General features: G+C 32.4%; 4 protein-coding genes across 4 annotated transcripts; all 4 read right to left on the bottom strand.

Annotated features, from left to right (window-relative positions):
* Positions 1-6,564: 6,564 nt before the first annotated feature.
* On the bottom strand, positions 6,565-8,621 carry LOC133036711 (uncharacterized). The gene is made up of 5 exons (XM_061113407.1): positions 8,479-8,621; positions 8,139-8,384; positions 7,730-8,050; positions 7,547-7,645; positions 6,565-7,468 (listed from the first exon to the last, which is right to left on the bottom strand). Exons 1-5 carry the CDS (start codon positions 8,533-8,535, stop codon positions 6,638-6,640), a joined length of 1,554 nt encoding a protein of 517 aa, XP_060969390.1. The 5' UTR covers positions 8,536-8,621; the 3' UTR covers positions 6,565-6,637.
* A 33-nt stretch (positions 8,622-8,654) lies between these two features.
* Positions 8,655-10,348, bottom strand: LOC133036710 (uncharacterized). Its single transcript, XM_061113406.1, has 3 exons — positions 9,727-10,348; positions 9,540-9,630; positions 8,655-9,464 (listed from the first exon to the last, which is right to left on the bottom strand). The coding sequence occupies exons 1-3, from the start codon at positions 10,308-10,310 to the stop codon at positions 8,718-8,720; spliced, it is 1,422 nt and encodes a 473-aa protein (XP_060969389.1). The 5' UTR covers positions 10,311-10,348; the 3' UTR covers positions 8,655-8,717.
* Positions 10,349-10,413: 65 nt separating this feature from the next.
* Positions 10,414-12,161, bottom strand: LOC133036847 (uncharacterized). Its single transcript, XM_061113608.1, has 2 exons — positions 10,526-12,161; positions 10,414-10,421 (listed from the first exon to the last, which is right to left on the bottom strand). Exons 1-2 carry the CDS (start codon positions 12,159-12,161, stop codon positions 10,414-10,416), a joined length of 1,644 nt encoding a protein of 547 aa, XP_060969591.1.
* A 4,770-nt stretch (positions 12,162-16,931) lies between these two features.
* On the bottom strand, positions 16,932-21,939 carry LOC115714498 (sucrose synthase 6). Its single transcript, XM_030643224.2, has 15 exons — positions 21,694-21,939; positions 21,376-21,508; positions 21,043-21,197; positions 20,756-20,948; positions 20,543-20,661; positions 20,045-20,261; positions 19,855-19,950; positions 19,592-19,765; positions 19,389-19,505; positions 19,131-19,297; positions 18,606-18,830; positions 17,932-18,498; positions 17,705-17,843; positions 17,489-17,607; positions 16,932-17,392 (listed from the first exon to the last, which is right to left on the bottom strand). The coding sequence occupies exons 1-15, from the start codon at positions 21,792-21,794 to the stop codon at positions 17,245-17,247; spliced, it is 2,670 nt and encodes an 889-aa protein (XP_030499084.2). The 5' UTR covers positions 21,795-21,939; the 3' UTR covers positions 16,932-17,244.
* Positions 21,940-60,948: the final 39,009 nt, after the last annotated feature.

Below are 60,948 nucleotides of genomic sequence, written 5' to 3'. Positions count from 1 at the left end.
GTTGGCAATGGCGAGTTCATGTCGGTCAAAGCTAGAGGAAAAGCCCGCATCAAGTTTCAACAAAGATTTTTAATTTTAGAAATTTTTTTATTTATTCCAAACTTTAGTAGAAACTTGATTAGTGTCTCATGTTTGCAAACACAATCTTATATATTGAATTTTTCGAGTACAAATTGTTCAATTTCTCGTAATGGATTTCAAATATGTGTTGCTACAATGGAACAAGGGCTTTATGTTTCAAGACCGAATACACAAATCTCACTTAATAGTGAACTTTTCAATGTAGCTAAACCTAGAAACCTCAAAAGAAAAGAGATTGATAATGATGATCAAACTTATCTATGGCATTTACGTTTAGGTCATATAGGCTTTGATAGACTCAATAGGCTAACCAAAGGCGGTCCATTGAAAAATGTCGTCCTAGGTGAACTGCCAGTATGTGAGTCCTGCCTAGAAGGAAAAATGACTAAACGTTCTTTCTCTGCAAAGGGAGAGCGTGCCAAAATCCCTCTAGGGTTAGTGCATTTCGATGTCTGCGGACCTTTGAATGTTAAAGCCCGAGCTGGTTATGAGTATTTTGTCACTTTCATTGACGATTTCTCTAGATACAGTTTTCTTTACCTAATGCAAAAGAAATCTGAAACGTTTGAAAAGTTTCAGGAGTGTCAGGCTTTGGCTCAAAACCAATTAGGTAAATCATTAAAGATCTTGCAAACTGATATGGGTGGAGAATATATGGATATGCAGTTCAAAGATTATTTAATTGAACTTGGAATTGAATCCCAATACACTGCCCCAAGCACTCCACAACAAAATGGAGTTGCAGAAAGAAGAAATCGCACTCTTTTGGAAATGGTTAGGTGTATGTTGAGTTATTCAACTCTGTCTACGTCCTTCTGGGGATATGCTATACAGATGGCAAATGACATTTTAAATGTTGTTCCATATAAAGCAGTCCCTAAGACACCCGTCGAACTTTGGAATGGTCGTATACCTAGTCTACGCCACTACAGAATTTGGGGGTGCCCTGCTCATGTCTTAAGAAAGAAAGAAGGCAAACTTGAATCACGTACCGAAGTATGCATGTTTGTCGGAAATTCTAAAGAGACTAGGGGTGGACTATTTTATAGTCACAAGGATAACAAAGTGTTTGTTTCTACAAATGCTACTTTCCTTGAAGAGAACTATATTAAAGACTACAAACCGAAAAATAAAGTTGTTCTAGAGGAATTGCTATCAGATATAAGTCCTTCCAATGTTCCGTCCTCTTCCACTCGTGAAGAAGACAATCCCACTCCCTCAGTTGAACAAACTAAGAAATCTACTACTAAAGTTTCTGTTCAGAAGATCACCGCATCTCGTCGTAGTGGGAGGGTTTCAACAAAACCAGCTCGTTATGGCTTGGATGATGAAATCAATATGGTCGTAAGTGACGGTATTGATGACGATCCATTAACCTATAAAGAGGCAATGGCTAGTCCGCAACGGAAACGATGGTCGGCCGGCATGGATTCAGAAATGGATTCCATGAAAAAGAACAAAGTCTGGGAATATGTAGACGCACCTGACGACTATCATCCGATAGGATGCAAGTGGGTTTATAAGAAGAAAAGAGGAGTTGGAGGCGAAGTCGAAACTTTTAAAGCTAGACTTGTAGCCAAGGGTTATACCCAAAGAGAAGGCATGGACTACGAGGAAACTTTTAGTCCTGTTGCCATGCTCAAATCCATCCGAATTCTTCTCTCCATAGCTGCTGCTTTCGATTATGAAATCTGGCAAATGGATGTCAAGACTGCCTTCCTTAATGGGGTACTTGAAGAAACCATCTATATGGAGCAACCAGAAGGTTATGTTCTTCCTGGGCAGGAAAAGTTAGTTTGCAAATTAAATAGGTCTATCTATGGACTTAAGCAAGCTTCTCGCTCATGGAACAAAAGGTTTGATGAAATCATCAAGACCTACGGCTTTCTTCAGAATGAAGATGAACCTTGTGTTTACCAACTCAAGGAAGACCAAATAGTAGTATTCCTGGTCCTTTATGTTGATGACATTTTGATTATTGGAAACAATGTCAAGAAAATGACTCACATCAAGGAGTGGCTCAACACTCAATTCGATATGAAAGATTTGGGTGAAGCAGCCTATGTTCTTGGTATTCAGATTATTAGAAATCGGAAGAACAGATCTCTTGTTCTCTCTCAAACAACCTACATAGACAAAGTCTTAGAGAGATTCTCCATGAACAACACCAATGGGGCAAACAGGCCTTCTAGATATGGTATTCGTCTATCTAAGGAACAGTCTCCGACTGATCCTCAAGAGATAGAGGACATGGCGAAAATTCCCTATGCCTCTCCAGTTGGAAGTCTAATGTATGCAATGTTATGCACTAGACCTGACATCTGTTATGCAGTTGGAATTGTGAGCAGGTATCAGTCTAATCCAGGACATGAACATTGGAATGCAGTTAAGTATATTCTGAAATACTTGAAGAGTACAAGGAATCTTGTGTTAGTCTACAAGGGTGGTGCTTTAAATCCCATAGGCTACACTGATTCAGATTTCCAGGCAAGTCTTGAAGACAGGAAATCTACATCTGGGATGGTGTTTACTCTTGGGGGTGGAGCAGTGGTTTGGAGAAGTGCAAAACAAACCGCGATATCGGACTCAACTATGGAAGCTGAATACATAGCTGCAGCCGAAGCTGCTAAAGAACTTGTCTGGCTAAGAAAGTTCTTCACCAGTATAGGTGTCGTTCCTGGAATGGAAAAGCCTCTGGTCTTACTTTGTGATAACAATGGAGCAATAGTAAACAGTAAAGAACCTCGAAGCCACAAGAGAAGCAAACACATTGAAAGGAAGTATCAGATTATCAGAGAATACGTGGCAAGAGGGGATGTACTAGTTGAGAAAGTTGACACAGAGGACAACCTAGCTGATCCATTTACCAAAGTCTTGGTCGTGACAGCATTTGAAAAGCACCGTTAGAATTTAGGATTAATTGATATGTACTGATTAGTTTTATATTAGTGCAAGTGGGAGTTTGTTGGGTTTTATGCCCTAAATAAAACTTCATTTCAATGTAATCTATTTTATTCAACATCAATAAAGAAACAGAAGTATTTTTCATTCATTTGTGTATATTTTGGTTCACTTTATCAATTACTTGTCTATTTGGTTTATAAATTCATCTTAAACCCTTTTCACATACTTGATTCTGTTTATTGTGTTTTCATCACATTGGAAAGTAAACATGACTATGTGAATAAAGTTTCCTAGATTTATCAGACACAGGGTTTTACTGATATGATAATCTACAACAAGAGTTTACTTGCATTTGGAGAAATGCAATGTTCTTTCCAGAACATTGGTTAAAGTAAAGCTCAGGTTGGATGCATGGAGTATGCATCGGAAGGGACCGATATTGAACTTTGACTTAGATTTAATTAAACTTACCGTAAAATATATTCAAGTCAATATCGCCAAGTTGATCCTAGATCAAATGTTCTTAATCCTGTTATGATTAGGCTCAATCTTGAAAGACTATTCGTGTTCTTTGATTTGTTAGTTAAGCCTACTTTTAGGTCAAGGTGATACGTACATTTTGGGAACACGGTAGTGCAATTGAGTGGGAGCGCTAACATAAACATGGAATCTATAGCTTCTATCTGGCGAATAGTAAGCAAAGGATGATCTCCTTCGAGCTTGACCAAACGAACATAAATGGTGGAGTACTCATTTCATAGAAGCTGAAATATCATTTATACGGGGTCAAGTGTTTTAAGGATAAAATACATAGTAGGGTGTTACGGTAATCTAATCCCTTTACAGTGTAGATCATTCATCTAGAGGATCATTGATCACATTAGGATTATAACAATGGATATCTAATGATGCGTCTATATGGTGGAACATATAGAGCATTCTATATACTGAGAGTGCAATTCTAAGTTCTATGCGTGGATTCAACGAAGAATTAATAAGTTAGTGAATTTTAGTGCTAAATTCTTGATCTACTTATTGGAAGCTCGGTTATATAGACCCATGGTCCCCGCACTAGTTGAGATAATATTGTTTGTAAGACTCATGTAATTGGTTTTGATTAATCAATTATAATTCTCAAATTAGACTATGTCTATTTGTGAAATTTTCACTAAGTAAGGGCGAAATTGTAAAGAAAGAGTAGTTAGGGGCATATTTGTTAATTATGATACTTTGTATGGTTCAATTAATAAATATGATAAATGACAATATTATTTAATAATTATTTATAGTTATTAAATAGTTAGAATTGGCATTTAAATGGTTGAATTAGAAAATTGGCATTTTTGAGAAAATCAGATACAAAAGTGTTAAAACTGCAAAATTGCAAAAAGCAAGGCCCAAACCCAATAAGCCATGGCCGGCCACTTTTGTAGGCAATTTAAACTGATATTTTCATTATTTTAATGCCAAATAATTCAAACCTAACCCTAGTGGAATGCTATAAATAGGTAGTGAAGGCTTCAGGAAAATTACACTTCTGATTCAGAAAACCTGAGCCTCTCTCTCTACCTTGGCCGCCACTCTCTCTCTCTCTTCTTCCTTGATAATTTCGAAACACCTTAGTGATTAGAGTAGTGCCCACACACAGCAAGCAATACCTCAATCATAGTGAGGAAGATCGTGAAGAAAGATCATCAGCAAAGGAGTTTCAGCATCAAAGATTCAGAAAAAGAGATCCAGGTTCAGATCTTGATAATACTCTGCTACAGAAAGGATACAAGGGTTAGAGATCTGAACGGAAGGAGTCATTTAATTCCGCTGCACCCAATGTAAGGTTTCCTAAACTTTATACGTGTTTATTTCATCGTTTTAGAAAGTTCATATTTAGGGTGTTAATCAACATACTTGTGAGTAGATCTAAGATCCTGGTAAAATAATTTCCAACAATTTTTACGTGGTTGGGGCATTAATGAGCCTTAGTCCACAAGTCTTTGTTATTAATGAGAGTATTTATTACAGAGAATGTTCTTGGTGCATTTCTCTCCTATTTTCTCTCTTTGGTTCCTTTAAGCCCAGAATGTTCGACCCTCTTTCAGTCTGTTTGTGGGGTATTTATAGTGTTTTTCTGGGGTGATCCCTAGGAATGGATTACTTGTCTTTCTGTGTTAGCTTCATAAGGGCACATATTCCCAGCAAATACAAAATAAAAAATACATGACCTATATCGTAGGTACCTTAGGAGTTAGGTGGATATAATCTTTTATCCCCTCTTGATTGATGTAATTCCTCATAAAGTAGTCGTCACTAGCCTTATTGATTATAGTGTAATAGCTAAAAAAGGGCGTTACGCCATCTGTCATGTCGTTTATGGATATTTCAATACGTCTTATCCAAGTCCACGTATTTTGGAAAAAGATAGGGGCAACAATAACCAAATAGATGTACTTTGAAGTTCTTACTATGCTCTTTAATAAATTTATTATTTTATTTTAATTATTCAAATATATTTTTTCATGTTTAGTAATTATTTTTTTGCACTGATATTATTAAAACAAATTTAGTCAAAAGTTAGAAATTTTCTACCACTAAAAGGTAGATTGGTTTGTGACCCTAATAATAATAAGTATAGTTATAAAATATAGTAGTCTCAATATATATTGACATACTTATTATGTTATGACATTTTATTTTTAACTATGTATTTGTTATCTTTATACTTAATGACTACACAAAATAAAGAATTAACTGATTACTTTTAACATATTTTATTAATATTTTATATTTAATTTTATTTCGTGAAAAACATTTTAATATATTTTTTAAAAATTATTATTATATTTTTTTATACTCCATAACCCTTTATTTTAAACATCTTTTTATATATAAAAGAATATTATTTATTTAATATTTATTGTAATATTTAAAAAATAAAATACATAACCTAATATAAAACTTTGCAAATCTAGTATCTATTATATAGGAATTATTTCACAAATACACAAAAACAATTAAAAAAAATTACAAAAATACGATTTCACGGAATTTTAAACATTTTTACGATTTTTTTATTATATTTAAAGAAAATACAATCTTTTTATGTAGTACTCACTACAACATTAAGGACCAATAGCGCCGGGCCCCTCGGCCGCCATTGGTCTAGATTCTGGCCGCTAAAGGGCAATAGCGGCGGACCTCGGCCGCTATTGGTCCGCCGCTATTGCTTGGCCGCTATTAATAGTATTAGCGGCCAAAAACAGGCTCCGCCGCTAATACTATTAATAGCGGCGGAGCAATAGCGGCGGGACCCCGCCGCTATTGCCTTGTGTCAGTTTCGTGTTTCGAGACTGACACAGGGCAATAGCGGCGGGGTCCCGCCGCTATTGCTCCGCCGCTATTACCCATCAGAATAAAAAAAAATTATAAATATTTATAAATAATAAATAATAATAAATATATATATTAATCTTATATATAAATAAATAATTAATTAATATACGAATATTTAATAAATAAATCTAATTAATATAATTAAAACAATTTAATAAAATTTATTAATAATTTAAAATTGTCTCAAAGTAATTAACTTTAACATAATAATCCTAATAAAATATTGTCTCAAAATTAAACTAAATTATTACAAAACATAAATAAATTATTCATTAACATCTTCATTCAGGTCTCTAATTATGAAGTCTTGATCTGGATTATTTTCGGTACGAGTCCCCGAAGCCCGTGGCGGAGAAGGCACATACGCTTGGTCTGATGATAAACCCAGCGTTAAATTACCGAGCTCAGCTTGGTTGAAAATGGGAGTTGAAAAAAGTTGGTTCTCCTGCGATGAACTCCCAAATAATCCAAAATCAGCAAAGTTTGAGCCGAGCGAAGGAGACTCTGACGGTGTTCGGTATAAGAACTGATTTCCCATTGGCGGAGCAGACTGTTGTTGCTGCTGAGGAAACTGCTGAGGAAAAGATTGGGGTTGCTGCTGCAAAAAATTTTCAAATTGCTGCTGTGACAAATTTTGAAATTGTTGTTGCGAGGAAGGCTGAAATTGTGGTTGCGAAGGAGGTTGTTGTTGCTGTTCCGGAGGAGCGGCATGACTCTGAGAAGACGAACCACCAGGCGACTGCGACTGACTATACGTTTGAATGAAATTGTCAAAGCGTGGGTTAAATATTTGGGCACGTTGTTCAGGCGTCAAATTACCCCCCCAAGTGGCACGCATAGCTGAGAATATATCTGCCACAGTGCCCATCATTTCAGTAGTTGGTTGGGGAGGCACCGTTGATTGAGTTTGAGGGATTGGTTTCTTTCCTTTGCCCTTGAGCCTTTTACCCACGCCTCTTTGATAGTCAGATCTTTGGCCTAGAACTGTTTCCATAACGTCAAACTGATAACCAGTATCAGATTCAGATTCAGTCCCAGTATCGCTCTGGGATTGTCGTTCCAGTCGCTTCCTATCAAGCTCCTTGATCAGTTCCTCCTATTTAAATCAAAATTATTAGAATATGTAATTAATATAAAATATAAATTTTAATAATAAATCATTTTAATCACTTACATAATCTTTTGCAGCTAATTCATTAACGAAAGTTCCAGACGGTTTTTTCACATGGATCTCCTTCCATGCGTCAACTACATGCTCTCCAGGAGTACCCCCCTATACAAATATAAACAATTAAATTAGTTTATTATAAGAAAAAAATATTATTAACTATTAAAGAATTAAAGAATTAATACATACCATTCCGTGGCGTATGGACGCCAACGATTTTGTGCCTTGCGTTGTTGGATATTTCATTAGTTGCCGATTCGATTTATTTTTAGTTGAACGATTCAAAAATGCCTCGCTAACGAACAATTCGCAAACCGGTTTCCAAGTCTCGGTATTCAAGTAGTCAGGGGGGAATTTGAGAACTGTGTCCCAATCTTCTGGTTTTTTGTAATGTTGTTTGAAATGCTTGTGTCTGAGTGTCTTTCGCTCACTATACCGCTCCGCCATCACCGAATATAAAGTCCCCATAAGTAGGTCTCGATGGGGATTCCCATCGATATCAAAGTAGTACTATGTAATAAAAGTAATTTAAAGTTATGTTAATTTATAAATGAGGACATAAAATTATTACAACTTTTAATAATTCAAAATCACTCACTCTAATTCGATTGAGCACTTGATCCTTGTATTGTTGGGGTACATCAGAAAAATTAAGATGACCACCCGGGCACAACATGCTTACTTGTTGGCCAAGAAATCGAACATAATTGCTTGCTTCAGCGCCAACAACTTTGCCTGTTTCAAGATCTACCTCCACCGGCAAGGGCTTACCAGCATCTCTCCTTTTTTTTTTCGAGATTAGCGTTTGCGGCAACCCCACGACCCTTTCTGACCGGAGGTGGAACTATATATATTCGAGGGAAAAATAATTTTATTAGTAAATCATACATTCACTATTTATATTCAGAACAATTGTAGATTTGAAAAAATATGAAAACCTGCTTCGCAAGACGACGGTACCCTAGAAGGATCAGGGGGATCCCTGCCATCACCATCCCCACCGTGGTATGTCGCTAACGTAGCTGACATTTTACTTTACTTTGAAGACGGAAAAAAATGTAAGAATTCACAAATGTGAAACACATAATTGACATATCACACAAATGTTAGAGCGAAAGAAATTAAATAGTCCTTTAATTGTAAAAAATTTTAGTAACAAATGTTTACAAAATAAAAGTTACACTGAAGAATCACTATCATTTCCATCATTCACTATGTTTACATTTTCATCCTCGACATGTTCAACTAGTAAATCATCTACTTCTTCAGCAACATAATTTTCATCAAGGTCATTGTTCTCTATCTCAGAATCCACTAACTGATCGGACGATTCAACAATTACTGGAGGTTCATTCGATTGCATAATCAACTCTCCAAGATCAACCGTCAACACAAAATTGGCAGAGTTAGAATCACTAACAACATCTACATCAGTCTCATCTTCGTTGTCAGTAATGTCCCAAATTTGTCGATGGCTAATATCTTCAACAACCTTCCAATCGCGACCTCTGAGTGGATCGTCAAGATAGAAAACTTGCTTCGCCTGGTTAGCAAGGATGTACGGTTCATCTTGATACCAATATCCACGAGTATTTATACTAGTTATATTATTTTCAGTGATTGTCTTCTTTCTTAATGGATTAGTGTTATACCATTTACATTCAAACAATGACACTGTATATGCACCAGTATAAGATATAGTGATTACATCTTCAAGTGTGCCGTAATAATTAAACCCTTCAGTTCCAGCAACAGTAACACCACTATTTTGTGTCTTCCGCTTTTGGTCTCGCTTTGATGCAATAAACCGAACACCATTCACTACACAACCTTCGTAAAATGTTGCTAAGTAATCGGACCCGGAAGCGAGAGCGAGTAACTCATCACCATTTTGTAAAGTTCCAAGCTTGTGCAACTCATATATCTAAATACATAAAATGTATTAATATGAGAGGAATATAAATGATTGAATTAAAACTTTACAATTTTGTCGTTATACCTTCTTATGAAACCACGGACGGAAAGTTTGCCTATGCAAGACATCGTGATTACCATTAGGATATTCATGCCTGATCTTGTCCAAATGTTCACTGTGAAGTATGATATTGTCAAGATACAATAGAGGGAGATAGAACATAAAAACTGAAAATTTAATAAAATAATTTATAAAAATGTAACAAACTTACTCTAAGTAAGCTTGGATTTCAGGAGAATTTTGAAGAATGTACCACTCAGCTTTTTCACGACTGATATGATCAAGAGGCTTGATAAGTCCGCTAGTTAAAGGACGAGATTGAGAATTAAAAACTGAGAGATAGCGACAAACAGAAGGCGCATCTTCATTTCGATCAAGCCGATTAAATCTTGTTTCACACCCTTTAAAGTACATTGAACAAAAGGTTACTGCCTCATCAGCAACATAACCTTCTGCAATTGACCCTTCAGGACGTGCCTTGTTTCCCACATAATTCTTCAATTTTTTCATGTACCTTTCAAAAGGATACATCCATCTCATAAAGACCGGGCCACCCAATATCGCTTCTTCAGGCAAATGCAATACCAAGTGTATCATTATGTCAAAAAAAGCTGGAGGAAAAATCAATTCCATCTTGCACAATAACAGAATTAAATTATTTTGAGCATCCTCCATATCTTTTACATTTAGAGTTCTAGAGCATAACTGTCGAAAAAAATTACACAGCTGAGTAATAGTTGTTGCAGTGTCACGAGGTAGAAATTTACGGACACCAACCGCTAGTACTCGCTGCATAATGACATGACAATCGTGGGATTTTAACCCAATAATGTTAGACTCTTCTGGAGAAACTTTGCTCTTTAAATTTGAACAGAAGCCATTGGGAAACTTTATTCCTTTAACAAACTGACAAAAAAGTTGTCTTTTCTCACGAGTCAAAACATAAGGAGCATGCGGTTTCATTAGCCTCCCATTCCCATCTTCATAAATCCACAACGATTCCCTAATACCCATCTTCTTTAAATCATGGCGCGCATTGGTTGTGTCCTTTGATTTATCATTATCCAAGATGGTTCCTAGGAGACTATCACACACATTCTTCTCAACATGCATCACATCAATGTTGTGTTTTAAAATATTCGTGCTCCAATACTCCAACTCGTAGAAAATACTTTTTTTCCTCCAATTACAATTTTCTGCAACTCTTCTACGTTTCACGCCCCCAAAATTTTCATGATGTCCGGGAATTTGGGGTTCGAGAGCATTAACTTGTGATAATATTTCTTCACAAGTAAATCGTCTTGGAGGAGGTCTTCTTTCAACTTTACCATCAAATCGAGTATCCCTTCTCATTGCATGGTTACTTGGCAAGAACCTTCGATGACCAACATATGATGTCTTCCCGATCACTCGAATGGACGTCGTGTCTTCATTACAAGTAGGGCAAGCTTTGTAACCTTGACCACTCCACCCAGACAAGCTACTACGAGCAGGAAAATCATTCACTGTCCACAAAAGCGCAGCACGCATGGTGAACATCGAGTTGGTCGAACTATCTCTCGTTGCTACCCCATTATTCCACAACTCCTTTAATTCATCCACCAAAGGTCTTAAAAATATATCCATGTCTTTACCTGGAGATTTTGCACCAGGAATTAGGGTAGAGAGCAAAAAATAATTATCTTTCATACATAACCAAGGTGGTAGATTATAGTTAGCCAACACCACTGGCCACATGCTGTATGCAAGACTCATGTTGCCAAATGGATTAAATCCATCAGCAGCTAACCCAAGTCGAACATTTCTTGGGTCCCTTGCAAACTCGGGATGTTTTGCATCAAAGTCTTTCCAAGCTAAACCATCCACCGGGTGTCGCAACACCCCATCATCTTTTGATTTTCCAGTATGATGCCATATCATGCTTTTCGCTGTAATCCTCGAACTATATAATCTTTTAAGTCGAGGTGTTAACGGAAAGTATCGCATGACTTTGCAAGGAACTTTTTTTCCTTTCCCGTTCTCGGAAGTAACCCAACGACTAGTTCCGCAAACTGGACAAGCCTCCTTGGATGCATTTTCCTTATAAAATAAGCAACAATTATACAAACAGACATCGATATTATCATAACCCAAGCCTAATTTCTTCAATCTCTTTTTTGCCTCGTAGTAAGTTGATGGAATATTATTTTCCTTCGGAAATGCAAACTTTAAAAGCTTCAATAATTCTTCAAAGATGTTATTAGGAATTTTTCCCCTAACTTTTAAATGCAATAGCTTTGCTAAAAAGTTAAGAGATGAAATCCAATCACAACCGGGATACAATTCAGCTTCAATTTCCTCAAATAAGTCATCAAATTGTGGGTTTGTGGTTGGTTGTTCATCTTCTCCTTGTGGTTCCTCAGTTGTCGAGGGAAAGAAGTCTTCTAAAATAGGAATCATTTCATCCTCTGATTCAACATCGGCAACTGCTACATCAACGACGACATCCTCAGGCTCCCCGTGATAAATCCATTTCTCATATCCTTGCATAAAACCTCGATCAAATACGTGTGCTCTAACCCTATCTATTTTTTTAAACCTACTATTTATACATCTCACACAAGGACATCGTATTCGTCCATCACAATCCTTATGTTCTGATGCCATTGCTAAAAAGGCTTGTAGACCATTCCAAAATTCATGACAACCACGATTTCTGATTTTGGTCCAAGACTTATCGATTGTCGCCATTTACAATTTCGACGACAAATGAAGTATTAAATATTTAAATTTTTGTAAAGTCTTATGAAATTTTATGAGTACAAATTTTATGATATATTTTTAAATGTAATTATAAATATGAATTATAATTGTTCTTTACTATTAATTTTTAAATTTTTGTAAAGTCTTATAAAATTTTATGAGTACAAAAGTTATCATATATTTTTTTAAATATAATTATAAATATGAATTATTATTGTTCTTTACTATTAATTTTTAAATTTTTGTAAAATCTTATGAAATTTTATGAGTACAAAAGTTACGATATATTTTTTAAAATATAATTATAAATATGAATTATTATTGTTCTTTATTATTAATTTTTAAATTTTTGTAAAGTCTTATGAAATTTTATGAATACAAATTTTATGACATATTTTTAAATATAATTATAAATATGAATTATTATTGTTCTTTATTATTAATTTTTGAATTTTTGTAAAGTCTTATGAAATTTTATGAGTACAAATTTTATGATATATTTTTAAATATAATTATAAATATGAATTATTATTGTTCTTTATTATTATTAATTTTTAAATTTTTGTGTTATTTTTATTATTCATAAAAAAATAAATTTATTTTTTAAATTTAAATAAATATAAAATAATTAAATTTTAAATGAATTATTATTTTTTAAAACTTAAAATTAGTTATCAAAATTTAAACTAATTATATTATAAAAAAATTCATTTTACATATTACACTATAAAAATTTATTAAATTACTAAATTTTAAATTTTTAATTTTTAAATTTTCGAATTATTTATCATTTATATAAAAATAAATTTATTTTCCAAATTAAAATAAATATAAAATAATTAATTTTTACCACCTTAAAAATACATAAATTTCCATTAACATATTTTTTCTTAAAAACTTATATAAAAATTTAATAATTTAATTACAATTTTTATTAAAATTAAAAAAATTATTTTTATTTAACTTTTTAATTTTCAATATTCAAATTTTTATGTAATATTATACTTTTTTTAATTTTTTTCATTATTTTTATTTTTCTTTATTTAAAAAATAATAAATTACAAAACTTAACACCTAAAATTACATATATTAAATTTACATATATATAAACATAAAAAAAACATATATTATATATAATATACAAAAAAAATACATTACATTTTAAAAATATATCTCATTAATATATATACAGTGAATATATATATACAGAAATATATATAGTTAATATATACATAAATAAAATAATAAATACTTAAATAAATTATATAAATACACAGAAAATATATATATCAATTAATATATATATATATATAAATATATATATAAATAAATATATATATACAGAAATATATATACAGTTAATATATAAATAAATAAAATTATAAATACCCAAATAAATATATATATAAATAAAATATATATATACAAAAAAAAAAATTAATACCCAAACAATATATACATATACACATATTATTAATTATACACCCAAATACACAATATACACAATATACATATACAGATCTATCACAAAAACAAAAAAAAATCCGATCTAAACATAAATATATACCCAGATTATAAATCAAAATGTGCATACAAATACAAATCTAAAACCTAAAACTATAAGATTACAATATGCATACAAATACAAATACCCAGATTATAAGATTAAAAAAAAAAACATACCAAAAAGCGTCGGGAGTGCGTGGGGATGTACTGTTGGTGCGTCGGGAGTGCGTCAGGATGGTGGTGCGCCGGGGTGGTGGTGCGCCGAGTGGGGTGCTTCGGGGTGGGGCTGATGGTGGGGAAGGGTCGGATTTGGGGGGAAGAGGGGTTAAGGGGTTTGAATTTTGAAATGAAAGAAAAGTTGGACAAGTGGGGCTGATGGGGGTATTTATAATATGTGTAGCGGCGGACTATTAGCGGCGGGGGTCCGCCGCTAATAGTATTAAAAATAAAAAAAAATAAAAAAAATACTATTAGCGGCGGACCCCCGCCGCTAATAGTTTGAAATACATGAGCGGGAATTATCCCGCCCATTTATTAGCGGCGGAGTATTAGCGGCGGGCTCCGCCGCTAATACTAATAGCGGCGGGCTCCGCCGCTAATACTAATAGCGGCGGACCAATAACGGCGGGCCCGCCGCTATTAGTATTAGCGGCGGAGCAATTGCGGCGGACTGCCCGCCGCTAATGCTATTCAAAAAAAAAAAAAGATTGGCCAACTATTAGCGGCGGACCCCACCCTCCGCCGCTAATACCCCTCTTATTAGCGGCGGAGAGGGCCCGCCGCTAATAACTCCGCCGCTATTGGGATTATTTGTTGTAGTGACTGTTGTTAATTTGTTGTTAATTTTTTATTATCTTATGTTATTTTTTATTGTTGTTTTGATATTATTTTCATGTTACTTTTATGTAGTTTTTTTTGTTATTTTCGTGTTATTTCTATGGAATACTGTAGAAATGTAAGAAAAAATCTAAAACCTTTATTTCATTTTATCAAAAAAAAAAAAATACAAAGTTTAAAAAAATAGAAATTTCAAGAAAAGCTCTCAATTCTCTCTCTCTTTTTCGGCTCTCTTGGAACTTCAAGAACCAGCCCCTTCGCTTGGTGATTCAAGCTTTGTTTGTAAAACTTTAGTGATCCCTACTTGCTAGTAAGCTTTCTTCATCCTTCTTTAATGTTTCTTGAAGTTTTTTTAAAGTGAAATGGTAGGTTGCATGTTAGTTTTGGGTGGCTGATTGTTGCTGTGTTTATATGTTGTTTTCAGAAGCTTAATTAGGTTTAAAATGAATGGATTATCTAGGTTTTAATGCATGCTTGCTATCATGTTTAAAGTTATGATTTTTCTAAGCTAAAACTATGATTTTTGAAAGGAATTGTATAATCTGTTGCTGGGATGTTGCTTGATGTTTTTAGTTGTTTTCAGAGGTTATTCTAAGCATGTTTAAGTAAGTTTAGATGGATTTGATTGCTTGCTAGCTAGGTTTGCTCAAGTTTGAGTTTAGAACTCAAAGCTTGAGCTCTAATGGTGAATTTTGATTACGTGCAATCTGAGTGGTTTTGATGCCTTAGAAATGTTCTAGGGGAGGTATAGAACAGGTCTGGAAGGTTTCATGTGATTTGGGATTGATTTGAGCAAGATATGAAAATTTGAGTTTGCTGCCTGCGAGGAACCGGAATTTCGGTTGTGCAACCGGAATTCCGGATGAGGGTCCAGTAATTCCCAGAACCGGAATTCCGGTTACAGAACCGGTCTACCGGTTGGGGAATTTTCAGAAACCCTAGATTTCCTCGATTTTATGTTTTTGGGGGTATTACCATGCTTTTTATCGATAAAGAAACTTTTAGTTCCTAGTTTAAGTCCCCGGGAAGTGATTTAGCGTGTCACTCATAGTGTTGTGATTTTTATGGTTTAGGAGCCTGTAATCCGCCGCTCAGCTAAAGTTCCAGTCAGGTTGACCGGCACACCTGAATTCGGAATCCAGGTAAGATTAGTATAACAGTATGCATATGTAGATTACATGTTTAGCGTGCATGTAGGAAGCCTGTTAGATTACATTGGTTATGTATGTTGGCTTCGAACCATCCAACCCTGTCACGTCGGTATAGGCTGGAGTATGACCAAGAATGAGTATGACCGGCTCGACCGATCAGCCGACACTTGGTTGGTGGTTCCGTACTATTGACGTATCCCGTCGGTACAGCCGGAGTATGACCAAGAATGCGGAGTATGACCGGCTCGACCGATCGTGTGGATATAGTAACACGTCGGTACAGCCGGAGTATGACCAAGCTCGAAGTATGACCGGCTTGACCGATCGGCCGTTACGTGTCAATAGTACCGTCCCTATGAACGTTCAGAACTCAGTATCGTGTTGGACACGGCAGTAGTGGCTCAGTACCGTGTTGGACACGGCAGTAGCGGGACTCAGTATCGTGTTGGACACGGCAGTTAGGGTTGTGATCAGGGGTATGGGCGTCTGATCATGACCGGGATTTATGTATGAGTATTATTATGCTTTTCTTACTGAGTCTGTCGACTCACAGTTCTACGTTTATGTGTAGGTAAAGGCAAGGCTAAAGCTGATGGACCGTGAGCGAGCTTGTGAAGATTGTACATGTCGGGGCGGTTAGGCCTGGAGCGTACGATCATCGGGACAGCGAGGCTGATTTTGTAACTAGTCGCTAGGCGACAATTATTTTGTATAAACAGTTAAACTTTGTAAATGATTTTGTAATCGGGATCCCGAGTCTTTTTGTAATTATATTTTTACAAGTTTAATTAAAAAGCAAAAATTTTAATTAATCACGTTTTCCATAAACCTCGTTGATTAGCAACGAGCTGCAGAGCATGTTTAAAAATCACGTAATACGCCTATGTTAGTTAGGGTGTTACAAATATTTTTACAAAAGATGGCATCCCTATTTTATAACCTAATATGAGTGATTGTCATTGATGTTGGTGAGCAAAAAATTTAAACAACCGCTCAAGGAGCGCGTGATGATTTTTCGGTTACATAGATAGATTAGGCTAGTAATTTCCAATTGTACCAAGTTTTGGAAACCTTTTAAAAATCTCACATTAAAAAAATAAATATTAAAACTACCTTATAAATAATGTTGAGAAAACACATAATTTGGAATAAAATAAATAATATGACAAGAGAGAAAGAATTGAGAAAGAATTTCACTCGGTTTTATTAGGATATGAAAGTCTTTATAATACATCGAGATATACATTTCAATTATTGAGAACCTAAGAACAAGAACACAAAGTTAATCTTGGAACAATATCATCTTTTCAATTAGTGTGATAAGACCACCATGATTTATTTGAGGGCATAAATGGCACAGGCACACTTAAAGCCGCAAGAAGATCTTTTCTGCTGCGTCTTTATTGTGTTTGATGTTAATCAATAAAAAAAATATTATACTGGAAAAACAATAATATATTCAAGTGATTAAGATTGTGATTGAGTTGGCCAAATTATTCTTCATGAGGTTTATTAAACACCTTCTTGAGCATGTAATATATCATAACTGCAGAGCCAACCACAAAGCACCACCAACGGCTTAAAATGCTGCCAACACCACTCAATTGTTGGTAATGGTCACCAGGCTGCCGCATAGGTGAGCTGAAAAAGTACCATTTAACACAACACAACCCTTGTTTTTGTTAGTTGAATATAATGTAAGATTGTAAGAAAGAAAAAAGGGTTAGTGTTTCATGCCTTGGCGCCACTGGAGTTGATTCGGGTCCAGGAGTCACAGCAGGTGTTGTTGTTGCATGTTCAGGCTCTGCAAGGCTTGGCTGTAAAGGCTCTTCAACTGGGATTTGAATAGTCTTAACCTATAACACAATAGTGTAGATTATGTTACTTACAAACTTTCATTTGTGCTTGCTTATGTACAAGTACTTTTAACATGTTTATGATCAATCCACTTACTAAGTTCCTGAATTGAAGGCTGTAAAGCATGTGAATGTATCTTTGCTTAGCTAGCTTCTGGTCTTTGCTCATTTTCCTCCAAAATCCATAGGTTGCTCCCATGTTCAACACTTTGTTTGCATAAATTTTCCATGTATAGCTAGAAACAGAAATTAAAAAAAAAAAAAGTTAATACTTGTAACTACACAATCAAATTAGCATGGAATCAAAATTTTTGTTTTGTTTACCATTCATTTATCCTCTGGAGACCAGCTGCTGACATCTTGTTCCAATAATCAGATTCAGTCTTGCACTTTTCAAAAAATTCAGCAATCTTGTTGCTTGATTCAATTCCATTGTTGGGATCAATATGAAATCCTGAGACACCATCAACAATAATCTCAGCAGGGCCGCCTTGATTGGTTGCGAAAGTTGGCAATCCACAGTTCATGGCCTCAATGACAGTTAGACCAAATGCTTCATAGAGAGCAGGCTGCACAAAAGCTCCTTTACTATCTGCAATATAGCGGTACAGCTCCGAGTTTCGGTACCTATCTGTTTGTGCAGCAATCCATCTAATCTGGCCTTTGAGTTGATACTGCTCAATCAAAGAATGCATCTTTTTTATCTCAGCAATTTCTTCTCTGTCTTTTGATTTTGATGGATCAAAGAACCCTGCCACAACCACCAAATTCACTAAATCTCTAAGCCTCTTGTTCTTCCCATACCACTCAGTCAGTCCACTTATGTTCTTGACAGTGTCAAGTCTTGCCATGGAAAAGATTATTGGTTTCTTCTTGTCAGCCAAGTATCCTCTGTTTAAGGAAAAAAGAAAAGGATCACATCAAACACTTTTGGTGTCATATTTGAAAGAGGTTAGATATGAATTATGAAGAATGAATAAAAGAAGCAATAGACATACAAATGCTCATTGTTGTCCTCCTTGTTGAAAAGTAAATCTTCAATGGCAGGTTTGAAGGTAGTAAAACGCCTTTGTTTCTCTGTGTGGGGAAAGTAGACAGTTTGATCAGCTCCAGGAGCAGCAATGTTGAATTTGGGCTCGAACACATTGATTCCGGAAACTACTCGGCAAAGTCCAGGCATGGTAAACACTGTGTGGCTTTCATACTGTCCAGGTCGGCTCTTGCTGTAGAAAAACAACAGTGTTAGGTACTACTGTTAAGTTAACTACAGCAGTTCCCTTATTTAGACTTTCACCTAAAAATCTGTTGCTCTTCAAGTTAGTCAAACATTTAACTTTACTGAATTTCTATTGTTTTCTGTGCTGTGTAAAATGCAGCTTCTAAGGTGTTGTAATTATAAGCTTTAATTCTAAATCTATGACCTTTCTGATTCATTTCTCTATTGTTTTTCTCTGTTTTTGGAAAACACTAATAATGTCTAGTTTGGCTTCCTAAAAGGGACTAATTTCTTAAACATAACTAACCTTCCTGCAATTTCTTGGTAAGTACTTGTTATGATGAAATCAGTTGAGTTCATTGAGATCATATCAGCTGTGAACTGACATGAAAAATGGTACTTGGGATCCAATTCCTTCCATTTAGCATCTGAATCTTCATACTTTGTTTTCTCTAGAGCATGAGCAATAGTTCCCTAAAAGGAAATTACAATGAATGAGAAGAACTGATATTACAATCTAGCATTGCCAAATTAAGCTAGGCAAGCATAAGTAGTTGTAAAGAACCTGAGTTATTCCTAGTTTGTTGGCCATCAAAGATGCAACCAGATTTCCATCAGTGTAGTTTCCTATTATGAGGTCTGGTTTTCCATCCATGAGCTGAAGAACCTTTGCAGTTGCATCCTATGGTAGAATAGAATCATCACAAGTCAAAACAAAGGTATACAAAGTAGAACTTCTCATACAAAACTTGACAGAGCTTAAATTACCTGAGTAAACCTCTCAAGGTAAGGGTAAATATCGAATCGCGAAACCCATTGGCGAAGAATTCCTTGCTCTGTCCTGAATGGGACTCTAACTATATGGCTGTGCTTGGTGTTGATGATAGGCTCCATCTCTTGGTTGCACTTTGTCCCTTTTGCATCTGGTATCAGCCTTGTCACCTGTTTTGTTGTAAAACATTATATAGTAACACAAAATCTTATATATAATGATTTAGAAAGATTTGCAACTCCATTTTATCATTACTCACCACAATAATTCTTGGCTTAAATGCAAGGCCTTGTTGCTTGATTCTTAGTAACATCTCTTCTTCCAAGGCTCTCACTTGATCAAGAATGTAGACCACCTAGTAAAATATTGCCAAGATAATGATGATTATGATGAAGATGATAATGTATGGATAATAATTAATGGTTGTGCTGTGTTGTGTTTGTATGAACCTGGCCACCAGTATCTGGCAATCCAAGCACATCAGACTGGCCAAAGTAGCCATGAGGTGAAAAGATGACAATGTTGAAAATGGCTGGTAGCCTGGTGAAGATCAACTCCAAGTTCTTTGGATCTGGTGCTTGGAGTACCTCAGAAACCATCTTCATTGTCTCCCTAACTCTCTCTGCTGTATCTCCCCATCCCTTCTCAAATCCCAACTCTTTCAACCTGACCACGCATGTACCACAAACTCAAATCATAAACTCAAGAAAACAAAGCCATATAAATATATGTATGTATATATATACTATATATATATCTCGAAAAGAGTTTTCAGAGTTTATTTTGCACTTTGTTCTTGTTTTCATAGTTCTTTAGGTCATTTTGTTTACATCATCAAAACTAGCCCAACATGCAAAGCAACTTTAAAGATTAAAAAAAATGAGAGTTCAGTTTGCCAAGTTCTCTATTGGAAAAATAATAAGTATGTAAGCTGTGAAAATGCTGACCTCAGCTCAAAATTATGATATGGGGTGTTCTTTGGGAGTGTGGAGACGAAACTTTCACCTACAATCAAGGCACCTTGAAGACATTCAACTGTGTCTAGTGTCTCATCAATCATCAGCTTCTGCTTTGTTTTTAAGCCAAAGAAATTAGATTAAGTTCAGTAGTAATATTATATATGTATAAATATATATATATATATATATGTTTATACATACCTCTCCTCGATGATTGAGAGATTGTAAGTAATCAACCAAGTGCTTAGCATTGCCAGTGAAGCCGCTGAGGCCTGTGGACATGTGTTTTGTGATGAAGCTGAGTCCATCACCAATGGAAGAAGGAAGAGTTGCACGAGGACTTAGAAAATCTATTGCTCCAAAATCTATCTCTACAGCATTTTCATCATTGGCCCTGCATTCATATAGCATTATAAATTTTCACTAAGATCAATTCAAATTAATGTCAAAGAAAGAAAAAAAAAATACAAGTGAATTATTATTATTACCAGTCCTGGTCGAAAATCAACTCTTTGTACTTTAAGAAGTCGGATGCTGAAATTCCATCAACAGTGAGATCATCAGCATTGATCTTCACATATTCCCAGTAACCAGGATTTGGTCTTATGGCCATAGCAACACAAGGTGGCACAACAGCTGCCTCCTACGAAAAATTTTAAGAACAAAAAAAAAAGATGAACGAAAAAAATATTTGGCAATATGGCTAAAGTCATTTATGCACAATAATAATTTATATGAAAATTATTTTTAAGGGGTGGTGTGGTGACTATTTGCAATGTTCAAATATTTATATTAAAAATATATAAGTAAAACTTGAATACTTGGGTGGAAGTGAGAATGTAGCCAAGCAAGCCTTCTAAAACTTTGCTCCTTTCTTGAACGTCTGGAATAGATTGGTCCACCTCTTTCATAATATTTTGTGCTTTCATTAACCTTTTCCCTTGTGCAACAAACCTTTTATCAAAAAAGAAAAAGTTAAAGCATTTTTGCATGAACTTTTACAAATTGTATCAAGTTTATACTATTATGTAGACATTTTGTTGTTATATAAAAATGACAAAAATGAGTATTTTGTTATTATATATAGGCATTATATATTACGGATGAAAAGCTATATATAAGTAAAAATAAAGATGAACCTGGCAAAACATTTCTTCATATAATAACGGCTCTGCTTCAAAGCATCAGGCATGCTATCAGCGATGGTATCAGACCTCTTTAATGAAGGAGTGGAAGCCATTATATATTATGTAAATAAACAGAATGAAAGAAGCCAAAGAAAAAAAATGGTTGAATAAAAATCCACAAAAAAGCTATATGGCCTAGCTTTGTGGAGTTTGGTTTTGGTTTTTGTTTTTGTTTTATTTGGCTGTGTTGTAATTAAAATGGAAGGTGTTATTTATAAGAGAGAAAGAAGTTGAATGAGGGTAAGCTTAGGACATATTATGAAAGAAAGGTAAAAAGAAAGAACATTCTTTAATGTGATTTGTGGGAAAAGAAAGATTGTAAGAAAAATAAGGAATGATATGATTGGTGTGTTTTAAGTAACCAAATCAGCTGTCTTTTCTTTTCTTTTTTCTTAAAAAAGACAATAATAAAAATAAAAACCAGCATAATTTGATATTAAAAGTGTAGGGAAAGAATTTGAATTAGGTATATAATTATTATTATTATTATTATGATTATTATTATTATTAGAAAACGTGGTCCTTTGTTCTCATCTTATGTTTATTCTTTACTTGATTTTGTCCTCAATACAAAATACAATAACAAAGCCTCTTTTCCCTCCCTTACCTGTATTGCTACTTCTCTTTTTTTAAAAAAAAAAAAGAACTTTTTATTCAAACAAACCAAAACAGAACAATACACAGCAAGAGCCTATTGCAGCAGGCAGTAGCTCAAAGAGAAACTACCAATTCTTAATTACATTATAAAAACACAAATGTTTCCCTTTTAGCTTGTTCAAGTTAACACAAAAAAACCTCAACTTAATAGCATTTTTGATATCCCTACTAACACAAAAAGGAGTGTTACAACAGAGATTAAAAACACTACCGTTCCTATTTAGCCACAAAAAATAAATGGGAGCAGCCATAACTGAGTTCAAAATTTAATCCTGCAGGTTGTGAAGGGGCTTCGAATACCAGTCAAATAAACTAGAGAAATCACAGAGCCATGGCAGAGCACCAAACCAGTTACCAATATCAGCCACTACTTTCTTGGCAAAACAACAGTCTATCAACAAATGTTGATGAGTCTTAGTTTCAGCTTCACAAACAGAGCATAAATCTGAAGGAATATGCAAAATTCTGTTAAGATGATCCTTGTTTAAAAGTTGGTTGTTAATTGCTTCCGAATATATGAAAGGAATGGCAAATGGGGCGGGTCTGCCCCGCCCCGCCCCGCCCCGACAAGCTATTGCCCCGCCCCGCCCCGCCCCGATTACCTTAAAAAATTAATTGGGTCTGACCCAACCCGACCCAGCTGGGTCGGGTTTGACCCGATTTTTTTTTTTTTTTTTTTTTTTTTTTTTGCAAATTTACTTCTTCAAATTTTATTTTATAAGAGACTTTATAAGTTAAGAGAAAAATATTTTCCTAAAATTTGATAAGAAGTTTTATTGAATCAATTAAAGTATTTAATTATATTTTATAATTATTTTAAAATTTATCAAATTTAACATTAGGAGTTTTTTTTAATAAAAATATATATTCTCTTATTTTTTTTTATATTTCTTAATAAACTTTTTTTACTAACCGTAAATCCAAAAATTACTTTTCACCATGTAAATCGATGGAAAAAAAGAATATATTAGCGTTATATAGATATTTAGTAATGCATTGCATGCAACAAAATTCACTATAGGCTATAGCATATATTTTGTTAATTTGTCTTTAATTATTGGGTCAAACCATGTTTTTATTTTTAAATGGTAATATTCAAAAGTTGAGATTGAAATATGTGACATAGGTTCATCATCTCACACATATGTCACATATATAATATTATATTTATATATTACTTTTCAAACAAAACAAACAAATAAAAATGTGGTAGAAGATTTTAATAAAATGTGTTAGTTTTCTTTTTTATGAGAAACATCTCTTGGATTCATAAAGACATGCTTAAAAATAAATTTCTAAAGATGTTCATATTAAAATTAAACAATACCCAAAAAATAAAGTTCTAAACAAATTTCCTAATTATAATTTGAGTTGAGTTGAAATATCAATTACATTCATATTACTAATAACAAAGTACATTAATAATAAAAACTAACAATAAAACAACATATATTCTAATCATCAAGATCAACCACGTAAGGCTCCTGAAAAAAAAAAAATAAAGAAAAGTATTAATAATAAAAATTGATAATTTATTTGATAAATTACGAAAACTAAACTAGTTACCATTGTTGGATCAACATCAACATCTTCATCATTTATTGTTACTGTAAAAAAAAACAAAACAAAATCAATCCTAATTATGAAACATATACACAAATATATATAATTATTTATTTAATGATATTTACTTTTTTTGTCAGTCATCAACCAATTATGTGTGCATACTAATGCTTCTAATGTAGAAGGATGAAGTCTCGATCGATGAGGACTCACGTGTCTACCACCAGTACTGAATGTAGATTCTGATGCAACAGTGCTAACAGGCACAGCAAACACATCCTTAGCAATCATACTCAACAAAGGGTATTTGAGGCCCGTCACCTTCCAATAATTGCATATATCAAATGACTCTTCAGTCCTAGGTACCAAGTTCTCCTCCAAATATAAATCTAGTTCAGACTTTATATTTTCTACTCGATAGGAAGCTCTAACATATCTGTCAAAGTTAGAAAGAGCATCCATTCGCCGTGTCGAAGAAGATGATACATTATCTACCTGAACCCTTCTCTCTCTCAAATCAGGAAACTTAGACCCATACTCCTCCAGTAACTCGCAACACAGCTCACGAATATTTGCAATTTGAGTTACAGATTGCTCATCTCCATAGATTACAGGGAAATAGTATTCGAGCAACATGAACTTGTATCTCGGGTCTAAAACAACCGCCACACACATAAGCCCATGAATCTCTTTCCAATATTTTTGAAACTTAGACATCATTTGAGTTGCCATGTCCTTAATAAAAGGCACATCTGATGACATCCATGAGTCAATGTTTGTCTTAATTTCACAAATTTTAGGGAAAAAAATATTGGCGGTAGGGTACTTTGTTCCAGAGAATAATTCTGTCACTTCATGAAACACCTCTAATTTATCACATAATTGTTGAGCATTTTGCCAATCAATTTTCGAAGGGGCACACATCAATCTCAACTCACGTAACCTAGCACGTTCAAATACTGTCTTGTACGATAAAGCTGTGCTAAGCATTAGAAAAGTGGAATTCCACCTTGTTACACAATCAAGTGATATTTTTTTGGTGTATGGTACTCCAAGTTGACGAGCAGTGTCCTCAAATTTTTCATGTCTTTTTGGTGTGCCCGACCAATAAGCAACACTCTCTCAAATTTTGTCAACACTATCACCAATGACAGATAAGCCATCCTTGACAATTAGATTTAAAATATGTGCACAACAACGCACATGTAGCAACTTTCCCTTCAAAATAAAACTGTCAGGCTCAAATTGTCCTTTCAAAAGGTCAATCATAGCATCATTTGCACTACAATTATCGAGAGTCACTGTACTGATCTTGTCTTCTATTTTCCATTCATTAAGACAAGATCTTAGTGCCTCAAGTAGTGCTGGAGCATCGTGAGGGCATGGAACATACTTAAAACTCAGAATCTGATTGTGCAAGTTCCAAGAATCATCAATAAAATGAGCTGTTACAGCCATATATCCCCTCTTCTGATGATTAGCAGTCCACATGTCACTGGTTATGGCTATTCTGCTCCTACTTTTTTCCAAACTTTGCCTACATTTTTCTTTCTCAGCTTTATACATTTTCATGATGTCAGATCTAACCGTATTCCTTGACACCATTTGAAATGTAGGACACAGAGTACTTGAATATTCGATGAACCCGCTATGCTCAACCATGGACAATGGATACTCATGCTTAACGATCATTTGAGCCAATTTGATCCTTGCTACATCAGGATCAAAATTGAAAGGAACTAAAGGACTTGTAGTTGGATTAGCGGCAAGTTGGGCCTTTCTAACTGGACACCTCTTCACGTGAGTATTTAAATGCGTAGTCCCCGCAGTACTTCCTCCCACCAACTTACGCCCGCAGTGATTACAAACCGCTTTAATTTTACCATCAATTTCTTGTCGAGTAAAATGATCCCATGCACGAGAAGTTCTTTTTCTCCCTGTATTCTGATTTTCATCTAATGTATTACTAACAGATTGTATTTCTTCAACATTAGTTGATGGCACAAAATCAACATCATCCTCAGAATTAGAACCGATTTGACCAGACATTATTCTTTAATCAACCTACAATAATATCATATTCTCATGTCTATCAATGCACACAACTACTTAAAAAATATGATAAATATACTTTTAAAAAAATCGGACAGCATTTCCCTATTTTATTAACCTAACCATCTGTCAATTTCAATCACAAACAATCAGATAATACAGAAGTTTTCATCCTTATATCACCGCAGCACATAAATTTCACAGATCCTACTTCAATAAAATAGGCAAGTTATCAACCTTCAATTATCACCGCAACACACAAAATCTCAAAACCTACTTCTCTATGGATGAATATATAGGATATTCAAACTCTTCTATTAAATTATGAGAAAGAATGTTATATCATAGTAAAAGTACCTTAAGCAGGTGGTACTACAAATTGTAAAAGGAGAACAAACTAGTACAATGGTTCCTGTTGCACCAACTGCCCCCTTAACAATTGAGCAATTTCTTCTGATTTCACAGCTTCAGCAGATGAAGATTCCTGCAAAATTAAACAAATAAATTACAATATATCAATTTTTCTGAGCACTAATAAATCACATTAGAATGCAGCTGAAGCATTAAACTAAAGCTACATCTAGCTTTTCTCAGTAACCAAACACTACCCATCAACCTCTCAAATGAATACATCCTAAATATGTTAAAAAAAAAAATATACCAGTTGCCACCCCACCCCACCCCACTCATCTCATATATTTATTAATATATAAATGTATTAATATATTTATGAATGAAAGAGATGAATGAAAATTGCCACAGAAATAATTGTAAAGGAAAATGTGCTTAGAAGGTTAGGAATCTATATGCATGGCTAATGAAAACTTGATTTAGGTAGTAAAAAAAACACATAATGCAACATATAAATATAAATGATCTGATAGCATCATCCTAGTCAAGACTCAAAACTGGAGTAAGTGTTATATATACCTGAACGACAAATATTTATAATTTATCCTAAATGTGTGTATGTTACCATATTCTTTGAAAAGAAAATGAAAAACGTTAGAGATAATTAAAGATAGAAAGATGAAAGAGTGAAGGAATGTTTACTATTTGACAATACCCTCAAAACATTTGATAATGAAAAGCTAGCTAGGCACGGGCAATTACAGAACGTGACCCAATAATACCCAGATGTTGAAATCAAAACCAAATAAAAAAAATAACTGGTGGAGATTCATACCTGCAGTCGTCGACAAAAATAGAGAGTGAGGCCGGAGCTGGGTGTGACAATTGGCGAGGGAAGGTGAGAGGTGCACAGAGATAATCAATGGTGGTGGATGGGAGAACTGTTATTCAGTCTTCGAATTTTTAATTTAGGGATTTAGGGTTAGGAATTTGATTTTTTTATTTTTTTTTTAAGTTATTGCATTAGCGGATCGGGTCATCCCCGACCCGAAAAAAACCTAACCGGGGCGGGGCGGGGCGGGGCAAAGACCCGAATATCGATTCGATTCTACCGGGGCAGGACTGCCCCATCGGGTCGGGGCCCCGATCCGATCCGCGAAAAAACCCCAATTTGCCATTCCTAGAACCAATGTTTAGGGATGTTCATTTTATGCCAAATCTTAGGAGCATAGTCAATTTTCCTTGGAGAGGTAAGAGAGATTTAAAAAACCTTAGCTTTAAAATTCCCATTCCTACCACCTCTCATCAAAGCATCTTTGTCAATTGAATCTCTTAAACAGGGCCTTCTCAGGATGTTGAGAGACTTGGGCGAAATTTAAAACGGAACCTATTTTTTAAAAAAAAAATAAAATAAATATTATTTAAAAATAATTTTTCTCGTCACATAAGTTAACTTAAAGTAATACTTGATTATAATAGCATCATTATTGAAGTACTACATATTTTAGCACTTTTGTAAAAGAAAAAAAATTGTCAATTTTTTCTAACTATGTTATCAATTGTATAAATTTAAAAAGACATGTAATAATTAATAAATATAATTTTTTATTTAAGTTATAATATTGTTATTATTTATTATAAGGTTGTCATTAACTTTTTAAGTTATAATTTCTTGATAGTTTTTTTTTTTAAATATTTAATTTATTTATTATTATCGTGATAATTTTTTTAACAGCTTCACCTAAAAATGCTACTATACATTATATATATATTAGAGTAATTTTTTTAAAAAAATATACTAAATATAATATTTGCTTCATATCTAATGTATATACAATATAATATTTTTTTAAGTAATTCATTTTTATTTTTATTTTAAAAAAAATTTAACACCTCTATAGAGCAAAAAATAAAACATATAAATATTATATTATATAGATAAAAGATATTTTAAAATATTATATAAAATGAACCCTAATAACCTTTAGAAATTTAAATCAATCACTAATTACATACACAATTATATATATGATTATTTATTAAAATATATGATTATGTAAAGGAGTTTTAAAAAAAAAAAAAAAACTAAAATCGTCGTTTGTAAGATTTAAACCCAAGACCTCACATAAATATATAAATATATATACATTCTAAGCTTCAACTAACAACTTGTGTTACAATATTTTCATGCAATATATCAAACAAAATTTTATATATTATATTTTGTCCCACATATATAATATAAAACTATTTTTCTGAGGCCTCCAAAATTGTGGGGTCTGGGGCCTCGGTCCCGGTTGCACCACCCTATGGTCGGCCCTGTTCTTAACCTCAAAATTTTCTTGAAATACCAGTTGTTATCATGTTTAAGAGGGATAGACCAAAAATCTTAACCCCTTAAGTAGATGGAATTATTCATCTAACCCAAAAGTTATCTTGTTTACTCGCAATGACCCAAATATACTTGGCCATCAAAGCTATATTCTACTTTTTCTCCTCTCGGAATCTAATGCCACTGTATTTTTTAAGAATAATTTTTTTTCCAAGTAGGTAAATAGAATTTACTATGATTTCCATTCACCCCCAAAAAAAAATCTCTACAACTTTTATCGATGCTTGTTGTCACTTTTTGAAGTAAAATGAATAAGCCCATCCAATAGTTCCTAATCCCCAAGAGAATCGAATGCATGAGTTGCGCACATCCTGTAAAAGATAAGTTTCTGATGGCCAAGTTGTTAAGATTTTTATGAATCTTGTTAAGGATGATACCATAATCCAAAGCTTTCCACTTGGTTGGTCTAAGATTAACTAGCTACTTCCTCAATCTAAACCAAGCTCAAAATAGCCCTTTTGCAACTATCATTGACACCCCATATTTGATTGAAGACTTTGCCATGTTAGCTTTCAAACCAGAGGAATCATAAAGAGGATTAAAAGCTTCGTGAATATACCTCACTGGCTTTTCATTACCTTTGAAAAAGATGATTAAGTCGTCAACAAAATAAAGGTTGATAAGGTTGAGGTGTTTACAAAGTGGGTGAAAACCAAAGCCATCCTTGCAAGCATAGTGGCCCAAGATTCTGGTCAAATAATCTATGATAAGAACAAAGAGAAGAGAGGAAATAGGATCACCTTGAAGCAACCCTTTTTCTCCCTTGAAAGAGCCTTGCAGTTGCCCATTCATCACCAAGTTGTAGGAGGTACCTTGTAAACAAACCAAGATCCATTTAATAAATTTTGTAGGAAAAAAAGGCCCTTCAATAAGTCAGCTACCAACAACCATCCAACTGTGTAATAAGCCTTGCTTAGGTCTATCTTCATGATGCATCTAGCCGAGACATTCTTCCTTATATATCTTTTAAGAAGGTCTTGGAAATTAAGAATGTTGTGAGCCAATTGTTTATTCTTTATAAGAGCACCTTGATTGTCGTGAATTAATTTTGGAAAAATCTTTGAAAATCTAGAGCGTAGCATCTTAGAAATGCATTTATAGAGTGTATTGCTACAAGAAATAAGTCAATAATCATTAGCATCTCTAGGGCAGTCATTTTTGGGAATTAGCAAGATAACTGTTTTATTTAGCTCATTCAGCATTATTTCTTCTTGAAAAAATACCAATATAGCTTGAGAAATGTCCTCCCCAATCTCATTCCAAAGACCCTTAAAAAATCCTGAACCAAAATAATCTAGACTAGGACATTTAGAGGTATGAATATTAAACATAGCCTTCTTGACATCTGCATAATTGAATGGTCTGATTAAGCAAACTTATGTTGGGTTTTATGCCCTAAATAAAACTCTTTACAATCTGATTAGTTATCAATATAAGAAATTTGAAGTGATTAATGTTTGCATGAATTTTACATGCTAATGGTTTAATATGTTTATTACATTTACACACAGAATCAGTTAAATCCAGATCATATGTTTATTCACAATTACAGTATTGTCAACACAGTGGAATGTGATTGTGATCATATGAATCAAAAGACTAAGTCCCTGTTTCATCAGTGTTTTAGATTTACACTAATGTGATAATCAGCGATGATGTGTACTTACACTTGGAGTAAGTGTTATGTTCTTTCCAGGACATTAGTAAAGTATACTAGTTTCGAATGTATGGAGTATACATTGGACTGGACCGATATTGCAACTTAGTTAAGATATTATAAACTTACCGTTATATCTTTCCAAGTCAATATCAGTAGTTGATCTTAAGATTAAAAGAATCTAAATCCTGATATGCTTAGGCTCAACTCAGGAGTGTTATTCATGTTCTTTGATTTATTAGTTAAGCCTACTTTTGGGTCACGGTGATACGTATATTTTTGGAACATGATAGTATGATTGAGTGGGAGTGCTGAACATAAATATGGAATCTATAGCTTCTACTGGTGTATAGAAGTCAAGTGATGATTCCCTTCGAGCTTACCAAATAGAAGTAAGTGGATGAGCTCTTGTTTAAGTGACTAATTCTTAGATCACTAAACACCATTTACAGGTAGCTAAGTGTTTTAAGGGGAAAAATACATTGAGGGGTGAGAACGGTAAAATTATCCCATCTCGATGTAGATCATCTATATAGACGATCTTTGATCACAATAAGATTATAACAATGGTTAAATGAGATAGAATATCTACATCGTGGAACATATAATATGCTCTATATAAGTCTGAGAGTGCAATTCTAAGTTCTAAGAGTGGATTCAACGAAGAATTAATAAGTAGGAATTTACTTGGTAAATCCGGTTCACTTATTGGAAGCTCAGCATATAGATCCATGGTCTCCATTCTAGTTGAGAACATACTGCTTGTAAGACTCAATAATTGATTCGTGATTAGTCAATTATAATTCTAAAGTTAGACTATGTCTAATTTGTGAATTTTCACTAAGCAGGGGCGAAATTGTAAAGAAAAGAGATTCTAGGTTTATTTATTTATTAATGGACTTTATATGTCTAGTTAATAATTAAATTAAATGACAATATTATTTAATAATCTATTTTAGTTATTAAATAATTAGTTTTGGCATTTAAATGGTTAGAATTGGAAAATTAGCGTTTTTGAGAAAATAGGAATAAAATTTGTGAAAACTGTAAAATCAAGTGGGCCCATTATCTACACCATGGCCGGCCACTTATTTAGGTTTTTTCAAATTGATATTTTCATTATTTTAATGCCAAATAATTCTTAACCTAAACCTAGTAGTTGCCTATAAATAGAAAGTGATGGCTCAGTCAAAATACATATTTTCACAACATCTTCTGACAGAAAATTCTCTCTTCAGAAAAACTGAGCCTTCCCTTTTCTATACCTTGTCCGAACCTCTCTCTTCTCTTTTCTTCTTCTATATTTCGAACCCTAGTGAAAGAGTGAGTGCCCACACACAACAAGTAGTAACTCAATCATAGATTGGAAGACTGTGAAGGATCAAACTCAAAGAGAAGGACATTCGGGCTCAGATCTTGATAATACTCTGCGACAGAAAGGATACAAGGGTTAGAGATCTGAGTGGAAGGAGACATTAATTCCGCTGCATCAATGTAAGGTTTTCTTAACTTTATATGTGTTTATTTTATCGTTTTAGAAAGTTCATATTTAGGGTGTTAATCAACATACTTGTAAGTAGATCTAAGATCCTAGTAAAATAATTTCCAACAACTTGCCTCAGAGCCATGGTAATTGATTTGCTTGTAAGAAATTTGGACTTTAAAACGATTGTTTGTTATTTGGATGGTTTCATGTTGTATTGAGTGTTATATGATGATTGATTGATGTTTGTGAATTTTCGTGAAAAATAATTGAAATTTTGTTTCTGGAATTATTTTTATTGGATAGTATGGAAAAAATTAAGCAAGTTACTTTTTTACAGAAATCAATTTCTATTTAATTTGAATTAGTTATGATTTTTTGAAGATTCGAAAAAAGATAGGGATGCTGCACTCACTCACGCGCGCGGACAGAGGGCATTCAGACAAGCTGCTCGCCCAGCGCCTGTCTGAAGCCTCATACGAGCGCGAAAATGCTGCACTTTCCCCCCAGCGCCGAGGTTTCTCGGCAGGCTACACCCCATGCGCACGCGGACGTGTATGCAATGCATACCGTCCGTACAGCTCGTAATTTTTTCGTTTTTCTTCATTTTTTCATGCTTTTTCATGGATTTAACTTCCGATTTTTTGTGTAGTTTTGTATTTAGACATTTACTATTCCTATTTCAATTCTAATTATCATAATTAAATTATTTAATATATTTTTTAATTTAATTAATGATATTAGTGTAATTTGAATTTAAAAATAGTAAATATCTATCTTGTTGCTTAATTTTCTATCTTATTTTTAAATTTGATTATATTTTATCTTATTTTTTAAATTTAAGGTCAGATATTAAATTTTTTAAATTAAATTTTTTTTAAATTATTTGACCTTATTTAAATTTAAAATAAAATAACTATAATCATGAAATTTTAAATAGATGTAAGATATTTTGCTAACTTTTAAATTTTGTTATTTTATTTATTTAAATTAAATTTAAAATCTGAAAAAGATATTTAATTTATCTTTTTTTAATTTTTATTTAATTTTTTTTATTTATAAAATAACATTTAATTTTTCAAAGTAGTTAGCAAATTTTGAAATGATATTTAGGTTAGTTGAAACCTAATTTTTCAAAATTGTAGGTTTAATTTTAAATAATTTCGAAATTAAATTTATATTATTTTATTTTTTATTTTCTAAAATAAATAAATATTTTTTTATTTTTCTGAAAAATTAAATATTAATTTTATTTATTTATTTAATTATTTTATTTTTCGAAATTTAATTATTTAAAATTAAATAAATCTTACACCCAACTATCCAGCTAACCTTGTTGCAGGAGTATGTGGTTTTAGCTTGTTTGTAAGTTTTTAAAACCTAATATTGCTTGATTGCAAATAGCCATGGTTAACTTGTTGACAGATCCAATGATCTGATTTTAACTCATGGCTCCCTAGGTCAAGTTAATAATTTGTAACAGGTAAATTTTACAATCTTCTTTCATCTGTGTATGACCTAGCAACATGATAGGATCCATCCAAGTGTGTGCTTGTGTGAGCCTATATGTTTATTTTATTATGTAGATGCATATAGGTTGTTGCTAAATAAAATGTCACACCATGATAGATTTTATTTAAGTCCATTTAGTTTTTGGACCTATTCAATTAATAACAGTTATTTATTTTAAGGTTAAATTCCTCTCTTTTGGGCCTTGTGTGAGAGTTGGGAGCCATAGAAGTGGGTACGACATACTGAACCCAGCAGCCCCTCACATGAACTACCACAATTGTGAAGGCCCATTTGCCTGATTTGAATAACTGTACTAGGTTAATTATATTAGTTTGACCTAATAAAATTGAATTAGCAACATAATTAACTTTTAAAATATATGAAAATTTATTTTCATTTTAATATTTTAAAGTTAATTTTAAGAAAAACACCTTTAGTTTTAGATATTTTTTCTGGAAAAACTATTTGTATTTTTCTTGTATTTAATTAAATAAAGAATTTTAACTAACTAGATTCTTTCTGGAGCTTATTTCATTAAATATTCCTATTTAAGTTATAAATTAGTTGTATCAACTGATTTTTAATATCTAACTTAAATTTGAATATTTTATTTAAATTTAAAATTTAAGTTGAGGAATCCTAGGCATTAGTTATTAAAGATTCTTAAGATATTTTTTAAGTTAGTTTTTTAAACTTAAAATGCAATATTTTTCAAATTAAGTGGTTACAACTTAATCTTTGATATTTAATTAAATTTAAATTTTAAAATATTTAACTTTTAGATTTTTTCTATACAACTTAAATTAGATTTTTTTTTTTCAAATTTTTTTGTTGAAAAGATACTTAGTCAAATAAGATATTTTCTAGATAGTTATTTCTAGACTACTTATTATTTCTAATATTTAAATAGGAAAATATTATACATTGTGAAATTAATTATTTAAATAATTAATTTTGGTACAATTTTATTTGAGTATATTTTTCCTAGTATTAAACTAGAAATTAATAATTAAGCCTTCACTACTCTTAATTATTTATTTCTTGAATTTAATACATTTAATTAAATTGAAAATTTAAATATCTAAGTTAATTCTCATCATGATATTTAAATATTTACTTTTCATGACACTTAATTAAATAGAAAATTATTTTTAGGTTGAAATTTTTTTTTCAACTTAAATTTTAATAATTTTCAGTATATATTTTTTATTTTATTAATCAATTTCGAAAATTGTATTTTAATTATGCAATATTTTTGATTTTTTTTTTAAAAAAAAATAGATTAAGTTGTAAATTAATTATTTATTTTAATTAATTCTTGGACGAACTTAAATCAATCATTTTTTCATCTATTGATTAATTTAAAATAAATGAATTTAAATATATTATTAGAAATTGAATTAACAAGTCAAAAGAAAATCTAGATAGGTGATATTTTTGCTTGAAGTATTTTTTCTAAGTATTTATTATTTTCGAAAATTTGTATAGTTTTTATACTTTATTTTTCGAATACAATAAATATATTCTTATGGAAATTTTTAAGTTGCTAATTAATTTAAATTAATACAACTTAAATTAATTTTCTTAATATTTATATTTAAAATTACTACTAAGATGGAAATAATTAATTTTATTTCAATCACCATCTAAGTATAATTTTATAAATATTATATTAAATTCTTATTTTGAATTCTAATTCTAAAATTCGAATTTAATGAATATATTTATTAGAATAATAAAGAAAATACATTTTAAAGAATGAGCTTTATTATTATTAAGATATTCGATCTCCATTGTTGGTTTTACATCGCGTTTGTTTTAGTGAGTAATCCTCCCTAATGGAGGAACGTTCATTAGCAATTTCGCACCGTTTAATCTCGAAAGATAAGTAGTTTGTAAGTGTTTTATATGGTATAGATCACCCTAATGGTGGCGACCATATTTGACTTGCAAATTGCAAAATAATGGTAGAAGCTCATAAGATAGAATAGCCTTGACTCTCGCCTAAACGGGACAACGCTGGATTCCAATCTTGATCGAGTAAAAGGTTGCTAGAATGTTTAACATTTTAGATGAGCTGACAACTCTATTCAATAGATGGTAGCTTTGACTCTCGCCTAAACGGGACACTGATATCAGTTTGTTGAAAAACCTTGGAAATTATTTAAGATTGAATTTTTTTTAGTATTTTCTCATATCATTGTTGGAAATTATTTTACCAGGATCTTAGATCTACTCACAAGTATGTTGATTAACACCCTAAATATGAACTTTCTAAAACAATGAAATAATCACATATAAAGTTTAGTAAACCTTACATTGGGTGCAGCGGAATATAATGACTCCTTCCGTTCAGATATCTAGCCCTTGATTCCTTTCTGTAGCAGAGCATTATCAATATCTGAACCTGGATCTCTTTCTCTGATTCTTTAGTGCTGAAACTCCTTCTTGCTGAAAGTCTTTCTTAACGATCTTCCTCACTATGATTGAGGTATCACTTGCTGTGTGTGGGCACTACTCTAACAATAATAATTTCGAAATTTCAATGAAGAAGAAAGAGAGGGAGTGGTCGGCTAAAGATAGGGACAGAGAGAGGCTCAGTTTTTTCTAAATAAAAAGTCAGAAGAAAAGTGTGTTAATTTCCTGAAGCCTTCACTATCTATTTATAGCATTCCACTAGGGTTAGGTTTGAATTATTTGGCATTAAAATAATGAAAATATCAGTTTAAATTCCCTACAAAAGTGGTCGGCCCTATACAAGTGGATTTGGGCCTCACTTTTTGTAATTTTGCAGTTTTATCTTTTCTGCATCTGATTTTCTCAAAAACGCCAATTTTCAAATTCAACCATTTAAATGCAAATTCTAACTATTTCATAACTATAAATAATTATTAAATAATATTGTCATTTATCATATTTATTAATTGAACCATACAAAGTATAATAATTAACAAATATGCCCCTAAAACTCTTTCTTTACAATTTCGCCCTTACTTAGTGAAAAATTCACAAATAGACATAGTCTAATTTGAGAATTATAATTGATTAATCAAAACCAATTATATGAGTCTTACAAGAAATATTATCTCAACTAGTGCGGGGACCATGGGTCTATATAACCGAGCTTCCAATAAGTAGATCAAGAATTTATTACTAAAATTCATTAACTTATTAATTCTTCGTTGAACCCACGCATAGAACTTAGAATTGCACTCTCAGTATATAGAACACGATTAGCCTCTTGAGATTGAGCCTAATCATAACAGGATTAAGATCATTTGATCTAGGATCAACAAGGCGAGATTGACTTAAATAGATATTACGGTAAGTTTAATATATCTAAGTCAAAGTTCAATATCGGTCCCTGCCGATGCCTACTCCATGCATCCAACCTGAGCTTTACTTTAACCAATGCTCTGGAAAGAACATAGCATTTCTCCAAATGCAAGTAAACTCTTGTTGTAGATTATCATATCAGTAAAACCCTGTGTCTGATAAATCTAGGAAACTTTATTCACTTAGTCATGTTTACTTTCCAATGTGTTGACGACACAATAAACAGGATCAAGTATGTGAAAAGGGTTTCAAATGAATTTATACATTATGTACATATAATCATGAAATAAATCATGTGAACCATGCAACATTAAATGTTATTTCTGATCTATATTAATAACTAAATCTGATTATATTGAAATGAGTTTTATTTAGGGCATAAAACCCAACTAACTCCCACTTGCACTAATATAAAACAAAATGTGCATTTCAAATAATCTCAACACCTTGATATACAAATCAAGTGTAGTAGTAGTAAACTCCTCGTAATAGGATCTGAAAGGTTGAATTAAACACAACCTTTTCTCCACCATTACTCTTCCTTAATCACAAAATCATTGATAATGTGAAATTCCTCTCTATATGTCTACTCTCTTGGGATACTATATTCTATACCTTTGGCAACTACTTCTTGGTTATTCAGGAAGTAACACTAGTAGTTAAGGCAATTTGGAATAGTGCCAAAAATGTATAGAACTTTCCGTAGACTGAATAAGTACCTTTCCTGCAACTTTAACATTCTGTCCTTTTTTTGTAGACCTAGAGACTTCAGATAGGTTTTTACACTTCTCCAAAATCACTATTCCACCCCCAGAGTAATCACCATCTTATCAGAAAGATTTTCTAGCACAAAGGCAAATTTTGAAATCTGATGTGGTGTAGTCTAAGAGTTTTAAACACACCCTTATAGACTAACATATAGTTCCTCTTCTTAATCTTAAGATTTACTTGATTGTCTTCCAATGTTCTTCTCCTGGATTAATCTGATACCTACTCATTACTCCTACTCAACAGCAGGTGTCTGGTATAAGGCATACAAAAGCATATCTAAGACCTCTCACTATTTATTTAAGAAATTCTTTCATGGCTTTATCTTTTCTGGAATAGTTGAGACTTTTCCTTAGATAAATAAAATCTATACCTAAGAAGTTGTGAAGTTTCTATAGATTGTCATTAGAAAGAAAATGCTTCAGCATCTTACTAAAGTAAGTTGCTTGCATTAGAGTAAGTAATTACCAGGTATACCACAAGCCATAGGTTTAGATAAACTCAAACCTATAATACTAGGAACAGGAAGTTTTGTTAAGTCCATTGAATAGACTTATAGACGAAAAGTTCCTTTTATGTCCTTGTAATAGAAAAATTTAGGTTATTCCATGTGAATGGATTAAACCATAATTCTATTGGCTTTTCTTCTTAGTTTCTTATCTTGACAATCCATTAATTGTTTAAACTCACAATGGATTTTAATCACTAGTGTCTTCCAAGAAGGTGAGTTCCTAGAAACTCTCCCACTACGACAAGGTACCGTGAATTCTGTCTAAGAAAACTAAATGGTATTAACCTCATTGGTTGTGACAAGACAACAGAGGCAGTCGGATCATCATATGTCATATAAGATGATAGAACACTTTTGGAATCAAGAAAAATATCTCCTTTATTTGCTACTTGACTTTCAGACTTAGTCTTTTTCTTAGAAAAGTAGTATTTGTTTGAACAAACACTTTCTTACCTATTGACAATGGGATGGTCCACCCCTAATCACTTAGAATAGCTAACAAACCATGGTTAACAGTTCTAGCTTTTCTTATGATTTTGATTAGGTCGTCCATGAATCTAGTAATGATTTACATTAAGTATACAACCATTACATCATTCTGAAATTGTATTACCATAGAAGGATTTAGGCAACGACTAGTAACTAATCATCAATATGCAACTCGAAATTTCTGGGGAGGTAAGTTTGGATATAATTCAAAAAATCAATTTAATGATCTTTGAACTGCATATCTACTAACTATTTCTCCACCCCTATCAGTTCGCAAGATCTTAAACCACTTACCATTGATAGAAATTTATGAAATTTTTCAAACATTTCAAATTTCTTGCTAAAAGGTACATCTAGAGTTATAGTTTTAAGAATACAACAAAAAACTCATATCCACCCCTGAATGTACATCCATCTGCGAATGAGATGAACTACTTTCAGTGGATATAGGCATATTAACTCTTTGTAGAGATTGATCTTGTCAAATCCACTATGAACAAGATACAAATGCCATAGATTAAAAAAATTTTGGTAGTGTCTTTTGATGACTTAGGTTTAGTTACATCAAAGAATTCTTAGAATAGTGCAAGTGGAGCCTGGTCACAGAATACCAAACTCATATTCCATACAGTTTGAATCCATTAATAGTAGATGGATATTGAACACTTGGAAAGTGTAACTGTATTCCTTCCTGGAAATAGAAATATAAGAAAATTTCTGTTTGGATTCTAAAATTAAAGTCAAAGACTTAAATTCAACCAAATATAAAGAGTAATTCTATCTTGGACCACCACTACTAATTTAACTCTAAGTCAGATTTGCCCATAAAGTAGGAGATTTCTAAGATTGAGGATTTATATCAATTGGGAATAGAATTTTGAGATTATAATCATATGCGTCATTTAATTTCTTAAGAGAAAATATAATGACATGAAATGATTTATAGACCATTCATCCAATGATATGTTTTGAAGCTAATTCGAAATGAATAAGCTAAGAGGAATTAGGATAATTTCATTGTTTAAATAAGAATCCAACGATGCTTCGATTAGCGAAAGTCAAAGTAATCTTATTTATACAATCTTCTTGTTTCATATTGTAAAAATACTAGTCTAAGGTGTCATCAATTGATGAACAGCTAGATGTTGCATACACAATATTTATCTTTCGAGATCTTACACTATTATGTATGTCTAATGGTGAAAATCCATTAGGGATTTATCTCATTAGAAAAACAAACATGTTAGACCAACAATGAAGATTCGAAATTAAACTACAACTTAATAACAGAAAATAACATGGTTCAATATAAATTCATACACAATTCAGAAATTATAAACATATAGCAAGTAGGAATGACTAGTGAAAATACTAAAACATACAATCCTAAATAATTTCCAAGGTTTTCAACAAACTGATATCAGTGTCCCGTTTAGGCGAGAGTCAAAGCTACCATTCATTGAATAGAGTTGTCAGCTCATCTAAAATGTTAAACATTCTAGCAACCTTTTATTCGATCAAGATTGGAATTCAGCGTTGTTTCATAATTTGCAAGTCAAATATGGTCGCCACCATTAGGGTGATCCATACCATATAAAACACTTACAAACTACTTATCTTTTGAGATTAAACGGTGCAAAATTGCTAATGAACGTTCCTCCATTAGGGAGGATTACTCACTAAAACAAACGCGATGTAAAACCAACAATGGAGATCGAATATCTTAATAATAAAGCTCATTATTTAAAGAGAGTTGTATTTTCTTTGATTCTCTTTATTTAATCTATTTATTTTAAATATATATTTATTTAATTAAAATTTCCAATTTAGAATGAAAAATTCTAAATATAAATTTTAATTTAATATTTATAAATTTTACTTAGATGGATATGAAAATAATATAAATTATTTCCATCTTAGTAATAATTTCCAATAAATATTTAGAAAAATATTCAATTTAAGTTGTTACAAAATTAATTTAAATTAATTTACAACTCAAATTTAATTTTCTATAAATATATATTGCATTTCGAAAAATTAAAGTATTTAAGGATACAATTTTCGAAAATCCATGTTAAAATAAAAAAAAAAATAAATCCTCAAAAAATTATTCTAATTTAATGTTGGTTCAAAATTAATTAATAAAATTAATTTACAACAAAAAATATAATTTTCCTATTTAATTAAATATATAAGAAAAATTTCAAATATTTAAGTATGATGATGAAAATCAACTTAAATATTAATTTTCTATTTAATTAAATACACTAGTAATATACTTCCAGCAAAAATATCATCTATCTAGATTTTCCTTTGACTAATTAATTAAATTTCTAATAAAATATATTTTACTTCATTTATTTTAATTAATCATTAAATAAAAAAATCATCGATTTAAGTTGGTCCAAAATTAAAATAAATAATTTACAACTTTAATCTATTTTTCAAATAAAATTCGAAATTCCAGCATTTAAGAAATGCAATTTCGAAATTTGATTAATAAAATAAAGAAAAAATATATTTTGAAAATTATTTAAATTTAGTTGAAAAAATAAATTTCAACTCAAAATAATTTTCTATTTAATTAAGTGTCATGAAAAAGAAATATTTAAGTATCATGATGAAAATCAACTTAGATATTTAATTTTCAAATTAATTGAATGTATCAAATTCAAGAAATAAATAATTAAGTGTAGAGAAGGCTTAATTATTAATCTCTAGTTTAATACTAGGAAAAATATACTTAAAATAAATTGTACCAAAATTAATTATTTAAATAATTAATTTCACAATGTATAATATTTTTCCTATTTAATATTAGAAATAATAAGTAGTCTAGAAATAACTATCTAGAAAATATCTTATTTGACTAAGTATCTTTTCCACAAAATTTGAAAAAATATCTAATTTAAGTTGTATTAGAAAAAATCTAGAACTTAAATATTTTTCAAATTTAAATTTAATTAAATATCAAAAAATAAGTTGTAACCACTTAATTTAAAAAAATATTCATTTTAAGTTAATATTCGAAAAGATATTAACTTAAAAAAAAATATCTAAAATATTCCATTTTAAGTTAATATTCGAAAAGATATTAACTTAAAAAAATATCTAAAGAATCTTAATAACCAATTCCTAAAATTCCTCAACTTAATTTTGAAATTTTAAATCCAAAAGATATTCAGATTTAAGTTGATTACTTATAGATAACTAAATATCAACTTAAATAGGAATATTTAATGAAAAATTTAAATTAAGCTCCAGAATGAATCTAGATAGTTATAATTCTATATTTAATTAAATACAAGAAAATACATATAGTTTAGCTTAGAATATAATTCTTTAAACTATGATTTTCTTATATTAATTTCAAAATAAATGAAATTAATTATGTTGCTAATTAATTTTATTAGGTTAAACTAGTTTAATTAACCTAGTATAGTTATTCAAATCAGGCAAATGGGCCTTCACAATTGGGGTAGTTCATGTGAGGGGGTGCTGGGTTCAGTATGTCGTACCCACTACTATGGCTCTCAACTCTCACACAAGGCCCAAAAGAGAGGAATTTAACCTTAAAATGAACAACTGTTATTAATTGAATAGGCCCAAAAAACTCAATGGGCCTAAATAAAATCTATCAAGAACTATGATATTTTATTTAGCAACAACAACCTATATGCATCTATAATGAAATTAAACACATAGGCTCACACAGGCACACAATTTGGATGGATCCTATCATGTTGCTAGGTCATACACAAATGAAAGAAGATTGTGAAAATATACCTGTTACAGATTATTTTCTTGACCAAGGGAGCCATGAGTTAAAATCAGATCATTGGATCTGTCAACAAGTTAACCATGGCTATTTGCAATCAAGCAATAATAGGTTTTAAAAACTTACAAACAAGCTAAAACACATACTCCTGCAACAAGGTTAGCTGGATAGTTGGATGTAAGATTTATTTAATTTTAAATAAATAATTTCGAAAAAAATAATTAAATAAAAAAAAATTACGAAAATTTAAAAAATTAAAAAAAAATTCAAAATTAAAATATTTAAAATTAAACCTACAATTTTGAAAAATTAGGTTTCAACCAACCTAAATATCATTTCAAAATTTGCTAACTACTTTTAAAAATTTTGATGTTGTTTTATAAATAAAAAATTAAATAAAATTAAAAAAGATAAATAAATATCTTTTTCAGATTTTAAATTTAATTTAAATAGATAAAATAACAAAATTTAAAAGTTAGCAAAATATCTTACATATATTTAAAATTGCATGATTATAGTTATCTTATTTTAAATTTAAATAAGGTCAAACTATCTAAAAAAAAATTAATTTAAAAAATTTAATATCTGACCTTAAATTTAAAAATAAGATAAGATATAATCAAATTTAAAAATAAGATAGATAATTAAGCAAAAAGATAGATATTTACTATTTTTCAAATTCAAATACACTAATATCATGAATTAAATTTAAAAATATTAATTAATTTAATTATGATAATTAGAATTGAATTAGGAATAGTAAATGTATAAATACAAAACTACACAAAAAATCGAAAGTTAAATCCATGAAATAGCATGAAAAATCGAAGAAAAATGAAAAAAATGCGAGTTGTACGAACAGTATGTATTGCATACTGTCCAGTATGTATTGCATACTGTCCATGGGCGCACAAGGGGCTGCTTGGGCGTGAAACCTCAGCGTTGGTGGGAGGTTGCATGATTTCCGCGCGCGCACGAGGTGCAGCGACACCACCCCGATTTTTCCAAACTTCAAAAAATCATAACTAATTCAAATTAAATCGAAATTGAGTTCTGTAAAAAAGTAACTTGCTTAATTTTTTCCATACTATCCAATAAAAATAATTCCAGAAACAGATATTCAACTATTTTTCACGAAAATTCACAAACATCAATCAATCATCAAATAACACTCAATACAACATGATACCATCCAAAACATCAAACAATCGTTTTAAAGTCCAAATTTCTTGCAAGAAAATCAATTACCATGGCTCTGATACCAGTTGTTGGAAATTATTTTACCAGGATCTTAGATCTACTCACAAGTATGTTGATTAACACCCTAAATATGAACTTTCTAAAACGATGAAATAAACACATATAAAGTTTAGTAAACCTTACATTGGGTGCAGCGGAATATAATGACTCCTTCCGTTCAGATATATAGCCCTTGATTCCTTTCTGTAGCAGAGCATTATCAATATCTGAACCTGGATCTCTTTCTCTGATTCTTTAGTGCTGAAACTTCTTCTTGCTGAAAGTCTTCTTCACGATCTTCCTCACTATGATTGAGGTATCACTTGCTGTGTGTGGGCACTACTCTAACACTAATAATTTCGAAATTTCAATGAAGAAGAAAGAGAGGGAGTGGTCGGCCAAAGATAGGGACAGAGAGAGGCTCAGTTTTTTCTAAATGAAAAGTCAGAAGAAAAGTGTGTTAATTTCCTGAAGTCTTCACTATCTATTTATAGCATTCCACTAGGGTTAGGTTTGAATTATTTGGCATTAAAATAATGAAAATATCAGTTTAAATTCCCTACAAAAGTGGCTGGCCCTATACAAGTGGATTTGGGCCTCACTTTTTGCAATTTTGCAGTTTTATCTTTTCTGCATCTGATTTTCTCAAAAACGCCAATTTTCAAATTCAACCATTTAAATGCCAATTCTAACTATTTAATAACTATAAATAATTATTAAATAAAATTGTCATTTATCATATTTATTTATTGAACCATACAAAGTATCATAATTAACAAATATGCCCCTAAAACTTTTTCTTTACAATTTTGCCCTTACTTAGTGAAAAATTCACAAATAGACATAGTCTAATTTGAGAATTATAATTGATTAATCAAAACCAATTATATGAGTCTTACAAGCAATATTATCTCAACTGGTGCGGGGACCATGGGTCTATATAACCGAGCTTCCAATAAGTAGATCAAGAATTTATTACTAAAATTCACTAACTTATTAATTCTTCGTTGAACCAACGCATAGAACTTAGAATTGCACTCTCAGTATATAGAATGCTCTATATGTTCCACCATATAAACACATCATTAGTTATCCATTGTTATAATCCTAATTTGATCAATGATCCTCTATATGAATGATCTACACTGTAAAGGGATTAGATTATCGTTAGACCCTACAATGTATTTTAATCCTTAAAACACTTAACCCTGTATAAATGATATTTCAGCTTATGTGAAATGAGATCTCCACCATTTATTTTTAGTTTGGTCAAGCTCGAAGGAGATCATCCTTTACTTACTATTCGCCAGATAGAAGCTATAGATTCCATGTTAATGTTAGCGCTCCCACTCAATTGCACTACCGTGTTCCCAAAATGTACGTATCACCCTGACCTAAAAGTAGGCTTAACTAACAAATCAAAGAACACGAATAGCCTCTTGAGATTGAGCCTAATCATAACAGGATTAAGATCATTTGATCTAGGATCAATTAGGCGATATTGACTTGAATAGATATTACGGTAAGTTTAATAGATCTAAGTCAAAGTTCAATATCGGTCCCTTCCGATGCATACTCCATGCATCCAACCTGAGCTTTACTTTAACCAATGATCTGGAAAGAACATAGCATTTCTCCAAATGCAAGTAAACTCTTGTTGTAGATTATCATATCAGTAAAACCCTGTGTCTGATAAATCTAGGAAACTTTATTTACATAGTCATGTTTACTTTCCAATGTGTTGACGACACAATAAACAGGATCAAGTATGTGAAAAGGGTTTCGGATGAATTTATACATTATGTACATATAATCATGAAATAAATCATGTGAACCATGCAACATTAAATGTTATTTCTGATCTATATTAATAATTAAATCTAATTATATTGAAATGAGTTTTATTTACGGCATAAAACCCAACAATCATTCCTACATGCTATGTGCTTATAATTTCTGAATTGATTTTGTGTTAAACCATTATTGATTTCTATTTGTTGATTTCTATTATTTTGTAGTATCCTGTATAAGCATGATGAATTTTATGTTATCACTGTTGTTTGAAAATAAGCTAAATGGATATAACTTTCCCAAATGGAATGAGAACATTAATATTTCTCTCATAGGAGAAAGTGCCTTGGGATAATGCATCCAAAGCTGTGAAAGAAAAGTATGAGCGTTGGCAGAAAGCAAATGACAAAGCTCTATACTTTATGCTTTCCAGCATGGTTGACACCCTCAAAACTCGGTTTTGTAAAACCGAAAAGGCTGCTGAAGTAATGACGAAGTTAAATGAGCTATTCGATAAGGCATCACTTCAGTCTCGCTTTGACGCGACTAAGAAGTACATCAATGCACAGATGGAACCCCATCAAAACGTGCGTGATCATGTTCTCCTCATGGCAAGTTATTTCCAAGAAGCCCAGGATCATGGTGCTGAAATGGATAGCACTACTCAAGTAAGCCTTATCTTGAATAGTCTGACTCCAGCATTTCTACCATACACATCAAATTATGTCATAAATAAGAAGGACATAGACTTTCATGAGTTAGTCAATGACATTCAAACTTATGAAAATTTGATTGGAGGACCCAAGAAAAAAGGGAGTAAACCTCAAAATCCTGGGAATGGTAATGGGACGATCAAACCTGAAGCAAATATTGCATCTGCTTCAAAACCCAAATCAAAGAAAAAGTGGAAGAACACCAAGAAGCGTGCAAAAGCCTTGAAAAACAAAAAGGCTGCTGCTTCTGGTGATGCTACACTCAAAGGAAAGTGTTTCTACTGCAATGAGAAAGGTCATTGGAAACCCTAGTGTCCTAAACTTCTTGCAAAGAAACAAGGTATTTCTATTTATAAACTTTAAGAGTTTTAGTAAATTATTATCCAATTGGATTTATGATTCTGGACTAACTTTGTTTATTTGTTTTATTCTTCTTATAGGCCAAGCTACTTGAACTCAGATGAGTTGGATCGGAAAGCTGGTGTAACGCCCTAATGCTAATGCACGCTACAGTGCTTTTTTAATTATTGTGCAATCTTTGCTAATCAAAGAAATTTCTCAAAAAAAAAACGTGTCAAATTAAAACTTATGTATTAAACACTAAACTTTGTAATATAATAAAATATTTACAAATGCCGGGATCCCGTTTTCAAATTTTGTAAAATTTACTTTTCAAACTATACATTCCAAAATACACAAATTTATAGGTCGCACAGCGACTTTCATATCATATAATTTTCGACCTGTAAATAGGCGCCCATACACCTATTTACAGAGCTTAACAGATGAGTATGAACGTTCAACACTAGGGTACAACCACTATACCACATACACATTGTACCTCACTGTACGAGTGTTGGTAGGGTTTACCCCGAACACTGAGTGATGTACCACACACCTTAGCATTTTTCCCGTGCCCGTGTTGGTATCACTGCACCGTACTCACAATGACAATAACCACTATACCAATGCACTCTGTAACTTATTCATACAAGTGTTGGTAGTGCATAACATAATTTAAGCATGCATATACAAACACATATACACATTCAGATAATCACATCATACATTATACACAGTTCTTACCTGTTTTCCGAATTCAAGTGTGTTGGCCGACCTAAACGGAATTCTCGTGCTAGATGGATGCCCTAATCACATATTGAAACCGAGTAAGTCACATGATTAAAACCCTAATCCCGGGAAACCCAAAACCAAAACCCTAGGTTCTGCTATACTCATAATGGGTTATTCTAACTCTGGAAATGGGGAAACACCCAACCGAGGCATCGAAATGGCAAAAATTGAGAAAATGAAAGGCTCGGGGAACCCTGCCAAAACTGGCTAACCGATTTTTGTGGCACTGCAAACCGGCTAGCCGGTTTGCACCAGTTTCCCCAAAGCATTTCATTCAATGCTCAATCTTCCACCAAATGCCATGAAACCTTCCAATGTACCTAATTAGGGCATAAACAACACATTCTAGCCAGCAATTCACAGAACAAACCATTATAATTCAAGTTGCCATTAAAGCTCAAAGCTTGAGTTTCAAAACTCAAGCTTGCTTAAAACTAACATCAAGCATCAAAACCAGCTGCTAGGAACTTAAATCAACTCAAACTAACTCTAGAATTCGAACCCTAAACATTTTAAAACCTAACAGCCCCTGAAATTCAATTTCACATACTCAACCTAAGCTTAAATTTCAAGAATTAGGGCTAAGAGTTGCTAGAGCTTACCTTAGTTGGATTTCCCCTTGAATCCTTGGCTGAAACACAAGAAAATCACAGCCCCTTCCCCTTGTTCTAGCTACCTTCGAAGAGAGGGAGAGAGAGACAAGAGTTGTTCTTCAATTTTTTGGTTTTTCTTAATTTCACTAAATGAAGTAAATGGTTGGGAAAATCTATTTCCCTTGCTGAAATCAATTTATCTAGGTGTCACTTATTCATGGCAGCCACCTAATTCATCATTAAACCAAATGTCTAAAATGCCCTTAACCCAAAAACTATGACTTTTCTAAAGCTAGGGGTAAAATGGTCAAAATCCATAACCCCGCTCAATCCCGATAATTTATTTTCTCTAAAATATTTCCCACTATGAAATAAGGTTCTAAACTTACTCATGTGATCAATCTAGTCATCCATCGCATTTTCCGTTGTCGTCGAACAAAAATTACAAAAATAACATATTTCACATATAAGCTAAATAATACCCCTAGAGTTTAATAAAATCTCCGGAATTTAGAAATTATGACTCTAATATTTATTTCTAAATATTGGGGTCCATAATTAAATTAATTCACAAATAATAATAAAATAATAAAAATCAGTGCGAATTGCCTTTACTAATCCAAATTACTAGAGCGGTCATTACAATTATCCCCCCGTTAATAGGATTACGTCCTCGAAATCTAACCTGAATAGCTCTGGATGTTGAGTCCTCATATCTGACTCCAATTCCCAGGTGGCTTCTTCCACCTTACTGTTCCTCCAGAGCACCTTAACCAGTGTAATAGTCTTGTTCCGAAGAACTTTTTCCTTTCTATCCGAAATCTGAACAGGTTGTTCTTCATAGGTTAAGTCTGGTTGCAGTTCAAGGGCTTCATAACTCAAGATATGAGTCGGGTCTGACACGTATTTCCTTAACATAGAAATGTGAAATACGTCATGAACAGCCGATAATGCTGGTGGTAAGGCTAGCCGATACGCTACCTGCTGGTATTATATTTATCCAGGATCTTAGATCTATTGCAAGTATGTTGATTTAACAACCTAATGTTGAACTTCTAAAACGATGAACTAAACACATAAAAGTTAAGAATAACTTACAGTGATTGCAGCGGAATTTATGTCTCCTTCCACTCAGATCTCTAACCCTTGATTCCTATCTGTAGCAGAGTATAATCAAGATCTGAGCCCGAAAGTTCTTCAGTTGGATGTGATCCTTCACAGTCTTCCAAACTATGATGAGATATTGAATGATGTGAGTGGGCACTTCTCTCTCACTAGGGAATTTCGAAATCTCTCTTTGTTTTTCTCTCTTATTTTCGTGTGATACACTTTGCAGAGCAAAGTTTCTCAAGCAACACATGCATACAAAGAGAAGAGAGGGGCTGCTATAAATAGGAAAAGAGAAGACCACAACTTTCCAAATAAACAGTTTCCTCTTTTACTGTGTAATAGAATAACTGCTTTATTTAGTGTGATTCACCACTTTCCTATTTAGGCTAGGCTTTGATTAGCAATTAAATGACAAATTAAATTGAAAAATAATAATTGGGAAAAGGCAATGATGTGGCCGGCCATGGTGTGAATGGGCCTCACATTGATTTTGCAGTTTCCTCAATTTTATTTCTATTTCTCCAAAAATGCCATTTTTCCAATTCTAATCATTTAAATGCCAAAACCAATTATTTAATAACTAAAATAGATTATTAAATAATATTGCCATTTAAAATTAATTATTAATTCAGACATGCAAAGTCTCATAATTAATAATTAAACCTAGAAACCCTCTTATTTACGATTTCATCCCTAAACTGTGAGAATTCACAAATTAGACATAGTCTAACTTTTAGAATTATAATTGATTAATCATAAATCAATTATAGAGTCCTACAAACAGTATAGTCTCAACTAGAATGGGGACCATGGATCTATATTCTGAGCTTCCAATAAGTTGAACCGATTTACCAAGTAAATCCCTAACTTATTAATTCCTCGTTGAATCCACTCTTAGAACTTGGAATTGCACTCTCAGACTTATATAGAGCATATCATATGTTTCACGATATCAATATGCTATCTCATTTAACCATTGTTATAATCTTAATGTGATTTAGAGATCCTCTATATAGATGATTTACATCGAGACGGGACTAATTTACCGTTTACACCCCTCAATGTATTTTGCCCATTTGAACACTTAGTTACCTGTAAATGATGTTTTAGTGATCTAATATATAGTCACTGAAACAAGAGCTCATCCATTTACTTCTATTTAACTAAGCTCAAAAGGAATCATCACTTTACTTCTATACACCAGTAGAAGCTATAGATTTCCATATTTATGTTTAGTACTCCCTATTCAGTTATGCTATCATGTTCCCAAAATATATGTATTATCCTGACTCAAAACAGGCTTTAACTAATAAATCAAAGAACAAGAATAGCACTCCTGAGATTGAGCCTAAGCATATCAGGATTTAGATTCTCTTAATCTAAGATCAACTTCTGACATTGACTTGGAAAGATACAACGGTAAGTTTACAATATCTTTAACCAAGTTCAATATCGGTCCAGTCCAATGCATACTCCATGCATTCGAAACCAGTATACTTTACCAATGTTCTGGAAAGAGCATAACACTTACTCCAAGTGTAAGTATACTTCATCGCTGATTATCACATCAGTGTAAATCCAAAACAGTGATGAACAGGGACCAAATCTTTTGAATCATATAATCACAATCACATTCTACTGTATTGACGATACTGTAATTGTGAATAACTATATGTTCTGGATTTAACTGATTTTGTGCATATAACAAATATATGTATTAAACCATAAACATGTAGCATACATGTAAACATGCTTCACTTCTAATCAGATTGTAATGAGTTTTATTTAGGGCATAAAACCCAACAAACTCCCACTTGCACTAACATAAAACAGGTTGTGCATTACAATCAATCTTTTGTCTTGATCCTCTGATCAAGTGTAGTGTCTTTGAATCCACCCATATATCTGGAATCAGGTTCATGAGACACATGAAACCTTCCCTAACTTATGCTTTACTCGTCAAGGGTTACTGAAATCCTTACTGCCCATTAAGTACATCTGAACAACCAGAAGACATATCTCTCAAATTATATCTCTCAAATTTTAAAATTTGGAATTGAGATAATGCAGTGTAGAATTTTCTTCAGTAAAATAACTTTCTGGTAATTTTGAATTTACAAAGTTATATCTTCTCTGATGAAGCTTGAATTATTATAGATGGGTTTTAACACTCTTCTATAATGATTCCTCCACCCCCAGAGTAACCACCATCTCACAGTGAGTCGGTGTGCATATCAGGACCACTAATGCATAGTTCCTTAATAACATATATGTCACTTTTGTAAATCTTTCTTGATTGTCTCCTAATGTTCCCCATTTGATTACATCTCAGATGGCTCCCACTCAATAGCAGATGTCTGGTTAGAAACTTTTAACCTTTTACTATTGTTTCTGGGAACATCTCGTTGTGACTTATTATCTTAAGCCGAAACCGTAAGTTTCTTTAAGATTAGTTCAACAACATAGCAGTCTAGTATTTGAAGTGAAAAATACTTGCTAGAGATTTAAGCAATCAAATCAAGATACCATAAAATGTTATGAGAAATAGACATCTTGAATCAGTCTTTTGAATAGACTATGCAAGAATTCTTCTATCTTACTCTCATAATTCTGATAAGTTATTTCTATCCATGTGAATGGTTAGACTTGTTTTATCAGAGGTTTTCTTAAGTTCCTATCACAATTATCAACCAAACGAAGATGGGTAAAGAATTTTAATATTCTCCCACTCAACCAAGGTAATGTGAAACATTATCAAAGAACTTTAATGGTATCAATAACTATTACAACAGTAAATCTAAACTGGAACATATAATCAAGATCAAGGATTTATTCTGATAATAGCTAATTTATTATATTATTTCCATGTTTAAGATTATGTGTCACAAAGGGTACTGTAGAATAAAGTCCACCCCTAAGTGTATAGAGATTATGGTCCACCCCTAAAGGTTGTAAATCTCTAAGTGTGATAGAGAGTCTGTGGAGTTGAATATAATCCAGAGTTCATTAGATATAAAAAATCGTTTGAACTGCATATTATTCTTAACTTTTCTCCACCCCTATCAGATCAAAAGATCTTTTTATTAAACAAATTCTCAAATAATTGTTTTTGAAAACAACAATTATTCATAAACATAGAAATATCTTCAAGTGTTTATGTAGTAATAACTCTGTAAAGAGTTTAAATACTTTTGAATTTGCATCAATAATAAAAACACATACACATTCAAACATAATAAATATAATAATCGGTAATAGATAAAATAAAGAACTGAAGCTCAACTCATAAATTGCAATATAATTGAAAAAGATATTTTATTATAAACCCAAAAATTGTTTGCAATATTTATGAGAACCAAACAGGGAGTTAAGATCCCAAAACTTTGAAATCCAAATTGTTTGAAAAACTAAACAATTAATTCAAATGAAAGAGCTTCTTCTTTATTATAGACAATCTCCATCCACCATCCAGCTTTCTAATCCAACTCGTTAAGACAGCACCCGAGTTTAAGAAGCTTTAGCTATAAGAAGAATAATAAACAAGGTTAGTAGTCCAGAATTATTAATCCAAAAGGATAATAATTCACTAAAAACACATCAGTTTATAAAGAAAATACCTTGTTTCTTTGCGAGATACTTAGGACATTGGGATTTCCAATGGCCTTTCTCATTGCAGTAGAAACATTTTCCTTTTTGTGTATTGCCAGAAGCTCCAGCATTTTTGTTTCTAGCTGCATTCGCAGCTTGAGCTCGCTTCTTGGCATTTTTCCACTTCTTCTTATGATGGGATTTGGAAGTACAAGCAACAAGTGCCTCAGGATTACTTGTCTTATTACCATTTCCAGAATTCTGAGGTTTATTCCCTCTTTTCTTGGGACCTCAAATCAAATTTTCATATGTCTGAAGGTCATTGACTAAAGTATGAAAGTCTTGTTCCTTCTTATTCATGACATAATTTGATGTGTAGGGCAGAAAATCTGGAGTCAGGCTATTCAAGATAAGACTCACTTGAGTAGTCTGATCCATTTCAAAGACCATGATTCTGGGCTTCCTGGAAATAACTAGCCATCTGGAGAAGGTGATCACGCACATTCTGATGGGGTTCCATCCGTGCATTGATGAATTTCTTAGTCGCGTCGAAACGAGACTGAATAGATGCCATACCGAATAGCTCAGTTAACTGCGTCATGATTTCTGCAGCCGTGACAGTGTTTGCAAACCTTGTTTTCAAGGTGTCAACCATGCTGGAAAGCATGAAGTAAAGAGCTTTATTGTTAGCATTATGCCAACGCTCAAACTTCTCTTTTACAGCTTTGGTTGCATTGTCACTTGGCTGCTCAGGGGACGGCTCAGTCAACACAAAAGAGGCACTTTCACCTATGAGAGCAATATGAATGTTCTCTCTCCACTTTGGGAAGTTAGACCCATTTAGCTTATTTTCAGTTAAGAGTGACAACATGGGATTTGACATTTCAATTCAGAATACTACAAGATAATACATAGATATCAGTTATGGTTTATCACAAAATCTTATTTAGAAATTATCAGCATACAGCAAGTAGGAATGACTAGAGAAAATACAAAAAAAAAAAATCAATCCTAAATAATTTCCAAGGTTTTCAACAAACTGATATCAGTGTCCCGTTTAGGCGAGAGTCAAAGCTATCATTCATTGAATAGAGTTGTCAGCTCATCTAGAATAGCAAACCTTCTAGCAACCTTTTATTCGATCGAAAAGAGAATCCGACGTTGTCCCGTTTAGGCGAGAGTCAAGGTCATTCTTATTTCATGAGCTTCTACCATTGTTTCATATGTTTGTAAGTCTTATACAGTACCCACCATTAGGGTGGTTAATACTAATATAAAACACTTACAAACATACTTATCTTTCGAGATTAAACGGCGCTAACTTGCTAATGAACGTTCCTCCATTAGGGAGGATTACTCACTAAAACAATAGCTATGTAAAACCAACAATGGAGATCGAATATCTCAAAATAATAAAGCTCATTGTTTAAATTGTATTTTCTTCTATTATTTATTTATTTTAAATCTATATATATTTATTAAATTTTAAATTTAGAATAGAATCTAAATAAAATTTAATTTAATATTTGTAAAATTAAACTTAGATGGTTAAGAAAATAAAATGAATTATTTCCATCTTAGTGTTAATTTTCCAACAAATATTAAGAAAATTACTTAATTTAAGTTGTATTAATTTAAATTAATTTGCAACTCAAATTAAAATTTTCTACAAATATATATATTGTATTTCCAAAAATACACAATTTTTGAAATACATTTAAAATAAATCAAACTTTACTTAGAAAAAATACCTCAAGCAAAAATATTATCTATCTAGATTTTCTTGACTAATTAATCCAATTTCTAATAATATATTTCAGCTTCGTATTTTAAATTAATCATTAAATGAAAAGATCATTGATTTAAGTTGATTCAAAATTAATTAAAATAATTAATTTACAACTTCAATCTATCTTTCAAGATAAATTCAAAATCATCTTGCATAATTAAATGCTATTTTGAAAAATGATTAATAAAATAAATAAAATATATTATGAAAATTATTCAAATTTAAGTTGTTATGGAAATACCCAACTTAAAATAATTTTCTTATTTAATTAAATATCATGAAAATATCAATATCCAAGTGTCATTATGAAAATCAACTTAGACATTTAATTTTCAATTTAATTAAATGTATTAAATTCAGGAAATAAATAATTAAGTATAGAGAAGACTTAATCATTAATTTCCAATTTAATACAAGGAAAAATATCCTTAATTGAATTGTACCAAAATTAATTATTAACCAATTAATTTCACAATCAATGATATTTTCCTAGATTAGAAATAATAATTAGTATGGAAATAACTATCTAGAAAATATCTCAATTCTACTAAGTATCTTTTCAAGATCTGGAAAATATCTAATTTAAGTTATTATAGAAGGAATCTATAATTTTCAAACTTAAAATTTTCCAAACATCATTTAATTAAATATCAAAATTAGGTAGTAACTACCTAATTTAAAGATATTCCCTTTTAAGTTTAAAACCAACTTAAAATAATATCTTCTAAGAATCTTCAATAACTAATTCCTAGAATTCCTCAGCTTAACATTATTATCAAAATACATTCAAATTTAAGTTATTAAAAAAAATTAGTAATTACTAATTCATAACTTAAATAAGAATATTTAATGAAATAATAAAGTAAGTTTCAGAAAGAATCTAGTTAGTTAAAATTCTTTATTTAATTAAATACAAGAAAAATACAAATAGTTTATCTAGAAATGAAATTCATTAAACTATGTTTTTCTTAAATTAATTTCGAAGAAATTAATTATGTTGCTATTCAATTTTTTATTAGGTCAAACTAATATAATTAACCTAGCACAGTTATCCAAATCAGGCAAATGGGCCTTCACAATTGGGGTTGTTCATGTGAGGGGGAGCTGGGTCCAGTATGTCGCACCCACTTCTAAGGCTCCCAACTCTCACACAAGGCCCAAAAGAGAGGAATTTAACCTTAAAATGAAAAACTGTTATTAATTGAATAGGCCCATTAACTAAATGAGCCTAAATAAAATCTATCAGGTTATGACATTTTATTTAGCAACAACAACCTATATGTATCTATAATAGAAATTAAACATATAGGCTCACACAGGCACACAGATTTGGATGGATCCTATCATATTACTAGGTCATACACAGATGAAAGAAGTTTGTAAAATTTACCTGTTACAAATTATCTACTTGATCTATTATCAATTGAACCATGGGTTAAAATCAGATCATTTGATCTGTCAACAAGTTAACCCTGGCAATTTAGATCAAGTAATAATAGGTTTTAGAAAAACTTACAAACAATCTAAAACACATACTCCTGCAACAAGGTTAGATCTGGATAGTTGGATGTAGGATTTATTTAATTTTAAATCTATATTTCGAAAAATAATATTAAAATTAAACCTACAATTTTGAAAAATTAGGTTTTGGGTAACCTAAATGCATTTCAAAATTAAATTGTTAACTTTCCTTTTAAATTTCATGTTATTTAATAAATTAAATAATAAAATAGAAAATGGTAAATACATACCCTTTTCTTATTTTACACCTTAATTTAATTGAAAAATAACAAAATTTAAAAGTTAACAAAAAAAATACCTTATTTCCTCTTTTAAAATTAGAATGATTATTTGGATCTTATTTTAATTAAGGTCAAGTTACCAAAAAAAATTAATATCTGACCTTAAAAAAATAAAATAATCAAATTTTGAAGGAAATAAAAAAAAATAAGCAAAACTTGATTTTTCCCATTTTCAAAATCAAATTGCACTAATATCTAAAATTAATTTTAAAAATTAAAATTAATTTATTTCTAATAATTAGATTTGAAATTTGAAAAACAAAAATCAACATACAAAACTACACAAAAAATCGGAATTTAATTCCATGAAATAGCATGAAAAATCGAAGAAAACGAAGAAAATAGCACACTGTACTGATGGTATGCGTTGCATACCATCCGCGCTTGCAGGGGAGGAGATCAGCCGAGGTTCCTCGGCGCAGGGAGGCTGCCAGCAGCCCTTCCGCGCGCGTGGGTAGGGTGATCACCACCCAGATTTTTCCCGATTTTCAAAAATTCATAACTAATTCAAATTAAATCGAAATCGAGTTCTGTAAAAAAATAAATTGCTTAGAATTTTCCAAACTATCCAACAAAATTAATTCCAGATACAGACAATCAATTATTTTTCTCAGAATTCACAAACATCAATCAAACATCAATATGACACAACATGAAACCATCCAAATCACAAGCAAATCGTTTTAAGTCCAAATTTCTTGCAAGTAAATCAATTACCATGGCTCTGGTGCCAGTTGTTGGTATTATATTTATCCAGGATCTTAGATCTATTGTAAGTATGTTGATTTAACAACCTAATATTGAACTTCTAAAACGATGAACTAAACACATAAAAGTTAAGAATAACTTACAGTGATTGCAGCGGAATTTATGTCTCCTTCCACTCAGATCTCTAACCCTTGATTCCTGTCTGTAGCAGAGTATAATCAAGATCTGAGCCCGAAAGTTCTTCAGTTGGATGTGATCCTTCACAGTCTTCCAAACTATGATGAGATACTGAATGATGTGAGTGGGCACTTCTCTCTCACTAGGGAATTTCGAAATCTCTCTTTGTTTTTCTCTCTTATTTTCGTGTGATACACTTTGCAGAGCAAAGTTTCTCAAGCAACACATGCATACAAAGAGAAGAGAGGGGCTGCTATAAATAGGAAAAGAGAAGACCACAACTTTCCAAATAAACAGTTTCCTCTTTTACTGTGTAATAGAATAACTGCTTTATTTAGTGTGATTCACCACTTTCCTATTTAGGCTAGGCTTTGATTAGCAATTAAATGACAAATTAAATTGAAAAATAATAATTGGGAAAAGGCAATGATGTGGCCGGCCATGGTGTGAATGGGCCTCACATTGATTTTGCAGTTTCCTCAATTTTATTTCTATTTCTCCAAAAATGCCATTTTTCCAATTCTAATCATTTAAATGCCAAAACCAATTATTTAATAACTAAAATAGATTATTAAATAATATTGCCATTTAAAATTAATTATTAATTCAGACATGCAAAGTCTCATAATTAATAATTAAACCTAGAAACCCTCTTATTTACGATTTCATCCCTAAACTGTGAGAATTCACAAATTAGACATAGTCTAACTTTTAGAATTATAATTGATTAATCATAAATCAATTATAGAGTCCTACAAACAGTATAGTCTCAACTAGAATGGGGACCATGGATCTATATTCTGAGCTTCCAATAAGTTGAACCGATTTACCAAATAAATCCCTAACTTATTAATTCCTCGTTGAATCCACTCTTAGAACTTGGAATTGCACTCTCAGACTTATATAGAGCATATCATATGTTTCACGATATCAATATGCTATCTCATTTAACCATTGTTATAATCTTAATGTGATTTAGAGATCCTCTATATAGATGATTTACATCGAGACGGGACTAATTTACCGTTTACACCCCTCAATGTATTTTGCCCATTTGAACACTTAGTTACCTGTAAATGATGTTTTAGTGATCTAATATATAGTCACTGAAACAAGAGCTCATCCATTTACTTCTATTTAACTAAGCTCAAAAGGAATCATCACTTTACTTCTATACACCAGTAGAAGCTATAGATTTCCATATTTATGTTTAGCACTCCCTATTCAGTTATGCTATCATGTTCCCAAAATATATGTATTATCCTGACTCAAAACAGGCTTTAACTAATAAATCAAAGAACAAGAATAGCACTCCTGAGATTGAGCCTAAGCATATCAGGATTTAGATTCTCTTAATCTAAGATCAACTTCTGACATTGACTTGGAAAGATACAACGGTAAGTTTACAATATCTTTAACCAAGTTCAATATCGGTCCAGTCCAATGCATACTCCATGCATTCGAAACCAGTATACTTTACCAATGTTCTCGAAAGAGCATAACACTTACTCCAAGTGTAAGTATACTTCATCGCTGATTATCACATCAGTGTAAATCCAAAACACTGATGAACAGGGACCAAATATTTTGAATCATATAATCACAATCACATTCCACTGTATTGACGATACTATAATTGTGAATAACTATATGTTCTGGATTTAACTGATTTTGTGCATATAACAAATATATGTATTAAACCATAAACATGTAACATACATGTAAACATGCTTCACTTCTAATCAGATTGTAATTAGTTTTATTTAGGGCATAAAACCCAACACTACCCGCCCGACCTTCTCGAGTATCTGAAATGGCCCAATGAACCTAGGGCTTAACTTACCCTTCTTCCCGAAGCGCCTAATACCCTTCATCGGTGAAACCCGCAGGAAAACATGTTCCCCTGCCTGAAATGTAACATCTCTGCGCTTTGGATCAGCATAACTTTTCTGCCTGCTTTGAGCAGCAAGCATCCGAGCCTTGATCTTATCAATAGCTTCATTGGTCTTTTGCACCAACTCTGGACCCAAGTACTTCCTTTCTCCCGTCTCGTCCTAATGAATAGGAGAACGACATTTTCTACCATATAACATCTCATAGGGAGCCATCCCTATTGTACTTTGGTAGCTATTGTTGTAGGAGAATTCAATTAAAGGCAAGTACTTACTCCATGAACCCTCAAAGTCCATGACACAGGCTCGCAGTAAGTCTTCCAAAATCTGAATAGTTCTTTCTGACTGACCATCAGTCTGAGGGTGAAAGGTTGTGCTAAACTTTAACTTGGTACCCATAGCCTTCTGAAGGCTCACCCAAAACTTCGATGTAAACTTTGGATCCCTATCTGACACAATAGATCCATGGAGACGAACTATCTCCTTCACATACAATTCGGCGTACTGATCCACTGAATAAGTAACTTTCACTGGTAGAAAGTGAGCTGACTTTGTGAATCTGTCCACGATGACCCATACTGAATCACACATCCCCGTAGTTCTAGGAAAACCAGTTACAAAGTCCATTGCAATGTCCTCCCACTTCCATTCTGGAAGGACTAAAGGTTGTAATAACCCTGCCGGCCTCTGATGTTCAGCTTTAATTTGCTGGCAGGTTAAGCACTTGGACACGTAGTCCACCACATCTCTTTTCATCCCATACCACGAGAAGTAGGGTTTCAAATCCTGATACATTTTGGTGGTTCCCGGATGCAACGAATAAGGCGTGGTGTGAGCTTCATCCAGTATTTCTTTCTTAAGCTCATCAACACTAGGAACACAAACTCGAGCTTTATATAACAACATTCCACTGTTCGAGACTGAAAAGCCTCTAGGCCGACCAGCCATTACTTCGTCTCGAACCTTAACTAGCTCGGGATCTTCTAGCTGTGCCTTTCTGATTCTCTCTAACAGATCAGATTGGAGTGTTAAATTATGTAATTTCCCGACCACGAACTCAATTCCTGCACTAACCATTTCCGAGGCTAGTTGAGGAGCTATCATAACCGTAGTACAAACTTGCCCGTGACCTTTTCTGCTTAAAGCATCGGCCACAACATTGGCTTTCCCGGGGTGATACAGTATCTCACAATCGTAGTCTTTAACCAACTCCAACCACCTTCTTTGCCTCATATTCAGATCTTTCTGGGTGAAAAAGTATTTGAGACTCTTATGATCTGTATAAATTTCACACTTTTCACCGTAAAGATAATGTCGCCATATCTTTAAAGCAAAAACTACAGCAGCGAGCTCTAAATCATGAGTTGGATAACGCTGCTCATAATCTTTCAATTGACGAGAGGCATAGGCTATGACTCTGTCAGCTTGCATCAGAACACATCCCAGACCCTGTCTGGAGGCATCACAATAAACCACAAATTTTTCTTGATCTGATGGCAAAGCTAACACCGGAGTTGTTATCAAACGTTGCTTCAACTCCTGAAAGCTTGTTTCACACCTATCTGACCACACAAATCTCTGATTTTTCTTGGTCAATTCGGTTAGGGGCATAGAAAGTTTAGAAAATCCTTCGACGAAACGCCGATAATACCCTGCTAACCCAAGAAAACTTCAAACTTCCGTCACAGACTTGGGCCTCGGCCAGTTCTTCACCGATTCTATCTTATTTGGATCAACCATAATTCCATTCTTCCCAACAATATGACCCAGAAAGGACACCTCAGACAACCAGAATTCGCACTTTTTGAACTTGGCATACAACTTGTGATCCCTAAGTCGCTGTAATACCATTCGAAGATGATGCTCGTGCTCCTCTTCTGACTGAGAGTATACAAGGATGTCATCGATAAACACTATAACGCAGTTATCGAGGAAATCCTTGAATACCCTATTCATAAGATCCATAAAGGCCGCAGGAGCATTAGTCAATCTGAATGACATTACCAGAAACTCATAGTGCCCATATCTGGTTCTAAAAGCAGTCATAGCTATGTCCTCCTCTCGAATCCTCAATTGATGATAACCAGATCGCAAATCAATTTTCGAAAACACTGTCTTTCCC

This window comes from Cannabis sativa, chromosome 4 (assembly GCF_029168945.1).
Source record: "Cannabis sativa cultivar Pink pepper isolate KNU-18-1 chromosome 4, ASM2916894v1, whole genome shotgun sequence".
In the NCBI taxonomy this organism is placed as follows: Eukaryota; Viridiplantae; Streptophyta; class Magnoliopsida; order Rosales; family Cannabaceae; genus Cannabis; species Cannabis sativa.
This window is presented reverse-complemented; position numbering and strand designations above follow the sequence as displayed.

What these genes read in the sequence shown, in the direction of transcription:
- LOC133036847 (XM_061113608.1), bottom strand. Translation starts at nt 12,161, where the DNA reads ATGGCATCAGAACATAAGGATTGTGATGGACGAATACGATGTCCTTGT.
- LOC115714498 (XM_030643224.2), bottom strand. Translation starts at nt 21,794, where the DNA reads ATGGCTTCCACTCCTTCATTAAAGAGGTCTGATACCATCGCTGATAGC. An exon ending in ACATTCTCACTTCCACCCAA is followed by an intron (nt 21,198 to 21,375) that starts GTATTCAAGTTT and finishes AATTTTTCGTAG; the next exon opens with GAGGCAGCTGTTGTGCCACC. An exon ending in CTCTCAATCATCGAGGAGAG is followed by an intron (nt 20,662 to 20,755) that starts GTATGTATAAAC and finishes AAAACAAAGCAG; the next exon opens with AAGCTGATGATTGATGAGAC.
- LOC133036710 (XM_061113406.1), bottom strand. Translation starts at nt 10,310, where the DNA reads ATGCAGCGAGTACTAGCGGTTGGTGTCCGTAAATTTCTACCTCGTGAC. An exon ending in GAAATCCAAGCTTACTTAGA is followed by an intron (nt 9,631 to 9,726) that starts GTAAGTTTGTTA and finishes CATACTTCACAG; the next exon opens with TGAACATTTGGACAAGATCA. An exon ending in GTCCGTGGTTTCATAAGAAG is followed by an intron (nt 9,465 to 9,539) that starts GTATAACGACAA and finishes TTATGTATTTAG; the next exon opens with ATATATGAGTTGCACAAGCT.
- LOC133036711 (XM_061113407.1), bottom strand. Translation starts at nt 8,535, where the DNA reads ATGGTGATGGCAGGGATCCCCCTGATCCTTCTAGGGTACCGTCGTCTT. An exon ending in ACCGTCGTCTTGCGAAGCAG is followed by an intron (nt 8,385 to 8,478) that starts GTTTTCATATTT and finishes GAATATATATAG; the next exon opens with TTCCACCTCCGGTCAGAAAG. An exon ending in AATTAGCTGCAAAAGATTAT is followed by an intron (nt 7,469 to 7,546) that starts GTAAGTGATTAA and finishes TGATTTAAATAG; the next exon opens with GAGGAACTGATCAAGGAGCT.